Consider the following 69,705-nt stretch of genomic DNA (forward strand, 5'->3'; position numbering starts at 1 on the left):
ATTTGGGTGACGTTTCCAATCTCAGAACCCCTTAACATTCCCTTGTGTGTTATTTCTTTATCTTAACATTTTGGAAACTGAAACGATTGAGCGTTCTTCGTCTGAAACACTGCTCTCGAGAACAGGTTCATTTGGATGAAAATAAGAAAATGTTACTTACTGTCTTTTCTTCTCGTTTTCCAATTCCCTTTTAGCTTTTTCTTCCTCCATTTTCTTTTGTCGATTTCTTAAGAACCTGTCTCTCTTCTTCTTCTGCTCTGGAGTCAGTCCCTGTGGAAACACGAAAAAAACTATTCAGCTCTCGATTTCCTTGCAATACAGCATAAATACCCCGCAAAACAGGAGAGAATTAACCGACAAGCAACTCTATTCACACTTGGTGGCGGGTACAATAGCGAGCTAAATAAGTCTTTAAGGTGGTGTACTATGTACCTCATTGGTCTGGACAGGCTCATCAGCTATGAACAAAGAGAACACTTTCTTGGAAGGATCTTCATCTTCATTGATCGTGACGTCAGCCTGTGGCACGTGACACTCATATGGAGCAGTATTAACGACAGACAGGGGTGCTGTCGGCTTTTCAACTCCCCAGCAGTGTCTTGGTCCATTAACCGTAAGGCCCCGTTGTAGAGGGACATTATCTTGGTGGGCCGTAGTTAGTTGATAACTTGATTCAGCTTGGTAACCAAGCACCTGGTTTCCTTGGTAACCGTAGTCAGTTGCCAGTGTCTTTTGCTCAGTCTTGCTTCTGTACGCGTCATCATCTTTAGTATCGATGATTTTATCATCATCCACCCCACCTACAAAATGGTAAGATAATTTAATATGAACCAGGGGGTGTGCGGGGGAATCGGCAATTGAGTGGGGCATCCAGAATAAACAAGTAACAATTAAGTGACAATTAATTACCAAGGGGGAGGGGGGTACATATTGTTGCCTGGCAACTCCCTATGCCAGTGTCATGGACTTGATTTATTTGGTTGTAATGTTATTCTATAGGCCACATGTATTTCTTTGATTCCCATGCCTCTGGTTAACAAACATGAATAATACTCAAGGGAATGACACGTGGTCTGAAATGGGAAAGCTACAAATTGGGTCTATTAAACGTTTAACGAGTACATGAAGCAGTTGTATCTTGTGTGATTGCTTAGTTCTCATCGAAGCCTATTACAAGATGTTAAATATTTTCTGTTGCCGATTGTTTTATGCTCAGGCTTAGTTGGGATGCCAAGCAGCAGTTCAGTATTTTCTTCGCTTGCAACCATTGCAGTTGTGCAAGCAATTGCCTTCAATCAAAACTTGAGCGCATATTACAAAAATAAATTGCCAAAAGCCTAAAGCATAATTAGCATTTGTAACATCAAATAGAGGCTTTGCACCATCACGTGATGGCAACCATGGCAAGAGGCAGGAACAAGGGAATCTGGTCTTATCTGATTTACATGAGAAGGAAAATATTCAGATTCCTATGGGAAAAAGATTGTATTGTTGTGCCTCTTGTCATGGCTGCCATCACGTAATGTGGCAAAGCCTCTATAATCCAGTCAACATTAATTTTTTTTACAGCCCGTACAATACCGTTGTGTTTCTTGATTACAGACACATTTACACAGGGTTAGCCTCGTTTCAGTGTCACAATGTTCACAAATACCAACGGTAAAGTAAAGAGTTCACAACTTCAACAATACAAACACTTTGAAATCCCATGGAACTTCACTGGAACACAATATTCTGAGCAACAGAGAATTCGGAACAGGAGTATTCTCTCTTGCTAAGGGTCAGCCTCAAGGGTCAGCCTCAAGGGTCAGCCTCAAGGGTCAGCCTCAAATTTTTGTAGAATATTAATAAGAGGTCGATGTATTTTCAAAGTTACTTTTGTATTATTCTTTACTTTACTGCTGTTATGGGTCAACTGCAAATATCCATTAATGAGCCTGTAATCAAGTAATGCAGCGGTATTTACGAGCTCGAAAAGGGTATAATGAACAATAGATATAGGCATTAGAGAGACAGTACGAAAGAATTTATCTTAAATTACAAGAACTGATTTAGTTTTGCAAAGTTCATTTGCCAGGCAAGGTTGAAAGTAAAATTTGCACACAGTTCGAAGAAGTTTTGGCTAATTTGCATACAAACTACGAGTAAGTGTATGCGCACTCCAGGTTCTGTAGGAGTACGGGGTCGGGAATCAATACAAAAAAAGCAGGGGGGAGGGGAATGGAGTTGCAGGCGTTATATTGAAAGTACAGACGAAGTAAATTAAATGTACAATTGCTCAACATAAAGTAAATGTACGAGTTAGAGGATGAATCAAGAATTACAAAAAAAAAAAAAAAAAAAAAAAAAAACACGACATCCACACAACGACAGGAACAGCAACACAACACAACAACATCCACACAACAACAGCAACATTCACACAACAATAGCAACATCCACACAACAATAGCAACATCCACACAACAATAGCAACCTTAACACAACGACAACAACATCCACACAACACAACACAACACAACAACAGCAACATGTCCACACAACGAAGACGACGCAACGACAACATCCACATGAAAAATACTACACAACAACAAACATAAAATATCAGCACAACAACAAACAACATAACAACTGCTTTTCCTATTGTGTTGGTTGAGCAGAGGTTTACATGTTCAAATGCTTATATACTGTCATGCTTACTATTGGTTTTAATGCATTCATCTCTGATTTACATCAAACGACTCGCTCGTTAGTATTTAACTTTCAAGTTTATTTATTTATTTATTTACCCATTAATTCATTTTGCATCTTAGTTTACAACATCATTTATCTTTAACGATTATTTTAACCATTTAGTTTTCTCGTTAAAGCTCGTCATTTATTACCTCAAACAACTTTTATACAGTAGCACCTTTATAGCACGATTACCTCCTCAAAGATCCTTTCTCCGTCTTGAAATAGGTCTTTGATAGGAAAACAAGAGACTTTCCCGCAGGAACGCTCAAACTACCCTTATTTAAGTTACAATCATTAATAACAAATAAAACAAAACTTCGTCCCCCACATCCCCTACACCCTAAAGCAATGTTGCTCTAAAAATGATAGAGAGAAATACTACACACGACTAACATTGATTTTTTGGGAGGAAGGGGAAGAGGGGGGAATTTTCTTTACCTTTTGACCAAGATTATAACTATGGTCTTCATGTACGATCGGCCCAGAGGTTGTTTTGGGGTATCGATATCATATAAAAGGTGGTGGTAGTTAGTAAACATTGTTCGCAACGCAACATAGATCCGGATCCAATGCACCTCTTTAGCATAAAAGTTTCCCATTTAAGACGTGTCATTCCCTAGAGTATCATTTCTTTGCTTAACGGTGGCGCATGACACATAAATATGGATATAAGTCAAACCAGTCAATCAATCAATCAATCGATCAATCAATCGATCAATCAACTATAACTTGGAAATTTGTCGTGAGCTGATTGGCTTAGAACCATTGTCGATTAGAGGCTAGACCTGCTTGTGCTTACGACATCCGTCACTGAGCGAGCGCAAAAAATCAAAGTCAGTTTTCTATGGTTCTGTACTGTAATCGCTGCGCCCATGGTTCCACTTGAGTTTAGACCCATGTAAAAAACTGATGTCGATTTGTTAGATAAACTTTATTTAAAGTGGGTGACGTATTAGCCCAGTGAGTTATCTAACTTACGGCCCTCAAACAAAGAATCTTATTACAAAGAGAATGACATGTTGTCTGAAATGGGAAAACATTAGACCTAATCTAATGAGGTAATTACCAGAGTCCACTTACTGCAAGTTGGTAGCGTAACTTAGCTTGAAACTCTTACGATTGTTTTTAAACATTAGTAAAGACCAAGAGCGTTAAAAGGATTAATTATTAGTCAGTTTTGAAGACAAAATTAGCAGAAAACTCGATAAAACAGTACGTCAGAGAAGGATATCCTACAGACCTCTTGCCAGGATATTCCCAATACAGCTCAATTCAGAGGATAATAACATAAAACTATATATATATATATTTGCACTCTTATGAGAACAGACCCTTTTCGAGTTCCAAATTACCGCTGTGTTTCTTGATTACAGACTCATTTACTCAGGCTTAGCCTCGCGCGATTTTGTGAAGAATATTCACGTGTTCCAGTCAAGGTCCGTCAAGTTTCAAAGTGTTCGTATTGTTGAAGTTGTGCATTCTTTACTTTACCGTTGGTATTTGTGAATATTTAGACACTGATTCGAGGCTAAGCCTGACTAAATGAGTCTGTAATCAAGAAAGACAGCGGTAATTTGGAACTCAAAAAGGGTCTATTGAGAATTCATTGTTTTGTCCTCCGAATTGAGCGGCTCTGGTAATTGCTGCACGTGTTCTACAGTCTTAACCACATCTTACTACAGTACGATTAGGTTGTACCAGTACACAGTACGAAACAATAAGGAAAAGCTAAGAATGATCCTTTTATATAGGTCAGTATTGCGACAAGAAATATTACTTCCGGCTTTGCTTTGATTTAAATTCCGAGAATATCAGATACATTAGTGTGACCTCGAAGAACAGTGATTACTGGGGAAACATAATCACCTGCTTCCGGCAATCGCTGAAGGATAACTAGCCATGTGATAAAAGAACAACTAGAAATTCAAACGAGAAACACACTAACTGTTCACATTTTGGTGTTTTTGGCTTTAAATGATGTATTTAAAAAATCTAAAAATTATAATTTAAACAATCTTTTTAACTATTAAAAAAAATGAAATAAAATAAATAGAACTATCTTTGAAAAACCTCGTTTTTGATTGGCTGATACGCAAGTAACATTCCCAAATATTCCCACGTGATAACGGTTCTTCGTCCATATATTCATATCTCCAGAAGATAGGTAAGGGACTGGTACTGATAAAAATGATATCCTATCCTTTTAAAAGTTCATTCCACTGTGATCTGTAGTGACCATATTTTTAAAATAACATCAAAAAGACACAACATTAACTGGCCATTCATTTTCATCTCTCTTTCATTACACTGTTTAACAACTGGCCTCATTTATCATGCTTATCATTACCAGTCTCCCACGCGGTCTTTTAGGGATAATTACTATTTATTTATAGAAACAAACCTTGCTGTTCAGAAAATTCAGCTGCCTTTTCAAGCGCATCAGCGATAGATAACCCCTGTTCTTCATGTTCATCCATGAGATTTAGGATCTCGTCCAAGACAGTACCACTTGGTCTCCAGGTGGAACGTCCTTTAGGAGAGGTGGTGGACGTCTCACTACTCGCCTTCTCTGGATACATCGTGTCATAATTACCGTTAAGATAGTCGGATTCTTTAACTGGAATGCTGTCAAGGGCTTCTGATGACGATAAATCCTGGTCTGAAGCGAGCAATTCCTCGAAAGATTCCAAAGCTTCTACGTAGCTGCCACTTCGCTGCCATCTTGGACGCGTTCGTGAACTACCTGCAACTAGGACCTCATCTTTATTTGGCTTTTGTTCTGGAAACATCTGTGTTGGACTTGCAGAGTCTTCTCGTATACTTTCTATTTCCAATGGTGTTTGTTCAGCAACAAGTGAATGGCCCAAAATTTGTGAAGCACAATCTGAGGATGTTAGTCCGGACTTGTGAATTTCGAACACATCACTATTGGTGGTTATCGGAGTTGAAATCAATTTGGTCCGTTCTTTCAACCGTGTCTTGTCAGTTCTTGCACCTCTTATAGTGTTACACTCAGGAGAGACAGTCTTATCACTCTTCTGTTTTGCACTGCCATCCCTAGTTGGATAGTTATCTAAGTCCCGATGTTCCCATATCTGCCCGTCTCGTACTTGAACAGGCGCTATAGATTTTGGCGTTTCTTCTTCTGTTTTCGTAGGAGCGTACTCAATAAAAAAACTATTTTCACCTGATTTAGCCAAGGGTTTATGGTTTGGTTTAATTGTTTCTGTCTTTTCACGTTCCTTGTGGGAGAGCTTGTCGAGTGCTTCAACAACTGGAACACCACGTTCTGCTGCATCAGCGATAGAAACATCGACACGGTCAAGGGTGAAAGTATTACGGTTTTTGTTTTCAGATGCACTTGCTTGAGAATCTCTTTGAATTTCTGTAGAGTTGCTCGAAAGCTTATCTAGGGCATGTAAAACCGAATCTCCCTTACCCTTTTCGCTGTCCAATTGCTGGCTAACATCATCCAGACTATACGTACCACGTTTCGGAGTGACCTGAATGTTTTTTGACTCTTCATTCTTAGTTTTATCAACAGTGCTTACAACATCTGTGACCAGTTTGTCAAGACCTTGGACAACTGGAATTCCTTCGACCGTGAACCTGTCCAGTTCTTCGCCTATTTTCTTCAGATCGTAAGTTCCGCGCTTCGTCTGAGATGAGTCAGAGTTTCCAGAGTCACAACTTGCTAAAGATTCTTCAGAATCTCCCTGAAGTGATGGAGTGGAGGTGTTTGTTTGTCTTAAATTTGCAGGGGAATTTCTGCGACTTCCCTTCTTTAACTGGAAAGGTCCGTTCGATCGTTTCCTTTGCTTTCGAACAGAACTCACTTTAGATACATGTGTTAACTCTTCAGTAGGAGAGGAATCCCTGTTCACGGAAACATCAGACCCGTAGCTGGAGGAGCATGTGAGACTTCCTTCTGAAGACGTTGAACTCTTTCTTGGTGGATCAGAAGTTTTTCCGTCTAATGAAGAATCACTCTTTGAAGGAATAGAATACTCATTTCCTTTTGTCAAGGATGAGGCAGACTGAGTCTTCCTAGGGTAGTCTTCAGAAACTGCCGCTGATCGATGATAATCTTTTCCCATCTTTAATGATCCGGTACTCCTGGTCATGGATGCATCTTCACCTGTTTGGGAAACACCGCTAGTTCCCGAATGCATATGTTCTAGAACATCCTGGAAAGGAATTCCAGTTTGGTACGCCTTGTCGAAAGCAGACGCAACATCATCCAGAGAATAAGAGTTTCTCATGGCTGGAGGGTAGGAAATAGGAAAGGACGAACCTGTTGAATTTTGTGCCTCTCTACCGAGCTCTGAACTCACACTGGCACGTTGAGCTTCTTTCTTGCGAGCTATGGAAGGTCTGTCTGGTTTTCTAAGAGGTTTTCCAGGTGTTGGTCGAGTAGCCGAGAATTTCGCAAGTGAAATGGTCAGTTCATCTAAAGCGGCAATCACCGGGATTCCTTTAGCTTTTGCATCTTCGACCGAGTTCGACACATTATCCAGCGAATATGTTTGCCTTGAGCTCTCTTGCTTTGATGTTATGTTTCTATTTAGGCTTGATTCGGACTTTGATCCCGCTTTTCTCAACGCTCTGGGAATTCTGCATTTTGTCACTGGTTCCTTGGCGGTGAGAGATCCAAGGGCGTCGATGACTGGAATTCCTTTCTTCGTAGCCCCTTCTAGAGTCTCAGACACCTCATCCAAGGAATAAGTACCACGTTCGGACGTACCACCTGGGAAACTTATACCAGAATCTCTAGATTCTGCTTTGAACTGCTGTCTTAATCCTTGGGGTTCTCCAGAGGGAACCTGTATTTTACTGATCTGTTCCTCTTCTATTTCATCTGATTCTTTTTTCTTCCCTGTTGTCTTCAGCAAAGCCTCACAGGCAGACGTCAAAAGGTCTAAAGTTTGAACAACTTTCTGTCCTGAAGGCTGCGTATTCTCAGGATCATCATACAATTGAGGTTGTAGACCTTTTACATAATCTTTGGCTAGTGGTAGCAGCTTCCTCGATGTACCGTCAAACAATCTAAGTTGCTTTTCTTCTCCAATGGTCTCCAGTGGACTAGCTAGTGCATATGTTTTTCTGTTGGTCAATTTACCTTGTCTTCTGTGAACAGCAACTTCAGCGGGTCCTCTTAGACTTCCACCACCATTAAGGACCAAATTCTCCAATGCCATGACAATCGGCAAACCTTTCTCTCTTGCCGTCTCGAGGGACTGAGCTACTTTATCCAAAGTGTAGGTCTCTCTACTTCCAGGCTTGGCGGGATTTTTGGCGCCGGCAACCCTTTCTGTAGATATGTTGCTTAAAGCTTCGACTACAGGGATGCCTTTACTCTTAGCAAGCTCTAAAGATTGGGCAACTTCGTCTAAAGTATATGTATTCCTTGTCGGAGTTTCTTCTATTTTAGCAGATTCTATCTCATTTACTTTCGGTGAAATACTAGTCTCTCGAAGTTTTGCAATAGAAGTATCACTCAAAGTATCCACAATAGTACTTCCCTTATCAGCAGCTTGTTCTAACTGTTTTTCTACGTCATCTAAAGTGTAAGTTCCTCGCTTTCCAACAATAATTTCTGTGTGACTATTCAGTTGGCTACTTTCATTATTGGGGCTTTTATCTTTGGAAACTGTTTTTGTTTCATTTACAGTGGCTTTTAACTGAGCTCTGTCGGTTGTTTTTGTGTTATCATCAGTTGCAGCTATTTTCTCTAGAGTTTTTTCTACAGGTATACCAAGGTCACTTGCCTGTTCTACAACTATAGAAACGTCTTTCAAATCATAAGTCCCTCTACTTTCTGTTTTCTGCGTTACCTTGACAACAGTCTCCACCTCATCTAGCAACTGAATGAGAGCTTCTTCAATGGAGTTTCCCTTATCTTTCTCATCATCAATCTTTTTTGAAACATCGTTTAAGTCGTACGTACCTCGTTTCGGACTCGTATCTGTAGTGTTTGTTATGGTGGTTTGATCCAGTTCGTCTTGCTGGTAGCTTTGTGTGAGTATTTGCTTTCCCTTTTCCTCTGATTTTGCCAAGTTATCAAGAGCTTCACCTACAGTAAGGCCTTTGTCGGCAGCCGAAACCAAGCACGTTGCAACCTCATCTAGAGAATAAGTCCCTCGTTTTGTTGAGGTCACTTCATCGGATTCCAAGATCATGTCAGTACTTCCAGGTTGCTCATTTGTTTCTTGTTGTTTGGCTAAATCATCCAATGCATCTTCTAGAGTCAGTCCTCTCTCACAAGCCGATTGTAAACTGTTTGAAACTTCATCTAGTGTGTAAGTATTTCTTTCATTGGCTTCCTTTAGGCTCGTTCTACTTGATTTTGGCAAAACGTTTGGCAAAACACTTGGTGAAACACTCAATGTTTGGTTATCAATTTCATCAGTTTCGATCTTGTGGTTGGTGTTTTGCTGTTGCTGTTGCTGCTGTTGTTGTTGTTGCTGTTGTTGTTGTTGTTGTTGCTGTTGTTGTTGTTGTTGCTGTTGTTGTTGTTGTTGCTGTTGTTGTTGTTGTTGTTGTTGTTGCTGCTGTTGTTGTTGCTGTTGCTGTTGTTGTTGTTGTTGTTGCTGTTGTTGTTGTTGTTGCTGTTGTTGTTTCTCTTGTTGTTGTTGTTGTTGTTGCTGTTGTTCTTTTGTCTTTTTCAAGCGGATATGTTTAAGTGTTAATTTTGGTTTTCGGTTCAGTTTAGGTCTTTCAACTGAATCTTCATCGAAACAAATATCAAATGAAATCCCTTGAGCTGTCATTTTCATCTCATCCTTTTCATTCGTTTCAGCATTCCCGTTAGACAAAACATCTTCTCTAGTGGTTTTAGGAGTATTATCGTGAAATACAACTTCAAAAGCTCTCTCTGAATCTGTCGATGATTGTTCTTTTGGTGCCAAAACCTGTAGTTCATTATCAATGCTGTTTGTTTTAGCTGTTACAAGTCCATTCTGCTCATTTTCACACGTCGCAAAGCTACACTTACTACTAGGTACGACTATCTTTTCTTGTCGAGCAGCCGTTTTACAAGGTTTTTTGACAAGTAGTTTATTTAGTCTATCACAAGGTTTCGTTTTCTTTGGCGAGTCGTCCTCAAAACTCACTTCAAACGAATAACTTTTGTTGGTAATATTATTTCCATTTGTCGAGTGATCTTTTCTGTCTCCTTGGGACTCTAACGCTTGTTTCTGTGCATCAACAATGTTGATAGTTTCACTCTCACTGCAAATTACTTCAGCCGTTTTGCTATCGTTTAGTTTTCCTTTAGACGGTTTAGGCTTCGTTTTAGGCGAGACACGTTTAGATGGTTTATCCTCGAAAGTTATGTCAAAGGAAATACACTTAGGGCTGTCCGACGGGATTCCTGTGTCAGTTAAAATTTCCTTCTTTTTCATTCGTTCATTGCATTGTTCTAAATTCTCAACACACGGGGAAGAAACTATAGAGGTACTAGACGATTCAATTCTGATTACATTTTCACTAAATGTACTTTCCACTCCTTTCTTAATTTGTTGCAGAGCCTGTGAAGGTTCAAGGGAAATATTAACAGAACTGGAGTCGCTCGTGACGTAATCACTATTTAGATTGACCTCAAAGGAAACAGGTTGCTTATGAATTCGTTGACTCTTTTTGATACTTGTGTCGATGGAACTAGTTTCAAAGTTTCTTTTCATCCGTGCCACTACAGAATCCCCTTCAGTTTGTATTTCATTGTTTTCATCACTCGTACCTAGTCTTTCATATTGTATACAACCTGAATCTAATGGTCGTTTTTTAGATGGGTCAAAATCACGCAATTTACCTTGTCTTGGCGAAAACATGTTCTGACTAGCGCCTGTTTGGGAGAACATTGCTCTCAGTGTACTAAAATCGCGCGGTTTTGTCGTGTCTTCTTCTTCTTGCTGTGGAGCAGAAACAGTCCCTCTTTGAGGTGATGTATCTTGTTCAACAGCCAAACATTCTACTTCTCGTTCAGAGGACAAACATGTTGTTATATTATCTAATGTCACTGAATGTTCTAGAAGATTGCTGCTACTCGCTTCTAATGCTGCCACAGCTCGATCCAGATCAGACGTAACCCCAGAATTCCTCGCGTCACTTGTAGATGACAAACATTTTGAATCGACGTCTGCAGAAACATGATACGACACTCCTTCACTTTCGTCGATTATCGGTGTAAATACACCATTGTTTAACTCTGTACATGATTCCTCAGTCATTCTTGACATTATTATTAAAAATAACGCACTTCGTAATATAGATTATTGAGCCGGATTAGGTTTCGAGGTTTTGTCTGGGAAAACTTGCATTCTAAGCTGAGCCCCCGTCGGCATTGATCAGCGGGCTTCCTTGAAAGACATCAAGCTGAGTTAATTTTGTCGTGTATAAAAACACTGCAAAAAAAGAATAAAACGTTGAGAAATATTTATACGTAACACGCTGTTGCGAGCATAGAAATCGCTGAACCTGAAAAAATACTTACACATGGCCTTGAGTGAAAAGTCAAGAAGCAGAATATAAAACTAGAAGATTATCACACAAAACTATGAGGATTTATAGAGATTATTTCACACACACACAAAAAAATCGTTTTCATACACCCATCTACGACAGATGATGAATAATCGAATATCCTACTGTATTTCGGTAGAAATGCGAATTATTTTGCTCCAGATAAAGCATCGTAAAGAAAAGCAGATTTCTAGACCACTGATTTAAATCATTCAATAAATGGTAGATGAAATGGTAGACGAAAAACATTCACCGGAAGTCACGATCGACTCACGTTAAAAGCTTAGAAAATTCTAATTAGGGCAGTGTGTTTGATAATATTATAGTTATTCTAGTAAAAATTATATTGATGTTCGTACCTTTTCTTTTGAAGAAAATGTAGCGATTCTTTCAAACATCGAAGTAAAAATTCCAAATAATAGACACTGTTCGTTCGTGGTAGGCACGTAGAAACCAAAATATCCTAATCTTCGATGTAAATTTAATAGGTTTTTGATGCTCTTTGCTTGTCGTGTTATTACAGCATACAGTACTTCTATTCTCCAAGCCTCGAATGTTGAACACACGACCAGATATCTTATGTTATTGTCCTCATCTAATTCCTTCTAGTATGTCGTCTTCGTTTCTGTTAATACAGTATTTTATATATTTTATATAACGGTGTATAATTTACCTTTTCATCATTACTATTTTATATGATAGGGTTTTTCACAACGACGCCCGATACACATATGTTCCAGAGTGGTTTGGCTTCGCTAAGTGCTGCAAAAACCACACGAGTTTACACGTCGACTGATCGTACTTCTGTGTCCAAATACTGACACGCTTCAAACAAATCGTACGATAGATACTGAGCACATGACATCATCAACAAGGCAGCTCACCCTTGCTTACTAGTTACAAATTTATGCAAGCGAATGTTGGTGTATACTCCCAGTACAAAACAACATTAAATCAACGTTATCTTGCATCGCGAGGCTTGAACTCTCGGCTTTAAATAAATCACTGAACTGAACCATACATTGAAAATCAGGCCGAATTGAGAATTGAAGTAATGACTAGTCGAAGGAGAGTGATTTAAGCGAGTAAACAAAGCTTCAAATCGTCTACTATGTCTATGGTTTGTAATTATTCTACCAAGATGCAAATTTGCTGAGTATTTGTATGAATATTAAATATCAACAATACCAACCCTGCTAAGATATGAATAATTTAAATAAAATCCATACGGGTACGGCTCTTTATCGAATGGTTTACCTGTACATCGCAGAACAAAACACAGATATTCCCCTCTTTAAATTCATCGCTGTTCTTGGTCCAAATATATTTTCACGCGGGATTATTATTGCGAGGCGCGGGTCAAAGGCTTGTCATGTGTGACTAAACAGGAATCCCGCGGGACGTACCATACATACGCGTAAGACGATAAGTATGCTGCTATGGATCATAGATCAGGATTGGTATTCCCTAAACGATACTTAAACTCTTTGTTTTCTGTAATAATAACTTATTGTGAAAAGCAGTGTGATGTGACCTTGTTAACTGTTCGAGCGATGAAAAATCATATAGTGGAGAGTAGGCATCTAGATAGCTTAAAGAAAAATCAGATATAACTTCTGTTGTTTAGAAAATAAATTCCATCCGAGCTAAAAACATTTCTAGGCTACTAATCAGTGAAACTGGATCAAAGTCTCAGCATAATCGGCGTGCTTCCTAGAGCAACGAAAAACTGCTGTACATTTAGAAAAAACACTTAATAATTTCGACCATTTCCATTAAAAACAATAATAAATTAATTCACTTTTGGGTTTTTTATCTTGCTCACGTAAACAATTAAATTTCGTTTGGATTTGAATACGAAATACAGGATTAGAATTTCACCTCCGAAGATAATTATGCCAAGTCACCGGCTTTCTAGATACTGTGGGCCAGAAATAGATTTAAAAGTGACAATATATATTATCGTCGGAAATGAGAGAGAGAGCAATCATTTTAGGTGTGTTTAGAGCGGTTGGTTTTGATCTAGAGCCATTATAGTGACTGGAAAGTCAAATTTACAAGCGATAGACTAGATGAATATTCAAGACAGATAAGCCACTCCTCAGAGGGTGGTGATGATTCATTGCACGTTGTTGCCAATAGATGGACAGTTCTCGCGACATCAGTATTAGTAATTTAATTTATTACTGTTGTGTGGATCGGAAATCCTCGCATAAATCAAGGAAGTTCAGCAGTCGTGTGACGTTTTGAAGGAGTGGCGGGTGTTAGTGATGGCAGCTTAAAAGGCTTGGCTCAACCGGTATGTAATATTATCGTAAAAAGCAGATAAACGTTTGATATATTGATTTACAATACATGTATAATAGTCCCTTAGGGACTGTGTAAGAGAGAGAAACAGAGAGGGAGGTGTAGAGAGATCAAATGAAAATTAAAAATTAAAAAATAAAATAAATAAATAAATTTAATACAAAATACGGAGAATGTATGTGTGGCTGAACGGTTTGGCTGGAGACCATACATTTTTTTGTAATTTTGGCAGGGTTTGAATGCTTATACCTTTTTTCTATTTAAATCAAACATTAAAAATAAATCACTTTTATTTAAGTGTCTAGTCGTTCTAGCGCTTTCGCACTAATTGGGGACACTTTTCGCTCACACGCATAATTGCTCGCTTGCCACTGACAAGTCATGATATTCTATTGAACCTCGTCCAATAATGAATTCCTTAATATAGTATTTCATTAACGTGTTGATAATATACGTATTGCATTATGCGGAATATTTAATGTTGTATACCAAAAGCCATTTCAAATCCTTGTGACGATTTTTCGCGATACGCCGTTGCGCAAAAATTTGATGCGTTTAACACACCGCGCACGTAGATTTTCGGATACGGTAACACGTTGCGAGTTTTTGATTCTCCTTCAAAAACTCGCAACACGAAATGACGAATTTTCAGCAAGTCGATGCGTGTAACAGGATCTGAGATTCACGTCTAAGACTCTAATTTGGATTTGAAATATTAGGTAATATTATGATTATTAGTTTAAGGCCATATTTGCCTATGTTCATGAAATGGCATACATTTTTACTCGTTTACAGCGCAGACGACAATATTTAAAGGCATAGGCCTTTGTCCTCAATTGGCCTTTCACTCTCTTCATCAGTGCTCTCTCTTAAGAGTATTCAATGCTGAAGCTGCACTTGATTAGAGGGAAGTTGAAACAGAGATGGGATCCTGGGTCAACCAATATACCTCTTGTCCCAAATTCCGCGTACTATCCTGTTCAACTGATGAGACGATGTTCACTTCATCTTTGGTGAGTAATCTTTAAATATACAGTTCAGCAAACTTGCGTGCGAAACAAATTTCGTAAAAAGTTTTAGAGTACCGCATTGAAAACTACAAACACTTGTTTCTATATTATAAAACAGAAAACCCCAGCTTTTCAAAGCCACGTCCAGTAGTACGACGCCGAAAGCACTCGACAAGTGTCAGAAGTGCTCGCCTTCGGTTCTTGCTTCTCTTCACACTCATTTCGTGTCGGATACAGAATCGCATAAGAGCATTTTTCGAATGACTGTGAAAAGCTCATTGCACGTGCCTTAAACGTGCCGTGCCGTGAACGTGATGTTTTCTAGAATTTCAATTGGCTGATTTTTTCTCTCTCGCAATGTGATTGGTCTGGCATTACCGTGACCTTGACGTGGCTGTGTCCGTGCTGAGCTTTTCATGGTCACACGAAATCTGCTCTACTCTACTAACGTGCTTCATCAGTTATTGCGCGCGAGCTCTTTCCGTTTCATTTCTGTGATCGAAACGACAAACGGAGAGATCGCGCGCTAGTAGATGACGCACTGCAGTAGGGTAAGGCAAAAATCCAACTGCATCCGGTTTCTAAAAATAGGCCAACCGGGAATTTCCATGGTGCGCGCGATATACCTAAAGTTTCCCTTTCTTATTTATGCTCTCTTGCTTACTGTTTATAGCTTTGAAACGTAGTTGTTTTAAAAACTGACTAAAAATTCATTTTCAACGCAATCGATATACATAACGGTGAACAGAATTTGCAGCCACGAAGAAAAAATATAGTAAGCATAATACATAGCAAATATCAACGCTAATAGAGGCTTTGCACCATCACGTGATGACAGCCATGACACGAGGCAGGGACAATTGAATCTGACCTAATCTGATTTACGTGAGAAAGAATTCAGTTTCCCAGGGAAAATAACTCTAATGTTGTGCCTCTTGTCATGGCTGCCACCACGTGATGGTGATGGTTTATCTGTTAAATAAAGCCCAGGCGGATTTCTTTAAACTTAATTAGAAGGCACTGGTGCAAAGTTCAAGCGTTCTTTTCTTTTTGCAGCGAATTCATAAGCATGCATTTCGAAAAAAATGAAAGGTTACTATGTCACTTCAGTCAGCGGTTTTTGTGCGCAAGTATGTTATCACAGTCACCTTAAGGGATTGGTTTGCCACAAACAAAGTAACTTAATCGTGTGCAGTAATTGTCAAACCACTTCCCGTTCTTCTTCACTGCAACACATCTTGGACCATAAGAGGGAGGAGCTTCTAGAAAATAAGGCAACACCATGTTTTGGGTACTTGTCCCATCACTCCACTTGAAGGTACTGCTATCATTCAGGGCATTAAGACCAATCCAAAAACTACCTTGTTCATAATCTATAGAAATAATAATAATAATAATAATAATAATAATAATAATAATAACAATAATAATAATAATAATAGATGTTCATGGGCTAGACAGGTATGACTGTAAACAGGTTACGACAAATTTAAACATAATTGGTGCTATAGTGTCTCTGTGTCTGTGTAGTCAACTCCTCTAAATAAACTCCCCTAAGGGTTTTTTCAATATACAATTAGTATGTAAGTATAAAATTCAAGGCCAATCAAAAACAAACACTTACTGATGGCTGCTTGTATCTCTTGATCAGTCATACTGTTATTGAAGACCATCAAATGCCTCACGTGACCATGGAATGCATCGTTTTTATCGACATTAGGTGTTTCCCCACCCAAGACACCAAGGTAATAGGTATTCTGGGTCGTAGGTAAGATAGGCACAGCATCCCTAATGATTTTCTGTGTCCCGTTTACAGTAATCCTGACCTTAGCTACAGCATTGTTCCAAGTGACAGCGATGTGGTTCCAAGCATTTGTGTCAATACTAAACAGTCAATTACAAGCAGGAAAAGTGATTAGTTATCCATTATGTTTCAAAAACTCATGATTAATTCATAAGCCTTAAAGAAATTCAAGATGTATCAGCACAACTAGAATCGATTTGAAGCGAAAGGATTTGGAGGTTTTGGAAAAAAAGCTTCAATCGCCATTTTGATAAAATAATGTTTCAGGTTAATGAAACAAAGTAAAAACCAGCATTGAAGAAACCAGTGGATTAAGAACCATCAGGCTGAATTTTAGCCAATAAAGCAAGCAATATCCGAGAACCACCACTTCAGCCCGACAAACAAGACAAGTTCTTATGTGAAGCTTTAACCAACATGGAACATGTCACCAAAAGCTCATTGAGAATATCGTCAATCTTTGATATGAATAAAAGACTTTCCAGTGTCAATAGCTAACTTACTAATAAAAACCAATTACGTTTTTAGCTTGTCACAAATAAGAACCTATTAGGGACTGGTCATTATTTATCGAGAGGGGTAAGGGGGGGGGGGGGGGGGTGGGCTGGTGCATTATGAAATATGCTATGCTTGTATGCTTGATTTTTGCTGACCCCCCCTTCTTTTTAAGCATGATTTTTGCTGATTTTGCTATTTTTGCTTAAACCTATGCATAAAAAATTCTGACCCACCCCCTATTTGCACCAGCCCCCCCCCCCCTCTCGATAAATAATGACCAGCCCCTTAAAAACCCACTCAGGCTGATTTTTCACTAGATATCTCACTACAATAATCACGATATTTAATTTTACTCAACCAATACACCGAATCGAAATATGGCGACGGCGCGGTTGTACTGGGCCGAGGTTTCACGGAAACGAAGCTATTCAGTTGTCACACATCGAAAATTCGATCGTTCTGTGTTGTTTTTATAGCGTGTTAAAGCTATGCCTTCGCACTGCTGTGTAGTAGGTTGCACCCAGAGAGGATATTCTACAAAAGATGGCAAAAAAAGTGTCATTTTTTAACTTCCCGAAAGATGCGTACGATAAGGAGAAAAAAGTGTATTCACGCAATTCGTCGAGAAGAAGGAAAGGCCTTCAAAATCACTGACCAAACTAAAGTTTGCCCGATTCATTTTAAGCCCTCTGATATTCGGAAAACTTTAGCAGGATGGATTTATCCATTAGAGACAGTTGTGCCATCCGTATTTTATTGGACCGTTTTTCCTAAGAAGAGGAAAGCACGAAAGAGTGAATGCATTTGATGGAATCGAAAAGCAAAATGGTTTTTGCCTGTCCTCGAAATGTGCGGTTCATTTCGGCCCTAGTAAAGAAGGGCATTCTCCAGATATCTTTAGACCATCCATCTTTAAGGTAGCTGGGCAAAAGGTATGAATCTGGTTTGCTTGGGTTGCTTGAATTGTTTGTTGTCACTTCGTGTAGATTTTCCCGCCGTCTGGATCGACAATATTTTTGTCTCTAATGCTTGACTCAATATATTCCTCGACCCTATTAAACGAACAAAAAACAGTTCACCGTCAACATCAATAAAGTAAATCAACTAAAGGAAATTTGTATTTATTTTGTCTTTTCTTTTATTTATTTATTTATTTATTTTTTTTGAGAATTTTGCTGACTGGTCAATGGCGCGCAAAGTTCGCCACGAACGGCGGCAATCATTTCTAATATCGGTTGAAATAACAAAGCTGTACTTTATTTGAGAATCATAAGCAGATAAATTTGAATATATTCTGTATATTCTAAAGTTCAGAGTAAACGTGTGTGGATTTAAATCTCACCTTCTTACTAACTGAACCTTCGTTTTGAGGCCTTTCAACGAATCCTCTCGGCACTTGAGCCAAAAACGCAATTCGTCGGTCTTAAGAGAGCATAGCTTTCTTCCACAGAGACTAGCTCCTGGAATATCTTCTTCAGTAAGCGTGATTTCCATCAGATTTGTAGCATTTTGTCCGATTTTATGACAACAATAACAAACTGGACAAAGCTCGCGGGAAAACTTTGCTCCCAGACGACTGACTAGCTTCGTTTCCACGAAAACCCGGCCCAGTACAACCGCGCAGTCGGTGTATAATTGCTTGATATGATGCTCAACCTCATGCAATAATTGTATATTAACTTACTATGCGTAAGCGGCAATCTCTGATCCGCCTTCTTGTTTCATTACACTAAAAAAGAGACCTTTATTTCCCCTGCCCAATCTTAAGTAAAACCTCGGTTGAACTTTCCAATCACTGTATATAGTTTCATATTGTACTATACTCTGGTTGGCAGGCTTGAGCCACAACATGAACGTGTATCCCTCGGGATTCATTACGACTGCCGGGACTTCTGCGTAGCCGTTGAATCCAGGAAGGTAAAGTGCTTTTTCTCCATCGACCACTTCATACCTTGGAGAAGGAGTTCCCCTCAGCCTATATGGAACAATAAAAATGGCTTAGTTGACAACCTGATATAGCGGTCATATTTTGTGGTCCAAGTGAAAACCTAAAGGCTCTTACGACTAACTTCAATGAAAATTGTGTACTGCTATCTACAACATTAATATCTCCATATACCTCCATTTGTTTGTTTGTTGTTAGTTCGTTACTTACACGACGTCTCCATCGGTTCCATCAAGTACCCAGTATTTCAACAAGCCTGGTAAATCATTCCCTGGTAGTGCTAGAAAACAAACGTTTTGAATCTTTTAAGACGTTAAAACAAATTTCATTTCACAAATCATGAATAAATCGCAAGTTATTTTTTTGCTTGGTTAATAGAGGCAGTTGACAGTTGGCAAAAACAATTAAGTTTCCCGTGGGAAAAATAGACTCTATTGTTGTGCCATCCAGCTGCATGGCTGCTATTACGTGATGGTACAAAGCCCCTATAAATTGGTAGGTTAACTAGGAGGTTGGATCGACAGCCAGTTAGTTGGCAGGTTGTTACAGTCAGTTGGTTGGTAGGTTGGTCAGTCAGTTGGTTGGTAGGTTGGACAGTCAGTTGGTTGGTAGGTTGGACAGTCAGTTGGTTGGTAGGTTGGACAGTCAGTAGGTTGGTAGGTTGGACAGTCAGTTGGTTGGTAGGTTGGTCAGTCAGTTGGTTGGTAGGTTGGACAGTCAGTTGGTTAATAGATTGGTCAGTCAGATGGTTGGTAGGTTGGTCAGTCAGTTGGTTGGTAGGTTGGTCAGTCAGTTGGTTGGTAGGTTGGACAGTCAGTTGGTTGGTAGGTTGGTCAGTCAGTTGGTTGGTAGGTTGGTCAGTCAGTTGGTTGGTAGGTTGGACAGTCAGTTGGTTGGTAGGTTGGACACTTGAAAGTTGGAATTCTGGATAGGTTGATTAGTGGGGTGCTCGGTCGGTCGCTTGCTTGGCTGGTCAGTTTTCAAAAATTCACATACCTATGTTATTGCCTTTTGACGTCATACTTTTCAAAAACAAATCAATAATAAAGAGATTTTCATAATTTGTTTTTATAGAAGCCAGATCAGCTCCAAGGGACTGACAGTGGGCTCGTGCATCGATCCAGGTTTTGTTTTCATGGATTATCTTCACAGCAGCATCATTAATGCGATACCATCCTCCACCCAAATCTGAATGCACAAAGACAACGTCACACGTCACCAAAATACTAGGCATGCGCAAGCATAGTAGACCGCTGACCATTTTATAGGCAAATATGATGCTTTGCTAAGCAAGATAACATATTCAATAATAATAATGTGTGTTTGACATTTTTGACCAGTGGAGGACTTTACGAACTGCATATTGGCTGCAAATCCAGTCAAAAAGTTTCTCTGATTTTGTCCGTAAAATTGTGTCTATTTAAAAGATACCATTATATTTATGTATCAATACTCTAGTTTCGAGTTCTCTTTGCTCAGCCTTAGTATTAAAGATATGTCCTTGTGTGTAATATAGTTTTAATTTTAGTTTTAGTTATTTTTTAAACAATTACAAATGTACAAATGTTTATGGCAAGAGTTTCGTCAAAGCTGGTTTGTGAGTTGAATTGGTTTGATGTGTTTTCTCTTTTTTGGGTTTTTGCCAGGTATAAATCAGCATTGGTTATAATAATCAAAGCCGACAGTTTTTCTCAAATTTCTCAGAATTTTAGCGATTATTTGAAAAACTAACTACACCACGTTTGTTTAATGATGGTAATTGAACTGAGTGGAGTGCAATTTGGTCTGAAATCAAACGCGCGATTGCAAAATCGCAAATTTGATTTCAGACCAAAATTGCACGACACGAATTTCAATTACCACTTAATCATATCCTTTTTGTAATCATAAACGAGAAAAAGACACACTAAATAGTGCAGAATAATCAATTTAATGTAGTAGAAGAACTAAATGCAAACAAAAAAAACATCTAAATTTTTTTTTTAATTGTTGATTTTTTTGTTTTATTTTGTTTTATTTTATCGTTTAAAAATCTTTTTAAGGATGCGATTAAAAGTTCCTAAGGATGCAATTTGGGAATTAACGGCACTCCTTTGAAGCAATCAGATTGCAGAATTTGGTAGTGATTACAAAAAGGATATGATTAACTCGGTAATACTTCCAGCAATCCAAAAATGAGCAAAATCAAAATTTTGACTGTGACGTGTGGAATTCTAGATTTTCCTCGATATTTCACAAAATCTTTAAAATCGCAATATTCTACTTATTTCTTTGAAGTATAGAGCTCTTTATAAAAGTGTTCTATTTCAACCAAGATTTGTTTCTCACCCACAATAATTCTATCTTCTTCTTTTTATTAGTTCCGAGTGCCATTACATTTTTATTGTAATTTCTCTTTTGTAAAATTTAAAAAATTCTTAGTCTTACCAAGGCTTATGCATTATTCATGCGTTTTTGATGAGATATAATGAATGTAAATTGGCAGCAGTGTTAGAGACTATGTCGCTTACCTTCCTTGATAATTGTGCATCCATTTAGGTCACATTCTTTCGTATCCTAACAAAATTAGTGTTAATAATAATAACAATAATAAGTACGAAAACTCACTCTCCTTCTCCATGCCTGGACACTGAAAACAGTTAATTGAACTCACCCCCATCTGGTGGTACTGGGATCCCTGTGTTGGTGCCAGGCTCCCTGGACTCGCTTTCTTGCTGGAGTTGTTCAGATCACATTCAAACATCCCAAAACTGTTGACACGAGCATTGATGGAGAAGCAATTCGTGATCCATACACATTTATCCCAGCACAACTCGACATATGGCGTGGTCATGGTTGTTATCACGTGGTCTTTGAATTCTACATCTTGTTCTTTGACAAAGCTGTATTTTTCACATGCGTGAACGATGCAAATGTGCATCAGCAATAATATCACTCCCTGCATGACTTGCTTTTGATGCTGAAAAATATAATAAATTTGTTTGGTTGAAGTGGCTATTTATTCTTTGGAAAAAATAAGGTGGTATTAAACACACACACAACAAGGGTAATCCTCAACAAGGGTATTGCGGAGTTCCCGTGTTTCTATTTTACGTTTTCAGCATAAATTTCCCACAATCCTTTGTGCGGTATATGTGCTTGAAGTAGTGTGCTGTACTTGTATACCGTGGTGTCAATTCGGTGAGTTTTTCGTACTGATTTCCTTTTTATTTTCCTTTTATACATTGTAATTTTAGACTTGGATTATTTTAGGTTTCACAGGGCCTTTTCCCTAGCCTGTTTTTTCGTGGTATTGGACTGGTTTGTGTAACACAATAAAGTTAGCCTTACTTAAACTATGCCCGTGTAGAGCATAATTCTTTCGAACAAAACACGCTACTTCACAAATTGTGTATTTCTTTTGTCAGTAGTTAATGTGTTATTTGGTTTACAATAACCACCACTTTCTTCTTCTTCGGGTTCGGGTTAATTGTTATCTATGATAATATTTGGTCCACCATGACATTTCTTTTTTGTCAGTGTGGTCTTCTCTATAACATGCAATAAAGTGTTTGTTGTTATGCTTTATCAATACAATATTCATTTCATTTGTATGATCCCACCTTAATATATTCACTAGACATATATCAGAATTTCGCCAATACTACACGATGTTTTAGATATAATCACAATTGATAACGGTAAACACAAATTGCAACCATGACAAAATATTCTAGTTTTAATTCAACCCACCCACGAGTTCCCCATCGAGTAACTACAAGATGTTTTAGATACAAATACAATTGATAAAGGTCAACAGAACCTGCAACCATAGCAAAATTTTATAGTTCTAACACAACCACGAGTGGGGGGTGAAGATATGTGGGGATGGCACCGAAATGTTTTAAGGCATGAAATATGGTAGCCTGCGTCACATCCGGAATTTTCTTGATTTTCTTCGGTACGGTATTTACGAAGAAAATTCCGGATGTGACGCAGGCTAATGAAATGGTGGCTTCTAAATAAATGACATGCATACAACAGGGGGTGGGGGCTCTCAAATTTAATTCGAAAATTTGAAAATTGGTTGTTTGGTAGGTTTCGAAAATAAAGTGTCCTAAGGAGGGTCTTAATTAATTTTTTTTTTTTTTTTTTTTTGAGGAAGAATGCCCATTTTCCTTCCCCCCTCTCAGCATATTAAATGAACTTTCCCTAAGCACGATTGATATCGGTATGCAGATGTTGCCACTACAACAAAATGTTAGAATAAAATAACACAACCACTAGATCTCCATTTGCCGTTCCGAGGCTGAGGAAGTTATCTGGTCTTTATCCTAGATGATTTAATTGCTTTAAAACTGTTGTAAATCCCAGGCAAAGAGTGATTTTTTTATCTTGCACTTACTAAAAAGCATATAAAGTCGTGCGCATATAAAATGACAAAATGAATTATTAATTATCTCATCAGTTTTGGAAAGTTAGATTCTTCATTTTTCTTTACTTAACCTAGATTTTCATTTTCATTGGTTGTATTTACTGTATACACCTATTTCAAAAAACGTTGTTGGTCGGAGATCTGAGATGGGCGATCTGAGCCGGTCTGTTCTATTATGTTTTCTGGATGAAGTACAAAAAATTCCTTACTCAAAAGTCATGCTTTCATATTCCAAAGGAAATAAAAGAAAACTACGTTGTTCGACTGTAAATATTTTTTTCACATTTAGTAGTGTACTCGGTCTCGGTTTTAAGATTTAAGATCTTCGTCCGACAATGATTTTTGTTTTCATTTTTTGTAATTTTTTTTCTCCTTTTTATTTTTTTCAAGGTAGCTCCAATAAATAAGAAAAACTTAAAATTTTTAAACTAATTAATTTTTATAATCAAATCAAATAAACTTGAAAAAAGTTGAAAAAACATAAAAGTTTGGACCATTCACAACTGATATTCATGAACGAATTTAGTATCTCGTCATTCAGCGATAATCAAAAAAAACATAAAAAGTGGAATTTTTATTAAACTGTGGTATGTGATAAACAAAATATCTTAAAACTAGAAAATTTTATGCGACTGATTTTGAATAATATAAATATCGTAAAGACATTTTGAATCCAAGATTTTGCGTGCTTATATATATGTGTATAAGTTGCTAACATTCATGTTTCCCGGTTTATAAATTTTTAATAACTTTACTCATAATTAACGGCAAAAAGTTGGTTTAAGACATAATTTAAAACTTAAGTCTTAAAGAGTTTCTCCTTTTCCTTCTTGGATTGTACGTACGTTTACAGAAAACCTTATTTTTTACTAAGTGCCTAGTAAAATAATAATGCAGTCTTAGCAATTTATATTTCAAAAACAGCAGCATAGATGTTTTGAAACTTTCAAGGTCGTTTTGTTATTATAACAACAACAGTTTCTTAAAGTTTCATCTAGATTGGTTTAGATTTCATAATTTTGAAACGTAGTTTTGTTTTTCTTCCAAATTTACTACAATCTTTGTTTAGGGAATCACACTACCAGAGTCACGTCACGGCTTATATATTCTTTAGTAAAAGACTTTTATGAAATATTATATATTTTTTCTCTTGTTTCTACTGAGGTAGCTGTAATTATAATACTTTATTCCTTTACTTTTAAACTACTCCTGCACTAAAATAAAATATGCTTTAAAACAAAAACGATGAGAAAAAGATAAGTCAAAGAATCATTTGGGCCATTCAAAAACATTCTGGAAGCATTAGCATATATATTGTCATTCAGCGATAAACCTTTAAAATACATACAAAGGAATCTAACCTATTTATAGTATTTTTCTAATTCGATTGACTTTTACTAAAGGAAATACATAAAACGTTTTCTAATATTCTTACCTTTTTGTTCTTCAGTAACTGAGCTGTTTTAGGTGTTCAAAACGCTAGTTGTTCGTTAAATTTAGACGAATAACGAATACAATAAACAAGATACCGTTAGGGCGCCGTTATGATTCTGATAACCAAGCAACCGTCATCAATTCTTAATGATTAGAACTAACTATTGCCCAGTGATATATGAAAGAGAGGTCTAAATTTTACAAAAAATATAGAAAATTGCGTAGCGTTAAAATTCGTGATTTTAGTAATTTTACTTCGCCCATGAAAAAAAAAAAAAAAAAAACAAAAAAAAAAAAAGAAAAAAAAAAAGCTTAATGCATAGGAATGCCAGACGCCAATTCCTTTGCTACATTCCACGGGCCAAGTAAGGACCCGTCCAGGCGTATCCCTTTATTTCTGAAAATGGAATTTTTCTTGTCCACACGTAGCGTTTTCGACAGCGTACACACACTATGCGTTTTTGTAAAGTTGTATTTTCAATTGGCGTAAATAAAAGGCCAATCCGCAAAGAAAACAAATCCCGTTGTCAAAAATATTCGGAAATGTTAGAATCTAAGACTCTAACACAAAACCCTTTTGAGATTTCATGGTTCTCTCCATGTCATATTTATCCCATAAAGACCCGAACACCTGACTTCCATGCCAAGTCTCCTACAAAGCCTTTTTCAAAATATTGATCCAAACAAAATGCAAACAAAAACAACATGACACATTTCTGTAAATCCTAAACCAAAGTCAACATTTTTATCGCGGCGAAGAAGACAAACAAACTTACAAAATCGATCGAAGAGGAAACTACAAATTGTATTTATAAAGGTTTATTAGTTTGCTGCAAGAGAGCATAAGTAAGAGAGGGAAACGTCTTAAATATCACGCGGTTTATGTAAATTCCCGGTTGGGCTATTTTTAAAAACCAGATGCAGTTTAAATTTCGCCTTGCCCTATAACTCCCGTGCGTGGTCAGTTAGTGCGCGCGAGCTCTTTAGTCTACTTTCCGTTTCATTTTTGTGATCAAAACAACAAACGGAAAGAGCACGCGCGCTAGTTGATGACGTACGCAAGTAGGGTAAGACGAAAATTCAACTGCAACTGGAATTTCCATGGTGCGCGCGATATACATATCTGACAAACTAATTATGAGACGATATTCACTTTGCCTTCGGTGAATAAGGCTCGATCCATACGTCGCGCTTTTCATGTGCCGAACCTAATAGTATCTATTTTGCACATGAAAGGCTCGACGTATGAATCAATTAAGTTCGGCACGACTGGATTAGGTTCGACGCGGTACTGAGCTCGACCGCACCAGTCGAGCCGCACGGCAAATGTTCGACACTGATTCAAACGTCGAGCTTCTGTTGTGCCGAATCAAATGCATACATTAAAATTAGGTGAGCCCGGACCTAAAAAGCAGCGGTATTTGGTAATGAGTATGCGCGATACGGTCTTGGGAGATCCAAGATGGCGGATGATATGTGCACCACCCGGCATTTCTTGAGAGGCGGTGACACGATCTCGCAACGGTCCCCGAAGTGTAAACACCATTTTGTAAGGAAAGAAGCAACAGCATTACAGCGAAACTAGCTATATGTCTTCTTCTGCTAGCAAGTAACAGCATAGACTGCATGATATTTTGCCTTCTTGCCCTTGCATGTCGATTACCACGGAGAAAAAGTAGTCTTTTTTGATCGTCCACCATGTTTGTTTTTATTTGAATTGCTTCAATTTACCGTAATTCCGCTGACTGATTTTACCGCTTACTCATGCTCAGAGTATTTGGCTCAACACATTAGGTGCGACGTATGAATCAACGTCGATCCTATTGTAATTGTGTCGACCCAAATAGAATATTAGGTTCGGCACATGAAAGCGCGACGTATGAATCGGGCCTAACTTTTATTAGTAAAAATACGCAGGTGATTATAGAAAATCTCGCGCGCTGATTGGTCAAGAAACTCACACTATCACACGATAATCACCTCGAGCGAAAATCCAAAATGGCGTTCCAGCCGCTTTGTTGCTGTTACCGGAAAAAAAAAAGCCTTTTATCTTCTTGTTTTTCTTTTTTTGAAAGAATTACCTGTGTATTTTTACTAAAACAATTATTTGCCTCAGGCTCAGTGATTGCTGGGGAATATTACCTCGCCGCTCGAAGACTCGCGTCTCGGTAAATATTCCCCGATAATCGAATAATTGTTAAATAAAACTCAGCAAACTTTGCGTGAGCAGAATACTTTGTAAAGAAGTGTTAGAAAATAGCACCGAAAACTACAACCTTTTTTTTCTATTGTAATAAAACCCAAAAGAAAAAACCCAAAACAAAAAATCCAACAGCTTTTTCTATGCTACGCCCGGTAGTGCAAAGCCGAAAGTACTCGAGAAGTGTCAGAAATACTGGCCTACGGCTCGTGCTTCTCCTTACACTTCTTTCGTGCTTACGTCAATTCTTGCGCGCTCTATTGTTAAACGAAGCACAGAAAAAGGATCTTTATTATATGGCATCAATGTTTCGCGCGCTCTGATTGGCTGCTTAGCGGGCAAGATTTTCTTGTAATGACCGGTCATTACGGAAATTGTTCTCGGCTTCATTCACGGCTCTTTTCAGTTGCGATCAAAAGCTACGAAACCAAACATTAAATCAACCGAAAACATAAACAAAATACATTTGTCTTTTCAATAACTGAAAAAAATTATTGTATAGCTTAGAGATACTTCTCAGTGTACAATGAGCGACGAAGAGAGCCACAGCGAAAGCGAATTTTACTATCCAGAGGAAGAAGAGGCAAAAAGTGAGCAAAACAACATGGCTGAAGTACAAGTCATACAAGTCAGCAAATGAGCACCATCAGCGACAAATGTCGTACATTTTGAGTTCTTCAAGTCACTCGCCAAATTCCGAACAGATAACTGCTCCTCCAGACAATAGCAGTGGCCAGTTAATAACAAGTTCACAGCAGTCACACAGCAGCCTGAGTCTCCAAAACACGACGAATTCGCTCGCTGTGAATAATTCAAGCGACCCAGCAGCTTTAAATGGTGTTTTTCCTGGAGCGAATATCAGCAGTATCTCTCAATGTCAGTTCCAGATCTTCAATGGCCCAGTTAAGTTAATCCAACAAGGTGCAAAGCGACGTTATGTTATTGAGAGCGACGACGAAGACTAACACTTCACTGAAATAACTGCAAGTTCTCCGCACGTGTTCAAAATTCATTGACAATTTGGGTCTATTTTTCTTCTAAATTTTTGAGTTTTTAAGAGTTCAAACACTTGTAAACACAGGTATCTGTGTTTTGTGAAATTAAAGTATTCGCATTTTCCTAGATCCTGCCATAATAAAGACAAAAATGTTCTCGCTTTGAACAAAACCGTCTCTGTGAATTTCAATAAATTCACCAGGATCGCTTGGCTCAGTGAACACGACCTCAACTTTGACTTTGCGTGCGCAAGCGGATGTTGAAAATTACTTCCGGTGTTCATAGTTAGGTATATTATTTATTAAAAATACAGCACTAAAAAAGGCCATATAATAAATAACTTATTAACCTCGTCCGTTCGGTCATTAACAGGGAAATCTCAGACCTCGGTCTTTTTTGTACGGACCTCGATGCGCTCGGTCCGTACTGTCAAGACCTCGGTCTGAGATTTCCCTGTAATGACCTCACTCTCGGTTAATAAGTGGTATTTAATCTGCTAAATAAATCCCAGGCGGATTTCTTTAAACTTAATTAAAAGGCATCTGAAATTCCTACGGCACTGGTGCAAATTTCAAGCGTTCTGCTCTTTTTGCAGCGAATTCATAAGCATGCATTTCGAAAAAAATGAAAGGTTACTATATCACTTCAGTCAGCGGTTTTTGTGCGCAAGTAAGTTATCACAGTCACCTTAAGGGAATGGTTTGCCACAAACAAAGTAACTTAATCGTGTGCAGTAATTGTCAAACCACTTCCCGTTCTTCTTCACTGCAACACACCTTGGACCATAAGAGGGAGGAGCTTCTAGAAAATAAGGCAACACCATGTTTTGGGTGCTTGTCCCATCACTCCACTTGAAGGTACTGCTGTCATTCAGGGCATTGAGACCAATCCAAAAACTACCTTGCTGTTCATAATCTATAGATACAATAATAATAGAGGTGTTCATAGGTTAGACAGGTATGACTGTAAACAGGTTACGACACATTTTAACATACATGGTGATATATCTTCTTTTACTAGTACTCGTATTTTCCCCAACATATTTACTACTAAAGGTAAATATCTCCATGCAAACAACAAAGAGTACCTTTGTGGGCTGCAGTATATGAAAACCGATAACTATCTGTCTGTCTGTCTGAGTGTCTGAGTGTCTGTCTGTGTGCATGGTGTGTGTGTGTGTGTCTTTGTTTGTCTCTCTGTCTGTCTTTCTGAGTAAGCCGTTCGGGACTATAAAATCTTATTAGATGCTTCCCAAAGCATTGCCTTTGTCAATATACAACGGCAATTGCAACGTACATAAATATGTAAGTATGAGTCAAGACCAATCAAAGACACTTACTGATGGCTGCTTGTATCTCCTGATCAGTCATACTGTTATTGAAGACCATCAAATGTCTCATGTGACCAACCAATGCATTGTTACGAGAGACATGAGTCAAAGCGTCCCCCAAAATCCCAAGGTGATAGGTTGTGTGGGTTGTAGGTGGGATAGGTATAAACGCCTTCGTTAAACCGTGTGTCCCGTTTAACACAATCCTGATCGTTGCTTGTGCCTTTTTCCATGTTACAGCAATGTGGTTCCAACCGTTCATGTCAATACTATATAATCAAATATAAAGAGGAAAGCTGATTAGTACTATCGGTATACAATATATTTAACAAGCATGATATAAACCAAAGTTTTGTTTTGGAGAGGTCGAGAGCTGTGTAAAACCTTGGAACTTCTCATAGACTTTCCCGATAGTTTATATCACTTATCCAGCTATCCATTTATCCCTTTTTCAAGGCTCCAAATACACCAACTTCAATAAATAATAAATTATGTTCAGAGTTTATCTGCACATTGTATTATAGAACTGGGACTTTCTATGTGAGTCACAAGTGATTTGTTAACACACCTTGCATAATACGATATCATTTCACTTCCGTCCTCCTGTTTGTATATTCTGAAGACTAGAGTTTTAGTTCTTCTAGAAAAGAGTAAGCGAAAACTCTTCGGAATACCCCAGTCACTGTATACATTTTCTGCGTCATTTGTACTGTTTTTGCCAGGCTTGAACCACAACATGAACGTGTATCCCTCGGGATTCATCACGACTGCCGGGACTTCTGCGTAGCCTTTGAGTCCAGGAAAGTAAAGTGATTTTTCTCCATCGACCACGTCGTATCTTGGGATAGGGGTTCCCTCCAACCTATGGGACAATAAAAATGGTTAAGTTGACAGCCTGCTATAGCAGTCATATATTTTTTTCATCCAACTTTACTACTTTGATTAGGAAATAAAGCCTTACGGGTCTAGGAACCAATTACAAGGCGAACGATAGATTGAATTAGAATTTGGAAGTTGATTTTTGTGGAGGGAGGAAAACCGAACAATGGGAGAAAAACTCTCGAAGCACAGGAGAGAACCAACAAACAACTCAACTCACATACGATACCGAGCCTGGCAGGGCTTAAACCAAGGTGCCACTTCGCCACCCGTGCTACTTATATAGATGAATTATAATGTGATCCAAGTGAAAACCTAAAGGCTCTTGCATTCGAATACGGAGCCGTGAGCGTTTTTATAAAGTTTAGACAAATATCTATTGTCATGTGGCTACCACTTTAATGTCTTCACAAGTTCGTTACTTACGCGACGTCTCCATCGGTCCCTTCAAGTGCCCAGTATTTCAACAAGCCTGGTAAATCATCCCCTGGTAGTGCTATGCAAAAGAAAATGTTGTTGAATGTTAACATATATAATTTCGAATAATACAGTTATCGTAGAATGATAAGTTATACACCGTAGTGAAAATAGTAACTGACGTTTCGGACGTTAGTCCTTCGTCGGAGTCAATAGAAAGTAAGAGTAAGAGAGATGTTAATATAGTAGAGGAGAGAGAAAACAAACCAATAAGAAAAAAGCAAGCCATTTAACAAAGGAAAACAAAAGGATCGAAAACAACAATAGCTCCCCTCCCTCTTTTTTCGTTCAAAAGGGACCGTAATTTACGCTCTTTCTTAGTTAAAGGTGTACTTCCTTCTAATAAAGAACCCGGTACTTTTCGCTGTTCTCGCAAACGTTGCTACACTTGCCCCTTTGTTGCTTCACATACTTCTATTAAAGGTCCCAAATCCACCTTTAATATTACAGATCATTTTGATTGTACTTCTTCTAACGTCATCTACTGCATTCAATGTTCACGCTGTAACATGCTCTATGTTGGAGAAACTGGCCGCCGATTAGGTGATCGTTTTAGAGACCACCTTTACAACATTCGCAAGAAAGATTTATCTAAACCAGTTGCTCGGCACTTTAACTATGCTAATCACTCTGAGCTTAATGCTATTGTTTTTGGTCTGCGTTTAACCCACTGCAGCAACAATCATCGTAAAACAAAAGAAATGCGCTTAATTCATTCACTTGGCACCGTTAATCCCCACGGGATGAACGAACGCTTCGCTTATAATTAAGTTATTTCCCACCTATTGTTGTTTTCGATCCTTTTGTTTTCCTTCGCTAAATGGCTTGCTTTTTTCTTATTGGTTTGTTTTCTCTCTCCTCTACTATATTAACATCTCTCTTACTCTTACTTTCTATTGACTCCGACGAAGGACTAACGTCCGAAACGTCAGTTACTATTTTCACTACGGTGTATAACTTATCATTCTACGATAACTGTTTTATTAGAAACACCGACGCAGTCCACGCTAGTGTTTACTAGCCATCATCTAATTTCGAATAATGTCTATAGATGAATCAGTTGATGGCCAGATGTCTGTCTAATTCATTTGATTGGTCAGTCTTTTAGTTATTAGTAATTATTGAGTTATAGATATCTAGATATGTCGGCTGTTCGATCGATTGGTCGGTTGGTTGGTTTGTCAGTCGGTTGCTTGGTCAGTCGTTTGAATAGATGATCGGCTGTTTCATCAGTCGATATCATTTGACTAGTACAGCATAGTAAAAAACCCGCTAAAATATCTCACCTATGTTATTGCCTTTCGACGTCATACTTTTCAAAAACAAATCAATAATAAAGAGATTTTCATAATTTGTTTTTATAGAAGCCAGATCAGCTCCAAGGGACTGACAGTGGGCTCGTGCATCGATCCAGGTTTTGTTTTCATGGATTATCTTCACAGCAGCATCATTAATGCGATACCATCCGCCACCCAAATCTGAATGCACAAAGACAACGTCACACGTCACCTAAATACCAGGCATGCGCAAGCATTATCGACCGCTGACCATTCTATAGGTGCATATGATCATAGGGGTAAATTTTAAGACGAAATCAAAATGTTCCGTCATCTTTGTGGCCAATGCGATACCATCAATATTATTATGATATTCTTTTAAGTGTTCTTTTGTTATTAATATAAACAAGTTTTGACACGGGAAAACGTGTCAAATGTGCTGGGCACATTGGATACTTTGAATAGAGTAGAAGACTATTTGGGATTTAGTCATTGTAAGACAGAAGAAAGTCCGTGGATTCGGTTTAAATATATTTTTTACGGTCAAATTGAACCAGCATAAACGAGTCTTGGTCGCAAACCCCAAAGCAAGCCTCCGTCTCTCTGAGAACCAGTGTTATGGTGGCTCCATCGGCTCCAAAACACCACACAAAACATTATTGAACAGAAGATTCTCCATCTACAGAAAAAGTTTGGTCTCGAAAATTTAAGAAGACTCTTTCCTTTCTCTCACTCGGGGGAAGGTAAAGGAAACTTTGCTCTTAGGGTAACCTCAGAATGGAAATATTACGAAAAACGTATCTCTATGATCAACTATCCCTAGCTATTTTCACTATTCTCTACTAATGGTTTCCTGTACCTATATATAGATTAACTTCCCCTTATATAGTTTAATGAACTTAAAAACTTGCAGGCAACATGGCTGAATTACGTTAAGCAGGGGCTTATCCAGGATTTGTCATGGGGGGAGGGGGGAGGGGCGTGGGGGTCACAACATACCAAATTGTCACTATGACATCATATCACATACTGCATCAACGGTCAGGTGATTTATCTTAGGCTTGGAAAATGGGGTCACAGGCACCCCTGAGCCCCCTAGATAGGCCTATGTTAAGTTTAACAAATTTACACGTTAAAGTAAAAAAATGTTCAAATTGTAATCATAGCTAGGAACAGTTGATAACAGCTAGGGATAGTTGAAAATAGCTAGGGACAGTTGATGACAGCTAGGGGCAGTTGAAAATAGCAAGAGATAGTTGAAAATAGCTAGGGATAGTTGATCATAGCTAAGGGATAGTTGATCATAGCTAGTGACAGTTGATCATAGCTAGGAACAGTTGATCATAGGTAGGGACGGTTAATCATAGCTAGGAACAGGTAATCATAGCAAGGGAGAGGTGAGGTATAAGTGTGGAATACTTTTATGGGAGATTATACGTATGAGCGACTATATGACATTCTACCATGAAGTACATCCCTTCCAAGGAAAACAAACACTCGATCGATCGATAAAAGTCAATAAAATACACAAAGTGGACGACAAACTCGATGGAGATTCAATGTTTTGGCTGGTTTCAGGTGGTTTCAAGATGGTTTCAGGTCGTTTTAGGTGGTTTCAGGTGGTTTCAGGTCGTTCCTTGTTTTAGTAAATACCAATAGTACTATTTTAGATCAATGACGCAGTAGAAATTCCTGGCCCGCCCCCATTCAAGCTTACGGCAGTAAATACGTTTTTGTCATAAAAATATTCGACTAGAAATAAATATGTTTTGCTAATCAAACCAAATATCATTTTTCTTGCTAATAAAATAATATAAAACTCGTGCGAGTACTATTTTACATCAATGACGCAGTAGAAATTCCTGGCCTGCCATTCGAGTTGTATCAAAAAGCAAAAATCGCACTTAAAGTTTCTAATTTAGCTCCAGTTTCTAATTATCTGCTTAGAACTACCATATTAAGTTTAAAGTAAGTTGGATTAAGGCACTCTTACCACGAAAACCACATATGTTCAACCTCTTTCACCTCCTCCGTGTCCCGATCTTACAGATCTCAACGTGCATTTTCACCTCGTGTTTCACCAATGTCAATCATGACGAGGTCCACCAATGGCATTCGTAACACTAAATTCCGATCATACCTAACTCACCAAAAACAAATGTACTGTGCCCATAGGCCCAGCACAAAAAAAGTAAAACTCTGCGTACGCAGTTTATAGTGATGCGTACAAATACACGTGCTCATTACATTGAATAATGGATCAGAATGAATTGAAATACTCTGTAAATATCTGTAGCGCTAGACTCTAGGAGGATTTGGACTAATAAGAACGTTTTCCCATAACTACATGGGGCTAGGAATTTTAATGAGATTGCTAATATGCTAATGAGCTACATACCTTACTTGGCTAACTAAATTATACCGACATAATCTGCGGGCAGAAGTCGTAATTTGATAATGTTATCAGTGATCGTACGCGAAGCTGACTTGGATGAGGCTCTAAACGCATCTAAACGTGGATGCAACTTTATATCTGATAAAGTCGTCCTCATTAATATTCAAGTGATAATAACACCTGGTCATTATCGTTTGGATGGTAATTAAGGTATGTACATGCACGTGACGTGTTTGGCCGATCCAATTCGACCTAAGGCTTATGCATTATTTATGAGTTTTTAATGAGATATAATGAATGTAAATTGGCCAGCAGTGTTAGAGACTATGTCGCTTACCTTCCTTGATAATTGTGCATCCATTTAGGTCACATTCTTTCGTATTCTAATAGAAGTAGTGTTAATGATAATAACAATACTGATAAGTACGAAAACTCACTCTCCTTCTCCATGCCTGGACACTGAAAACAATTTATTAGACTCACCCCCATCTGGTGGTACTGGGATCCCTGTGTTGGTACCAGGCTCCCTGGACTCGCTTTCTTGCTGGAGTTGTTCAGATCACATTCAAACATCCCAAAACTGTTGACACGAACATTGATGGAGAAGCAATTCATGATCCATACACATTTATCCCAGCACAACTCGACATATGGCGTGGTCATGGTTGTTATCACGTGGTCTTTGAATTCTACATCTTGTTCGTTGATAAAGCTGTACCTTTCACATGCGTGAATGATACAAATGTGCATCAGCAAAAATATCACTCCCTGCATGACTTGGTTTTGATGCTGAAAAACCAAGTACTATTTTGTATTAATAAAAAATCAGAATTACAGCTAAACGAACGAACGAACGAACGAACGAACGAACGAACGAACGAACGAACGAACGATCGAACGAACGAACAAACGAACGAACGAACGAACGAACGTTTTTTGCTGAATATGTAGTTGTGAGTTGATATCTTTCGATTGAACTGTCATCCGCACTCGATCTATAGATCAGTAGAAGTATTAAGATACTGTATCAGAGTTGACTTATTCATTGGTAGTTACTAAGTATGGTTAAAAACAGCAGAGAGCATTCGTTTTCCAAATGTAATGGCATAAAAATAAGCTTTTTTATGTTATTATGTTATATTTTCCTTTCTTCCTTCCTTCCTGTCTTTCTTTCTTTCTTTTTTCCATTCTTCCTTTCGTCTCTTCCTTCCTTCCTTCCTTCCTTCCTTCCTTCCTTCCTTTCTTTTTCTTGGTTGCCTAATGCCGAAACTTTCCTCTTAATACTAATTCATTTTCGTACAAGTTTTCGCACCAAAAAAAGATATACTTTATAAACGATTAAAAAAGTAAAAGTTAGAAAATCATTTGGATTTTCCAAAACGGACAATATTCGTGAACGCATTACTGAGTATTTCGTCATTCAGCGATAAACCTCTGATAACTACACTACAAGGGGATCCATTTATTTTTTTAAATTCGATTGACTTTTACTGAAGGAAATACATAAAACGCTTTCTAATATTCTTACCTTTTTGTTCCCTCAGTAACTGAGCTGTTTTAGGTGTCCAAAACGCTAGTTGTTCGTTAACCTTAGACGAATAACGAATACAATAAACAAGATACCGTTAGGGCGCTGTTATAACGTTAACATTGATGATTCTGATAATCTAGCAACCGTCATCAATTCTTAATGATTAGAGCTAACTATTGGCCAATGATATATGAAAGGAGATTTACATTTATGCATTTACTTTGGTAAACTGAATAATTAAAAAACATAGAAAAAGTTTGTAGCGTTAAAAATCGTGATTTTAGTAATTTTATTTCGGCCATGAGAAAGTAGTAAGCTTAATACATAGCAATGATAGACGCTAATTCCATGTGTTTTCTTTTGTTTTACTTTGGGTGTTAGTCATTGATATGCAACTTTGTTTCACGGGCCAAGTAAGGTCCCATCCAGACGTATCCCGTTATTTTTGAATACGGAAATTTGATTGTCCACACGTAGCATTTATGGATCGTTTTCGCTAGCGTACATACACTATCCATTTTTCAAGACAAGGCCACTATCCGCAAAGAAAAAGAAAAAATCTATTGTCTATAATATTCGGAAATGTTAGAATCTAAGACTCTAACACAAAACCCTTTTGTGATTTCATGGTTCTCTCCATGTCGTATTTATCCCATAAAGACCCGAACACCTGACTTCCATGCCAAGTCTCCTACAAAGCCTTTTTCAAAATATTGATCCAAACAAAATGCAAACAAAAACAACAGGACACATTTCTGTAAATCCTAAACCAAAGTCAACATTTTTATCGCGACGAAGAAGACAAACAAATTTACAAAATCGATCGAAGAGGAAACTACAAATTATATTAAAAAATTTTTATTAGTTTGCTGCAAGAGAGCATAAATAAGAGAGGGAAACTTCTTTGCAACCATGAAGAAAAAATATAATAAGCATAATAAATAGCAAAGATAGCCACTAATAGAGGCTTTGCACTATCACGTGATGACAGCCATGACATGAGGAATTTGACGTTATCTGATTGACATGGGACAAAGAATTCAGTTTCCCAGAGAAAATGATTCTATTAGAGAGTTTTAGATTGACTTTTTTTTCTCCCCGCAAACGGCAAACGTGATCACGTTTTTATAGTTTTCCTGTATTTTACTTTACCTTTTGCAAACCTTCTCACCAAGCGCAAATACTCTTTTGTTTTTCTACTACTTGGACTTTAATTTTTTCAGTAATTTAAGAGAATTTTTTACTGGTCAACTGACGTTTCACGTTTGCCGTGAACGTAAATCTAATATAATAGAGAGTTTTAGATTTACGTTCACGGCAAACGTGAAACGTCAGTTGACCAGTAAAAAATTCTTTTAAATGACTGAATAAGAGTCGCAAAAAAGTCCAAGTAGTAGAAAAACAAAAGAGTAATTGCGCTTGGTGAGAAGGTTTGTAAAAGGTAAAGTAAAGTAAAGGAAAACTATGAAAACGTGGTCACGTTTGCCGTTTGCGGGGAGAAAAAAAGTCAATCTAAAACTCTCTAATGTTGTGCCTCCTCTCATGACTGCATTCCCGCGATGGTGCAAAGCCTCTATTCCATTGTTTTCTTTTCTTAGTGTCACGTGATCAATTCTTAACCAAATCGGCAAATAACAAGATTTCCTCCATTTCTTTCTTTCTTTTTTCCTTCTCCTTTTCTTTTTCTTTTTTTCTTGGTAGCTGTAAATAAAACTTTTCTTTTTGTAGTAATTCATTTTCATACAATCTCCTGCATGAAAATAAAATACACTTTAAAAACGATTAAAAAATAGAAGTTCAAAAATCATTAATTTGGACCATTTAGAAAGGACATGCGTGAAAATACTTTTACGAAGGAAGAAAGTCCAAGCCACCATCTTGCAAACACAACACACTTTCAATTATGAGTTCAAGTCTTTTGAACCTTGAACTCCCGAAAAAACTTGATCAAAATGTTCCTTAGGTTGAGGAATTTATTTTTTGGAAACTCCCTTTGCTCTTCCTCGATCAAGTCAAAAAAATATTTAGTGTGGTTTTTTGGAACATTTATTTCAATTTGATTGTTTATCTAGTATAGATGGCGACTTTTTCACAACCAAAAAAAATTGTACTAAAAAGATGAAAACTGTTAAAAAGAACTTTGAGCAAAGTATGTTTGTACTTGTTTTACATAACGATCTTTTGGTGTTATGATGGATGGTAGCGTGTGAGTGGATGTCTCGGTGACGCGATGCCCGGGGCGGGACGCGATGTTTGTACCGCCAGTACTCTACACGCTTAGACAAGTAATCCATTTTGTCTCGTGTTGATCATGAACTAAATGAACTAATTCAAATTGGTCAAAGCTGTGCTCCGGGGTCATACATGGACTGTATAGCGGCTGCCAGAGGCTCCTTCACATAATTTCAGTTCGATCCCGTTGAGCTGCGCCACTGCTGTACTTGCGGTGGTGATAAGCGATGACATATTCAATGAAATCCTTAATTTTATAATAACTTACAAATTTCTTGCGCGCTGATTGGTTATTTTTTATCATCAATAAGAGGACAGACAGATAAAGCTGACGTCAACGAGCGCGCGCTCTTTCCCTTGGTTGTTTTGATCGCTAAAAATGAGAAGTTTTTATCGTTTTTGTTATTATATTGTAAAAAAACAAATAGACATCAGTTTTTTATGTGTCTGTCCTCTTATTGACACACTACTATATACACACTACTTTGACAATGCGATGACGCAATTTATCGTCAATAATAATGTATATTTGTTACCTGCGTGAACTCGGGCTTCATGAAAGAAAACTTTGTGGAATGTGCGAAGACTGATAGTAGGCGCACAAGTGCGTGAATAACCGCCGTTTGCATTACTACGCGGACACCTCAGACAAAACTCTGGTCATGTAGTTTGCAATAGATAATACTCCGTCTATAGTACCATCATGTAGAACTAAAGCTACCTCTACTCCACGATCATCAACTGTTGTTGATAACTCTTGTGGTGTTATGTAATAAGCCTTTTTATAGTTTAAGAATCGATTCCACTGCGCATGCGATTTTATCCCGAATTTCTCACCTTCTTTTGTCTAAACCTTCTTTTGTTCTTAATTAAACAAAAGAAGGTGAGAAATTCGGGATAAAATCGCATGCGCAGTGGAATCGATTCTTAAACTATGAAAAGGCTTATCATTTAAACTCAAATTATGAAATAATTGATTAGCATAATAATGCACATATTGATCAACTTGATATACTCTGTGGTATACTGCTATAGGTTAACGATCACGTGTAAACATTCTGCTACTAGAACTTATAATAAACATACTGGGAATAACGAGATGTGGTGTTTTTCTGTAATGTTTATTGTCACTTCTATATCATTACATACATATACAGTCAAATTATTAGTTTTCTCTAAGATATCACAGTCACTAAACGATGAAATATTACCATTGTGAATATAAACGTCAATGTATAAAATACTGAGGTTAATAATTACATAAACTAGTAATCATCATCAAGATAGCAAAATAATGACTTTTCAGCGTAAAAAACATTGTAATAAGAACCAATAAGATAAAACATATATTTTCGAAACGATTAAGAAAGCATTACAGCACATTGTGAGTCACATACCGGTGTGTTTACGCCTTCGCTTACGTATTTAGTAGTTCTTTTTCTTTGTTTATCAGCAAAGCCGTGTGGAAATTCAGCAGTTGAGTCCTTCGTAAGGTCAAAGTTTGGATAAGATTTATAAGATAATTGGTATGATATGGATGATGATATTTTTTCTTCCTGTCGGTAGTTAAATTTCTTTGACGTTTCTCCTCCCTCCATCACATTTGTACATACGAAATCACATTTAGATAACAAATTTACGTTTAAATAACAAGCTTTTCTGAGATTTTCAGCGGCCGTAGCCGCTGTTTTCGTATTATTACTTCCAGTCTTGCCTACATCTTGTTTAAATCTGTCATTATATTTCTCGCTCAGGCGTATGTGGCATGGCGCGCCAAAACATCATAACAAAGCAACAACCAATCAAAATTTCGAGGATCAAGTAAACCAATCAAAACCTTTATTTGACCAGCCAACGCCAGGGTCTTCTCTCGTCTGCGTGAGAGGGCCCTGGGAACGAGGTTGGCTCGTAAGGTGTTCTCTCATCATATGTCCCAGGCGTCCCTAACTGGCGTTAAGTGCGCATGCCTGCTTTTTGTAGACGAACATGGAAAATACGACGAATAATAACGGGCGTTTTATAACTCGGACCTTCCTTCGCAAAGAAGCCCGAGTAATTACATATATAGTTTATATATAGTATATATAGTCAGTTCTCTTGACAAATGCATTAATAATTCAATTCATTACTGTTGCGTGTGTGGATCGGAAATCTTCGCATAAATCGATGAAGTTCAGAAGTCGTGTCCATATTTGCATATTTTACTTGTTTAGAGCGCAAACGACAAGGCATAGGCCTTAGTAGCTGGTCTTCCTCTCTCTCCATCAGTGCTCTCACTGATTTAAGAGTATTGAAAGCTGAAGCTACTTGCCCCAAAGTCCGCGCACTAACCAAATGAGCCACACCTGCTTTTCTGACTAACTGATGAGAGTGTGAATAATTGTTAAATATAGATTAGCAAACCTTGCGCGCACAGGACACTTTGTAAAGCAGTGTTAGAAAACAGCATTAACTACAATCTTTTGTTTCTATTGTAAATAAAACAGAAAAAAACCCAGCTTTTTCTGTGACACGTCCAGTAGTACAACGCCAAAAGCACTCGAGAAGTGTCAGAAGTGCTCGCCTTCGGTTCGTGCTTCTCTTCACACTCCTTTCGTGCTTACGTCAATTCCTGCGTGCTGTATTGCTAAACAGAGCACAGAAAAAGGATCTTTTATCTGTTAAATAAATTCCAGGCGGATTACTTGAGACTTAGTAAAAAGGTTTATGAAATTACGATGTGCACTGGTGCAAAATTCGAGGGTTCTGCTCTCTTTGCAGCGAATTCATAAGCATGCATTTCGAAAAAAATGAAAGGTTACTATGGCATTTCAGTCAGCGGTTTTTGTGCTCAAGTATGTTGTCACAGTCACCTTAAGGGAATGGTTTGCCACAAACAAAGTAACTTAATCGTGTGCAGTAATTGTCAAACCACTTCCCGTTCTTCTTCACTGCAACACATCTTGGACCATAAGAGGGAGGAGCTTCTAGAAAATAAGGCAACGCCATGTTTTTGGTGCTTGTCCCATCACTCCACTTGAAGGTGCTGCTATCATTCAGGGCATTGAGACCAATCCAAAAACTACCTTGTTGTTCATAATCTATAGACACAGTAATAATAGAGGTGTTCATAGGTTACACAGGTATGACTGTAAACAGGTTACGACACATTTAAACATACATGGTGATACAAGGGCGGATCCAGGGTTTTTGAAGGGGGGGTCTCAGGGGTAAATTTTGTGGGCAAAGGAATCCCAGTTGCATTTTTACCACAAGAAGCCCATTTGACCTCAGGAATGACAGGGGGGTCGCGACCCCCCCGACCCTCCCCCTGGATCCGCCCTTGGTGATATATCTTCTTGTACTAGTACTCGTATTTCCCCCAACATATTTACTACTAAAGGTTAATATCTCCATGCAATCAACAAAGAGTAACTTTGTAGGCTGAAGCATATCAAAACCGATAACTGTCTGTATATCTGTCTGTCTTTCTGCGTGTCTGTCTGTGTTTCTCTATTCTCAGAACAATACGTACGGCGTTCCTCAGATCTTTTTGCCTTATTTTGATTAATGTTATATTGTTTGGGGTAATTGTCATAAAGGACTATCCGATAGGCTCCAAAAACTACAAAATCGCTCAGCTAGAGTTATCACTCAATCAAACTATGATGTAAGATCGGCTGATATCCTCAAATCACTCCATTGACCGGATAAACTTGTTGAAAGACGGACCAAGCATAAGGCTTGTATGATGTATAATATAAGGAATAATGTTTCACCTTCATATCTTATACCTGATTAGAATATAGTGAAAGACACTACACAATATAATTTAAGAGAAATGGAATTTAGATTAACGCTTCCGAAACCAAACACTGACTTTTTATCTGTCTGTCTGTCTTTCTTTCGGTCTGTCTGTCTTTCGGTCTGTCTGTCTGTCTATCTGTCTGTCTGTCTATCTGTCTACCTGCCTGCCTGCCTGCCTGTCCGATTAAGCCCATCGGGACTGAAAAAATCTAATTAGATGCTTCCCAAAGCACTGACTTTGTCAATATACAACGACCATTGCAACGTACATAAATATGTAAGTATAAGAGTCAAGACCAATCAAAGACTATGTACTTATTGACTGAGTGGGAGGGCCGTACGGGAAAATATTTGGCTCGAGGTCATGCCGTACGGAGCGAGCGCAGCGAGGTCCGTACAAATGACCGAGAGCCAAATATTTTCCCGTACGGCCCGACCTAACTCAGTCAATAAGCATTTTATCATATGACCCTCACGAAAATAAAAATAATAAAAAAAGAAAGCGCGCGGATTCGAGCAGGGCCGGACGGGTTTTTCCGGCCCGCTTACGTCAACCCGTCCGGCCCCCATCACGTGACTTTTTCCAATGGTTTTATTAGAGCGCGCGAGCAGGGCCGTACGGGTCATATGATAAAAACACTTACTCATGGCTTCTTGTATCTCCTGATCAGTCATACTGTTATTGAAGACCATTAAATGTCTCACGTGACCAACCAATGCTTTGTTAGAATAGACGTGAGGCAAAGCGGTCCCCAAAACCCCAAAGTGATAGGTTGTGTGGGTTGTTGGTGGGATAGGTATAAACGTCTTCGTGGAATCCTGTGTCCCGTTTAACACAATCCTGATCGTTGCTTGTGCCTTTTTCCATGTTACAGCAATGTGGTTCCAACCATTCATGTCAATACTATACAATCAAATATAAGGAAGAAAGCTGATTAGTAATATCGATATACAATATATTTAACAAGCATGATATAAACCAAAGTTTGTTTTGGAGAGGTCGAGAGCTATTGTATAAAACCTTGAAACTTCTCACAGACTTTTCCGGTAGTTTATATAACTTATCCAGCTATCAATCCATCCATATTTTAAGGCTTCCAATTTTCTCACTCATACACCAACTTCAATAAATAGTAAACGCAGTCCCTTATGTTCAGAGTTTATCTGCACATTGTAGTTTAGAGCTGGTATCTTCTATGCTGGGTCACAAGTGATTTGTTAACACACCTTGCATAATACGATGTCATAGCACTCCCGTCCTCCTGTTTGTATATTTCAAAAAGTAGAGAGTTATGGTTCCTAGATAGGGTTAAGCGGAAACACTTCGGAATAGCCCAATCACTGTATACATTTTCTGCGTTATTTGTACTGTTTTTACCAGGCTTGAACCACAACATGAACGTGTATCCCTCGGGATTCATCACGACTGCCGGGACTTCTGCATAGCCTTTGAGTCCAGGAAAGTAAAGTGCTTTTTCTCCATCGACCACGTCGTACCTTGGGGTAGGGGTTCCCTTCAACCTATAGGACAATAAAAATGGCTTAGTTGACAGCCTGCTATAGACGTCATATATTTTTTTCATCCAACTTTACTACTCTGATTAGGAAAAAAGTCTTACGGGTCTAGGAACCAATTACAAGGCGAACGATAGATCGAATTAGAATTTGGAAGTTGATTTTTGTGGAGGGAGGATAACCGGAGAACCCGTAGAAAAACCCTCGAAGCACAGGAGAGAACCAACAAACAACTCAACTCACATACTACCCAGGAGAAAACCAACAAACAACTCAGCTCACATACAACAACAAGCCTGGCGGGGATTAAACCAGGGCCGCATTGGTGAGAGGCTAGCGAGCTTACCGCTACGCCACCCGTGCTTTCTATATAGATGAATCATAATGTGATCCAAGTGAAATCCTAAAAGCTCTTGCGCATGCATTTGAATACGGAGCCGTGAGCGTTTTTATGAAGTTTACACAAATATTTTTTGTCATGTGGCTACCACTTTAATGTCTTCACAGGTTCGTTACTTACACGACGTCTCCATCGGTTCCTTCAAGTGCCCAGTATTTCAACAAGTCTGGTAAATCATTCCCTGGTAGTGCTATGCAAAGGAAAATGTTGTCGAATGTTAACATCTAAGTCATTTGATTGGTCAGTCTGTTGGTTCTTAGTAATTATTGAGTTATAGATATGTAGATATGTCGGTCAGTCGTTTGACTGGTCAGTCGTTTGACTGGTTGGTCGTTTGACTGATTGGTCGGTTGACTGGTTGGTCGTTTGACTGGTTGGTCGTTTGACTGGTTGGTCGTTTGACTGGTTGGTCGTTTGACTGGTTGGTCGTTTGACTGGTTGGTCGTTTGACTGGTTGGTCGTTTGACTGGTTGGTCGTTTGACTGGTTGGTCGTTTGACTGGTTGGTCGTTTGACTGGTTGGTCGTTTGACTGGTTGGTCGTTTGACTGGTTGTTCGGTTGGCTGGTTGGTCATTTGACTAGTACAGCATAGCAAAAAACCCGCTAAAGTATCTCACCTATGTTATTGCCTTTTGACGTCATACTTTTCGAAAACATATCAATAATAAAGAGATTTTCATAATTTGTTTTTATAGAAGCCAGATCAGCTCCAAGGGACTGACAGTGGGCTCGTGCATCGATCCAGGTTTTGTTTTCATGGATTATCTTCACAGCAGCATCATTAATGCGATACCATTCGCCACCCAAATCTGAATGCACAAAGACAACGTCACACGTCACCAAAATACTAGGCATGCGCAAGCATAGTAGACCGCTGGTCATTTTATATAGGCGCATATGATTATAGGAGTGCATTTTAAGACAAAATCAAAATGTTCCGCCATCTTTGTGGCCAAATGCAGCTCTTCAAAGGGGACGAGCCTATACATACAACTACTATGCTTTCCCATCCGTAAAACTGTCAGTCAAGTTATACTCGGATATTAATATTTATGTATCATTTCTTATAGATATTCTTTCAAGAGTTCTTTTGCTATTGATAAAAATTCAAACGTCACGCGCTTATTACCTTGAATAATGCATTAGAATGAATACGAATACTAAGGTACATTCCTGGAGCACTACCTCTATGAGGATTTGGACTAATTGTCGAGTAGTGTTTAATAAACCCCGACATCATGTTTTTTTCAGGTATAACTACACGAGGCGTGGCCGAGTTTATTGAACAGCTGAAAAAAATCAGGTATAATTCACAAACCTTTGGTCAAATTACAGCGAACATATACGGTTGCAAACATGAATATTTATAGATGGATAAAGGTTTGTACATCAATGTCATGCGCTCTGAGATTTGTACGCATACGTCACTGCTATTGCAAAGCGAGTTAAAAAGAGGCTTCCAAAAATTCAAGACATGCAGCATGCCAGTCAAGGAAGGAACACTAGTCGACACGATTTTGGAGATCGTCGATTATAGGACGTAAGACTGACCTTGATTACGCTCTAAGTCTTCGTTTTAGCGTGGGTGCTACTTTATCTCTAATAAAGTCGTACTCATTAGTATTCATGAATATTAATGAAGAGGACCTTATCGGATATAAAGCCACATACACGTGACATGTATAGTTGATCCAATTAAATCCAAGGCTTATGAATAAGACTGATGTCACTTACCTTCCTTGATAATTGTGCATCCATTTAGGTCACATTCTTTCGTAACCTAACAAAATTAGCGTTAATAATAAAAACAATAATAATAATAATGCGAAAACGCACTCTCGTTTTCCATGCCTGGACACTGAAAACAGTTAATTGAACTCACCCTCATCTGGTGGTACTGGGATCCCTGTGTTGGTACCAGGCTCCCTGGACTCGCTTTCTTGCTGGAGTTGTTCAGATCACATTCAAACATTCCAAAACTGTTGACACGAGCATTGATGGAGAAGCAATTCATGATCCATACACATTTATCCCAGCACAGCTCGACAAATTGCGTGGTCATGGTTGTTATCACGTGGTCTTTGAATTCTACATCTTGTTCTTTGACAAAGCTGTACTTTTCACATGCGTGAACAATGCAAATGTGCATCAGTAATAATATGACTCGCTGCATGACTCGCTTTTGATGCTGTAAAAGAAGAATTTTGTATTTAAAAAAATATAATAATAATAAAGAAGCTAAAGAAGCTCAAGAAAGACGAACACTACAAGTTCTTAGGAATTCTAGAGTCAATTAAGCAGGAAGAAGATTAAACTTTAAAGAATGCCTCAAAGGTCTTTCTACAGAGAATGTCAATGATCTGGTCAAGTGCGCTTTCAGATTACAACCGAGTTATAGCAACAAACCAGTTTGTTCTGCCTGTATTGACTCATCAGATGTGGATACAACATTGGTCGATCACGGAACTACGGAAAGTAGACAGAGAGGCTCTCAAGATCATTGTTAACAACGGTGGAAAGCATCCAAAGAGCTCGCGAATGCCTTATTATATCTACCCAGAGAAGAAGGCGGAAGAGGTTTACGTTCTGTTGAGATTGAATACAAGACTATCAAGATCAAGGCGACAGTAAATTTGTACACGAACAATGACCCGACGATGGCTGTAGTTAGAAACTTTGAAGAGCAAGTTGTAAAGAAAGGAAGATTATCTCTTGTAAAAGATGCTCAAGGAGCTGCTGAAGAATATGGCTTCACTCTAAACTTAGAGCACCCGGACCCAAGTGCACCTACAACAGAAGAAATTCATAATTATCCCTTACACGAAGATAGGTAAACATCTTAAGAAACTGAAAGTTGGACAGCTGAAAAGCGAGGTCAAAGAGGAAAAGTCGCAAGGAAAGCTGAATGCTGAAAGATGGGAAGATGAAAGTTTAAGCAATAAAGATTGCTTCTTATGGATGGGAAACTGGACATCATGTCCAACCCACGTTGTAGCTGGCATGTGCGAGTTGTATGAGCAACTACAAATTATACTACAGCAAAGTGTACATTTCAGTTTGATGGAAATTGTAAATAGCTCATGACTATATAGGCTACGCTTGTGCGCCCTATACGATTTTTATAGATTTGCATACGTAAGTTTCAATAAACTGCACATGATAATAATCTACCATCTATCATTCATTATTTTATAGATATGGATTTGAAGGATCTCAATATTCTATTCCATGGTACAAACAACGACGAAGCAAAGAACTTATGGTATATACCATGGCAGCTGGAGAAATGTCTAAAAGATGGCGCAAACCGACAAGACATCAGTTTCTTACACAAGAAGAATAAAGAGTGTACTATCGTGGAAGGACCATATGCACCCCAGGAACAATCGCGACGAGAACAAAGTATAACAATAGAAAGACAAATACACAGATCTAAAGTTTCATTTTCTCGCGGTATATTATAAAGAGCTTGAAGAAGAACTGTCTAAGATATTGGATAAGAAAGTAATAAAGTCAACAACAGAACGTTCATGAAAACGGATTATTTCCCAGAACTGCGAAATAGTAAAAAGATTTTCCACTTGAACAATAGATATATACAAGGAATCGATGTATCTAGATGTATGTATATATATATAGTCAACATATAGGGTTGAGTTGCTGCTAGTTGGAAGATGACCCAGACTCTGGCTCATTAATAGCTAGAGAAATAAGAGAAAGCAACAGAGATGCCTGCAAAAGAGGCTCGTCCATCTACACACAGACTGGCCGCCGTCTTGATGATCGCATTTGCATTCGCATATTAATCATCTTTATGATATTTGCAATAACGATCCCACCAAACCGGTTTCCCGCCATTTCAATCTAGCTAACCATTCTCTTTCTGACTTCATTGTTTTCGGTCTTTCTTTGCTTAACAGCAACAATGATTGTCGCAAGACCAAAGAAATGCGGCTTATTCACCTACTGGGCACTCTTAGTCCCAACGGGATTAATGAACGCTTTGCTTTCAACTAACCTTTTCTTTTGTCTTTTGATTGTTTGTTTTTGTTATAAAGTCTTACAAAGAAGCAAAACATATTGCAAGAGCGAGGGCAATCATTTTATTTCGGGTCAAGAGTAAGTTTTTTGAAAACAAGACAAACTGTACTTATTGGGGCCTTGAAATCGCAACCCTAACCGTAACGAAAAGTTTGGGAAGTCTCTAGACTCATGTCTTTATTGTTCTAAAAACTAGTTTCCAAACTACCGCTGTTTTTAACCCTGCATGAATTACCCCTTGATCAATGCAGAAATAAATTAGATTAGAAAACAATTTCTTTTGGAATACCGACTCAATCAAAATTAATCAAAAGCAGGTGAAATCGTTTGTTTTTTATCTCTGAGGATGAAAATTCCACCCACTCCCCGTTTTTTCCCTTTTCTGTTAGCAGTTCTATTTCTCAAACAAGAAATTAGACTGAATTTAACTGATAAACTCGAGGGTGGACATGACGGTTCTCTCAACCCGTTTTGATGAAACTGTCTGTTTACTTTATTTAGGTCTCTGACACTCGTTAATAAAACAGATCTTCAAATAGATAAAAACTGTTTCTTACATCTAAGTTCTTACCGTCAAAGTACCTGGTATGGAGAATTTCTAATATACTATTCTAAATTAAATGTGATCAGCAGCAGCAGCAGCAGCAGCAGCAGCAGCACATTATAATATTCTCAATGCTATATGTTCGTTCTAGCAAACTATAGCCCACAAATAAACTATGAACCAAATGAAAAAATATTACACAATTAATTACAAACCCTTGACTTTTAATGTTGAAAAAGTGCGGGAGATCTGTTCTTATTGATTCTCTTTTTTTTTTTAGAAATGAAGTTCAAAAAAAAAAAAAAAAAAAAAGATAGATTAAAGGTGGTTCCTCAATAAAAAAAAACCTTGGCGATGGAAAAGAGGTCTAAAACTAATTATTAAAGTTTTTCAAACAGGATCTTCTCTTCGGTAAAAGAAATCTTCGTATACGTCAGATTTCCTAGAAATTTCTTCGTATGTGTCTAATTTTCTTCCTGCAAACACAACACACTTTTCGCCACCGATTTTACCGTCTCTTAGACATCGAACTCCAGGAAAATCTTGACTGCAAACACTTTTTGCTCTTTCCTTGTAGATTTATCTTCGGAAGGAATTTTTCGAGTGAGGTTGCAACATGAGTGAGTGTTACAAAACCTTAGAATGAAACTAAAAGAAAGCCTGCAGACTTCTTTTTCACATTGTACGTCAATGTTTGCAGATACTGCGACAATGAGTAGGCTTTTCAGAAGTCATAATTTTGGGAGATAAGAACAAAATAGTTTGCTCTGGTTTTAGTGCTTACGAAAACGGCCGAGATCAGCCCCTGGATAAGTATTAACTTTATGACGTTATTCCGGAAAAATTTTTTGCAGTTGTTAGCATTGTTAAAACTAGAACAGTTGGTTTAGATTAGATTAAATTAAATTTGCAACGTTTTTCGAGGTTGCCGGGGGTGGAATTTTGGGAACAGAGGCCAAAAGGAGCATAGCCGTTTCCATGCAACGATGCATTTGATGACCTGAAACCACATCTGGGCTGATCTAAGGCAGGGCACAGCAAACTAACTCATTGAACCCTGAAACAACATCTGAACAGATCTAAGTCAGGCACGACTAACTCACAGATCAAACCCTGAAACAACCTCTGGGCTGATCTAAGTCAGGGCATGGCTAACCCACAGATCAAATTGAATTTGAGGCTAGGCTGTATACTAAAACTAAGAAGTCGCAACCACACAAAACTAAATATCGAATGTATAAGAATTATGTTCGAGAAGTTGTCTAGAATGTACCGAAGTTTGATCATTATTAGTGCACTGGAAGATTAAGTAAAGAGTTACTAATTTTCTTTCAATCAAAACTTACTTACAATATTTTTGACGTCCAAAACAAATAGACTCTATAGGCCGTTACTAGATTTACCTAGAAGTAAGTTTCATCTAGACCAGTACTACATTAAATAAAAACTACAAATATTTACAGTTCGAATTCAATTGAATAAAAAAAATAATAAATAAAATAAAATAATAATAATAATAATAATAAAAAGAAAAATAAAGGATCAATTCAAATTGTCAAACATTTTTACCTTTCAGTTACGGGCTGCATAAACTTGAGATTCTTTAACCAAATGACGATAGTTGTTGTAACAGTACTGATTACCTTATGTACTGATTAAGGACACTTTCTGAAGGATGTTGTGTAAAAACATGGATAGCTTTGAGATAACCAAAACCTCATCAATTTTTGATATCGGTAATGAGAGTTTGAGAGATTGACATCTGGATCATATTCATCCTCGATCATTCATTTCGGTTATTTTGCCAACTCTGCTTGACTGCGAATAACAAAGATTAATGTTTATGTAGAAAAAAAAAGTAGAAATTCATTAAAATCTCTTGCGTATTTTGTTCTTTCTAGATTCTCAGCGGACAATGACCCAACGGTAAAAACTTGATTAAGATAAAAATAGAAATCTAGTAATATGGATTTCGATAAGACTTTCGCTTTTCTTTATCTTAGTATTTTTTTCAAAACATCCCTTTCGCTGCGCCTTATCTTATTTATATGGTTTACTATTATCAAGTGTGTTAACAACGTAGCTGGCGAAGATCAAGTTTGTTGATATTTGTCAGCAAAAGTCCTTGGCTACCGTTATCAAGTGTGTTTAAAAACATTTCATAGTAACCCAGTATGTGGGGCAAACACCATAGCGAAGATTATGAATGAAGGATGCATAGAAGTTTGAAAAGTTCACGTCTAATTGTTAAAATCTAATTTAGTTGGACTGTTATATCACAGCTTGGTTTGACAACCACATGTAGGAGAAACGGAGCTTTTGAAGTTTTAAAATACCGTGGGTCCCTTTGGGGTGTTCCTAAACCGCGAAAAAACGAAATAGCGGAATGAACATACATATAGCCTATATGTATGTTCATTCCGCTATTTCGCTTTTTCGCGGTTTAGGAACACCCCAAAGAGACCCTCTGTCTATTCGGAATAAACAGTATAAAAAAGGAATACATTTCGTATCGATTTCAGGCAAAATTATTATTTCATGTAGATATGTTTACGGTGTATTTTCTTTTTCTTAATGTACAACATCAATATGTTAACATGTAATCGAATGATTGTTATCTGTCAAATAACACGAATTAACAAGACACTATTTCTTGTTGGGTTTGAACACGCTCTAGGGCAAAATTGCCTAGGGCTTCTGTCTATGACCTACGTCAAGTGGACATAGTAAGAGAAAAAACTGTAAAAGTAGTACGTGGTTGCAACAGAAGCCCATTCCAAGGCAATTTTGCCTTAGACTTCTTCTCCTTCTTCTTCTTCTTCTTCTTCTTCTTTCTTTCTTTGCTTTTTTGTTATTTGTTTTTTTCTGCCTCTGACCTACGTCAAGTGGACATAGTAAAAGAATAAACTGTAAAAGTACTTACGTGGTTGCAACAGACTAATATAAACACTAGCCAGTCTTTTTTATCAGTTGCGGCCTCATATTTGATACAATAACAAGGTCATTTGGTGGTCGTGGGCTTTGCCCGCGCACTTTCGCTGTGAATTTCCACAGCCGTAGCATGTGGATACTCTTGCAATCACAAGTTTTCAACAAGCAAACCTCGAAAGAGCCAGAGGAGGGATTGGGTCTATATCGTTCTTTTCGTATTTGACCTTCAGATACAAGCATGTATCTAATTAACGTACTTCCCATGTGCCATTTCGGTCTCAGCTTTTATGTTTTATGTTTCTCGAACCCGACAACGATTCTTCAATTGAGTGTATACATAAGAGGGGCATAATATAGGGGAATTATATAGGAAAAAAAGGCGCGCGCGAAAAAAAATGGTCTAGTCCACTCTTTATCGATGTCTTTAATCTTTCGTATTACGGATGTCATTATCTTGACCTCGAATTTTAAAAAAAAATTATTAGGTTTTTCCCATTTTATTTTCACCGTTCACTTTAAACTAAATTGGGCTCCCTGTGAAACGGCGTGACAAACTCTGTTTTCGGCGCGTTTGCATGTCAAGCTAGACAGGCTACTTCCCTGCCATGTAAGCAAAAAACACAGAGAAAAACTCGACATTTATAAAGTTTTATAGTTCCAGGAAGACTATTGGTTTTGAAGCAAAGTTATTATTGAATTTTTACTTTACAGCAGAAAGGAATTTCTGAAATATTTGGTACGTAATAAGATGATTTTTAGATTGAAAAATTCCAAAATAAAAGACTTTCATGATGAAGAGACCCATTTCCGAGACCCATTCACAGAAAACATTTAGCCAGACGCCTATGCTCTTTCTAGTGTTCACATTTTCGCTTTTTAGATTTCTTCGTCTAACAATGCAAAACATGAAGCCATTTTGGATTGCAAAGAAGAAAAGCTTAAGGTTTACAAGCTTTGCTTGGCAACTGAACTACCAATCATAATCTAGCAATTAATCCACGCGAATTACGGAAAAAAGCGATCCTTCATTAGCCAATCACTATCTAGTAATTTTGCCCTGTTTGTGATAAATCAAGGAAATACTAGCTCACATATCTCTTTGGAATATACTAGGTTCAAGTTTTCTGTTGCTTAGGATTAACCCCGATTTTGTGTAGAATATTCATGCGTCACAGTGAATTCGAAAATAATCTATATTTAGCAGATACATAGAGGATATTACATGGGCGCGCGGAGATACGAAATTTATCTTCGAGTGTTGAAAAGATCTCTCACAAGTGAGCGCAGCGAACGAGTGAGAGATTTTCAACACGAGAAGATAAATTTCGTATCTCCAAGCGCCCATGTAATATTCTGTTTATTATATAATTATCAATGAAAGTATGTTTTGGCTTTTTCAGGCAATTCTTTTCGTGTATTTTCGAATAGCCATCGCAATGGTGTTATTTTCACACGTGAAAATAACATGTTATTTTCACGTGTGAAGATATCAATTTTTCGAAATAGAGAAAAATAGATATTTCATTGTTAATTATATAATAAAATGCTATCTCTCATCAACACTTGGGTGCAACAGTGTATGTTTTACCAGGGTGCTAATGGGGTCAGTAGTTAATGACAATTGGCCAAAAATAGTAGTTAACTGACAAATAACCTAAACTTCATTGTTAAAAGTTAACTGATATTTCATTAGTTTGGTTAATATTATGGAGAGCGCATGATTATTACAGTTACCTGACATTCGGCCTAAAAATGAGTAGTTAACTAACAATTGCATGGGTATACCCCCATTGACACCCTCTTTTGCGATCTATAGAATTCCCACCAATAAAAGCTTAGCATTATTGGGTAATTAGCATATAAACTTCTTGCTTCTCCTTCTCCCTCACACCTATTTGCTGCATGCCTTTTAATAGACTTCTCTGATGATACGGCGGCCATCTTGCCAGGGGGCAAGACAAAACAAAGATGACGGATAACATATAAAGTTTTGTGTGTTTGTCTTTGTGTTATGGGCAAAGGTGATCGATATGTGTTGTCTTAGTTCATCTTTTGTTGTATTCTCTTGTGTTGAAATGCTAATATGAATCGACATCATTACTGTATCCAAGCTTTATTTCCCCCGGGACGACGATAAAACCTTGCTATCTAAGATGGCCACCGTATCATCCAAGCAAGTAGTCCATTGTGTGGTTCTTTCTATGTTTCTGTGATCCAGTCAAGTCCGTACACGACATGCACGTTTTCTGGTACATCCGTTCATTAAATTGATAATACTTTGCGTTGAAAAGAATGAAAATCCCAAAAATTAATGTTAAGAAGTTGTGAAGGTCACAGCAAAATTCAAATGGCTCAATGAAACTTCGATGGCATAACAGTCATTCTTTGGTATGCAGTGAACTTAGGGGAATGGTTTCCTACAAACATAAGAACTCAAATCTTTACAGATTTTGATCATCCACTTGCCGTCCCCTGCTACTGCGGCACACCTTGGCCAATAAGAGGTAGGACTATCTTCAAACTGAAGTGGTGGTACCATGGTTTTGGTGTTGGTCCCATCACTCCACTTGAAGGTGCTGGTATCATTCATGGCATTGAGACCAATCCACAAACCTTTTTGTTCATAATCTATAGACACAGTAATAATAATAGGTTAGACATGCATGTGTGGGAAGAAGTTTTGAGCGCATAATATGGCTAGATATTTTAAAAAGTAAAGAAATATTTTTACTTTTTTAAAATTTATTTTTTACTTTTTTTCAATTAATTTAATAAGAAACAACTTTTGCTTTATAAGAGTTCATTCCTCAACATTCAAGACAAGTAAAAAACAAACACTTACTCATGGCTGCCTGTATCTCCTGATCAGTCATACTGTTATTGAAGACCATCAAATGACTCATGTGACCATGGAATGCATTGTTAGAATAGACGTGAGGCAAGGCAGTCCCCAAAACTCCAAGGTGATAGGTTGTCTGGGTCGTAGGTAGGATAGGCACATAATTCCTATTAACCTTCTGTGTCCCGTTCGCTGTAATCCTGACCTTAGCTACTGTCTTGTTCCAAGTGACAGCGATGTGATTCCAAGCGCTCAAGTCAACACTAATCAATCAATTACAACAGGAAAGCTGGTTAGTACCCTAATTTATAAAGAAGGTTCAAAGCCTATGAATAATGATAATAATAATAATAATAATAATAATAATAATAATAATATTAATAAGAATATTAATAAGAATATTAATAAGAATAATAATATTTGCTAGAGCAGACTGATTATTTTGGTAGCTTTCGCTGATGTGGCCCCGTTTTCATTCACACACGACCACTATATTTACTACATTTACTACCACTACATTTACACGAAAAATGGTTTGTATAAAACTTATTTTACATAGATGTTAATATATCTATGAGAGGACCACTGTAATTGGCATACGTGTAGTGGATTCCCAGCCATCGTACGGCCTAAAAGCGGATCTCCCATTAAGCACATGGATCCCAATTTAAATTTAAAAAAAATAAAATAAAATAAAATCGGGGAAAAAATCTTCAAGAAAAAAAAAAAAAAAAAAAAAGAAAACAGAAAGTGAAAAAAGGAAATTGAAATGCACTACATCGTTTTCTTCGCACGAGTCCTTGTTTTCGGCCTTACTACTCTCACACTTAGGATTTTGTCACATGTACACAACCCACTACCCACCACCCCAGGGGCTTGTTAACATACGATAGTTGGTTATAAACTACCGAATTATTGAAAATTTTGGTATAAGCCGACTAAAGGGCGACTATATTTTGTGATATGTGCTCCTTTTTATATGTCATCCAGCATTCAAATAAATTACCTATAGAAACATTAAAACTTTCGAGAGTAAGTCTTTGATAAATTGTCGATTTGTCAAAGGAATCTGCTTTTTCGAGAAGCAAACAAATATACGATTGTTGCCTAATAAACAAACACATGAATTCTTGAAAAATACTTCTAGATCAATCTTTGACTACGTAAAAACGGTTTTGTTGTTGTTGTTGTTGTCGTTATGTTCACATTTGTCCTAAATCAATGTTTTTTGTGCATTTACGAGTCTGGCTTGCGAAGCGTTTTGCTTTGGCATCAAGCAGGATCCCAGTGGTGTGTACACGGACGTCAAAAATCAAGTCGAAAGGCTACCATTTACATTTCATTACAGCATGAGCGATATGCGATTTCGACATTAAATTGTTATCAATATAAAGGCCAAGTAGTTTATGGCAGTTCACGTTTTTTAAAACTGCGTTTCTGTTTTTGTCTTGTGCAAATGGTTAGAGTTTCAGTTTTGTCCTTGTTTATTACCAAACGGTTAGCTTGAAGCCATTAATGGATTGAGGTCAAAACAAGGCTATCGGGTTGAGCTTTGAAGAGTTCAATAAGAAAATTCACAAATCTTCGAGAGATCACAATATTTTGATTGATATCTTTGAAATACTAAGTATTATTTCGTCTTTCTAACTATGGTCAAATACTATATAGTTTTGGATGTATGAACAGATTTTTGAAGGCCGAAAGCAAGGAATTCGATCGGCATTTGCCACCGAACAAAGTTCGTAATTTGCCTCTGAAAAGCCACTGAGAAAGAACACTCCAGTTGGCACAATTTCTTACAATTGTAGATATAACCTCAAAAGTAAATGTTTTTTTTTAAAACCACGTGGAGGACAGGGGTTTGTTTGAAGTCAGTATCTGTCACAAAGTGCCATTTACCGTAGAAAAGTATCACACCTAGAGCAGATGGGGTCCTAAAAGCACCTAAACTAGATAGTACCCTGGGTGAAAGAACATACCTAACATCGACAGTCATCACATCAATACCACCCTTCTTCTTAAATACTACTGAGTTTAGTTTCAAGAACAACTATAACGAACAAATTCACGGAACCGCCATGGGACTGGCCAATATCCGTTGTAGTTACAAATCTTGTCATGGAGGGGCTAGAATTTGAATCGCCAAAAACATGTGTTAACACTGCACGAGTTTACCGCCGCTACAAACCAAACCTGATTTTATGGATGGTAACCTCGTGAGTTTCAGGGTTTTCATATTTACAAATCCACTATTGCTTGGGTCGAGTTTGTTACATATTTACTTACTTTGCCCAAGCAGCATCCACTGTATCTCCCTCCTCTTTCTTTACCCTTAAACATACAGCTTCACTTCCGACTCTAGACAAAGTCAAGTAAAACCTCTCTTGACCGTCACTCCAATCACTGTATACCTCTTCCAATTGTACAATACTCTGGTTGGCAGGTTTGAACCACAACATGAACGTGTATCCCTCGGGACTCATCACGACTGCCGGAACTTCTGCGTAGCCTTTGAACCCAGGAAAGTAAAGTGCTTTTTCTCCATCGACCACTTCGTACCTTGGAGATGGGGCTCCCTTCAGCCTATAGGACAATAAAAATGGCTTAGTTCACAGCCTGCTATAGCGATCACATTTTGTGGTCCAAATGAATACCTAAAGGCTCTTACGCCTAATTTCAAAACCTGTGTAGTGCTATCTATGATATTAATATATACAGAGAGCTATTTGTTTGTTTGTTGTTGGTTCGTTACTTACACGACGTCTCCATCGGTTCCATCAAGTACCCAGTATTTCAACAACCCTGGTAAATCATTCCCTGGTAGTGCTGGAAAACAAACGTTTTGAATCATAGCATATTTCATTTCACAAATCATGATGTAATGGCAAGTCATTCATTCGTTTGGTTAATAAAGGCTTTGCATCATCACGTGAGGTAGTAATGACAGTTGGTAGGAAGAATCGAATCTGCTTTACATGAAAATCTGGTAGGTTGGTCAGTCAGTTGGTTGGTAGGTTGGACAGTCAGTTGGTTGGTAGGTTGGACAGTCAGTTGGTTGGTAGGTTGGACAGTCAGTTGGTTGGTAGGTTGGACAGTCAGTTGGTTGGTAGGTTGGACAGTCAGTTGGTTGGTAGGTTGGACAATTGGAATTCTGGATAGGTTGGTTAGTGGGGTGCTCGGTCGGTCGCTTGCTTGGCTGGTTAGTTTTCAAAAATTCAAATACCTATCTTATTGCCTTTTGACGTCATACTTTTTAAAAACAAATCAATAATAAAGAGATTTTCATAATTTGTTTTTATAGAAGCTAGATCAGCTCCTTGGGACTGACAGTGGGCTCGTGCATCGATCCAGGTTTTGTTTTCATGGATTATCTTCACAGCAGCATCATTAATGCGATACCATCCTCCACCCAAATCTGAATGAACAATGACAACAACGTCACACGTCACCAAAATACTAGGCATGCGCAAGCATAGTAGACCGCTGGTCATTTTATAGGTGCATATGATGGTTTGCAAATTTACGATATTTCAGTTTCCCAATTCTTTGTCATTAAAATGCCTCTGTGTTTGGGGTTTCCTGCAACAAAAGATTTCCTGTCCAAAATACATTTATGAATGATATGTTTTTCCAATAGGTTACTTTGTTTATCGAAGCATTGTTATTTTATGAAATTTAAATTAAAAAATTCGAATGCATTTTTCCGTTCCATCTTGTCATTGAGAAACTTTGACCCCCTTTTTGCAAAGGCCTTGGTCAAGATTGTCTAGTGATTGGTCAAGATTGTCTAGTTACACATAGAGAGAATCTGGAGTCTCATATTAATTTGTTCCATGTTTTCCTGCATAATTAATTATCCTAACGTTTTATTGTGTTTACATAGCCTGATACAAAGAAAGATCTCGAACTCTGTGTTAAGATCGCCAACAATTTGATTCACACATCAGCTCTCGACTTCTCGCAAACATACCAACAACCTTGGTGATACTTACTCCATGCATGAGAACTTGGAATGATTTTTTATAATTAATGTAAATTAGCCACAAGTGTTAGAAACTTATGTCACTTACCTTCTTTGATGAGTGTACATCCATTTCTGTCACATTCTTTCGTGTTCTAACAGAAATGAGTAGTTTTAAGAATAATAACGACAATAAGTATGAAAACTCACTCTCTTTCTCCATGCCTGGAGACTGAACAATGTGTATTTGCGGTGTGATGATAGCATTTACAGTAAAAATGTATGGGACAAAAACAAAAATGTAATTTTGCCTCCAAAATCCCTTCAGCGTCACAGCTCAATGATCCTTTTCTCCAGAAAAATGCATTATTTCCTCAGATCCCAAGATCAATTTTATGAAATCTTCAATATCAAGCGATTATAAGCTACACTTTTTGTGGCTAGACGATCTGAATCCTCATTTCCTTGCACCCCAAAAATTTGAATTAAAAGGGGGTCATTGTTATTATTTCTACACAAAATGTTATGGCATATATTCCGTTCTCCTCATAAGATGTATATAAATCTGCCGCAATACCAGAGCTACCATTTTTCGTTTACAGGATATTATGCAAAATATGTCACGTGACCTGTTTGTTCAATAAAACATAGGCATAGGCATAAAAATAAATTATTGAACTCACTCCCATCTGGTGGTACTGGGATCCCTGTGTTGGTACCAGGCTCCCTGGACTCGCTTTCTTGCTGGAGTTGTTCAGATCACATTCAAACATCCCAAAACTGTTGACACGAACATTGATGGAGAAGCAATTCATGATCCATACGCATTTATCCCAGCACAACTCGACATATGGCGTGGTCATGGTTGATATCACGTGGTCTTTGAATTCTACATCTTGTTCTTTGACAAAGCTGTACTTTTCACATGCGTGAACGATGCAAATGTGCATCAGCAATAATATGACTCGCTGCATGACTTGCTTTTTGATGCTATGAAATGAAGAAATTTTAGTATTGGGTTAAAATGATTTTTCATGCTACAAATGCAAGGCTAATTAGAAATTTATCAGAATTTACACTCGATGATTATAATGTTCAATATAATATTTGCGGCAAATATTAAACTAAACAAGTTCAAATATCCCGTGTGTATCGATATCCTGTGTCCTTGTACATTTTATTGTTCGTTATTTCCCATAGTGCTGTGCGTGTTAACTGCGTCAATGTGCTTGAGGTGGGACATTTCGTCATGTAGTGTATGTGTCATTCATTCGTTGAGTTTTATCATGTTAAAGAGTTTCCTCCTTGGGCACAATTACGATCTTTAGATTCCCGTGTACATTGTAATATTTTCCATTCTTTGTTGTTCAGGTTTGAACAATTTTCATAATCAGTTACGGGATTTACTTGGTTAAATAAAGTGCTAAATTAATCGATCTCATGTGATTTGTGCCTCGTGTGGAAACCGACATTTGTCAACTCGACCTTTCATATTCCTTAATGTAGCCAAATACACTATGAATATGACCTATGATATGAATAATTTCTGCAATATATTTTAGGCTGAGAAATTACATCACAATGGCATAATGCTAACCAAATCTACGAGGATTGTGGAATTTGAAAAATATATATACAAAATATTTGGCTCGAGGTGATGCCGCACAAATGACCGAGAGCCAAATATTTTCCCGTATGGCCCGACCTAACTCAGTCAATAAGCAATTTATCATATGACCCTAAATAAAAAAATATATCTTAAAAGCTGCAAATTATGTCAATACGGTCGCAGGTTTCGAGCATAACCGTACGGATTCGTACGGCCCTGCTCACGCCATTTTCCCGAAGGTTTTTTTTACGGGTCATATGATAATTAGTATTATCAAAGCAGGGCCGTACGGCTTTGAGCGAGCCCGTACGGCCTTGAGAACTTATTTTCGTGTGAAAATCTTTTTACTTCGTAAATGAACTAGGGTACAAATAATTTGCTTTACTACTATAAAATTTATTCGTTTATTCGAGAATATGTTTGTAAGATTGTAAAATAGCCAACTAACTTTCTGTGTCTCCATAAACTTTTGACAATCTTCGCGTCCCTTAGTTTGTTCACATCAAGTTTTATATCGGAAACTCTTCACTTCTCGACGTCCAGCCGCAAATGAAGAGAGTTTTGCATTTTGTCCCGTGAACGGCTTCGCGCGCTGTGTCCAACCCCCCCTCTCCCTGGCAGATGTGACACTTGCTCGCTCACTCATGAAGATGTTAGCAGATAATTAAACGTTTATCAATAGTCTTACCTCATCTGCTTACGAGTGTAACAGGAAACATACTTCATACAAACAGCACGAACTTCTAATGCAGGTATGAAATCTGAAATGTTCGATGAGAAATGATTCTTCGGACACTCGCACATAGCCTTACTAGTCCGGGAGCCTATGTAAGATTTCCAGCTTCCGTGGGAATTTTGTAATTAAAGCAAGCGACTAGCTTCCCTAGTTGTGTAGAGGGACCCCTAATTTGTAAGAAAAAAGATGTTGCCAGTTTTGCAACCTACACCGACGCCTTTTAGGGGATGTCGGTATTAAAAAGTGACGTCATGGGACCTGCATGAAAACAAGGCTGGCCTTTAAAATTTTTATAATCGTAGTAAATAAGGACAAAACTTCAAGGAACCGAGATGGAATACAATATATACCATATTATTTGCATGAAAATAGTTTGAGAGTAGTTACAAAGTTAGCTGCACGGATTAAGTTTTGATTCAACATTAAAGTAAATTATCTAAAGACATATTAAGTTTATTCAAAGAAAGTCTTCTTTGGTTTGCCGATAAATAGGAACCGATAGAAGGCGAAAGAAACTGTTTCTTCTTGAAAGTAAAAATATACGATAGTTTGTTAAAAAAACCTGAATATTAATTCTAATTGTATATTCATAATGCTAATGCGAATTGTTTGTGTATTATGTAATCCTTTTTAAATTGCATTCAGCATTACACTGATACATTTTCTACTTCTGAGGTTTGTTAATTGTTTGATTTGTCGATTTGTCGAACGAAACTGCTTTATCATTGGCTAAGAAAGCACACACTTGAATTCCTGAAGAATTCTGATTGTTCAATCTTTGACGATATAAAAATGCTTTTTGCTAATGTTTGTCTTAATTGTGCCCCAAATATAAAGTGAGTAGATGCATTCCGTGCATTCGCAATTTTTTTCTTTGGGGGGAAAATCTTGGCGGGATACCTGTAGTGTGTACACGGACGGACGGACGTGTCGCATTCAAACCATTAATTTTTTTAAGTATGGTGTTCCGCTTAGGCGGACCTTCAGCCTGAGAAATAGAATATTAACGCAATAATCTCCGTTCCCACATATTCTTCTACATAATTATTTAGATATAATTGATATATCGAAAAACATAATTATAAACTGTTACCTGTTTAGTTATCGTGCAGGAGATGAACCAAAGTTGATAAAGCGATAAAAATCCGCAATAGATCTAGAGCGAGGGCAATCTTTTATGTCGGGTCAAGAATAATGTCTTGAAAACAGGGCAAAAAAATCGATTGTATTGCAACTGAATTTGAACCTAACAAACGTTTTATGATTTCTTACGAACTTGCGTTTGTAAATGTAATCAAATATTGCTTCTTTTATCTCGGCAGCAATACATTCAATTAGCTAGAATTTCTTTCGAAAAACTCGACAACGATACTCAAAGACAAGCAGGTGAAATAGTTTGTTTTCTCATCTCCATCTACACACACAAAATTAGACAAGCATCTCATTATTGTAAGTTCATAAAAATGGCAAGATAGTGATTTTTCCCTCCTAATTTCCTTTCTCGGCTTCTTGTAAAAAAGATTGATTTGAGAAATTGAATGGAATTGAATTACAAGAACTGGAGTGCTGACATGAAGCTTTTATTGAAATGACACGACACCGACAACATGGGAATGACTCCTGCTTTCATGATACTTTCTTTTCACTTGATTCACTCGTGAATAAAATACTGAAATATTCATCAGGCTTTATTTTAATTTATTTTTTACTTTATTTCTTACTTTTCCTTTAACGTTGACATTTGAAATGTTTGTCTAATTTTGTGTGTGGAAGAGACACCTTTCCTTAACAGATATGCTATTTAGAAAAATCCCATCTACGAATTCTGAACGTTTAATATGTTTGTTTGTTATGATGGCTGACTGATAATCATTCCGGTTTAAAGTAAAATTCACCGTTTGGTTCCTGAGTTATCAAAGAAAAATGTGGTGTCCCGAGTTCCTGAGTTATCCATGGTTTATGGTCTTTGGTTTTTTGCGGGTTTACTCGCTGTCATATTATAGTCATCTTTTTATTATTTTTTAGTTCATAATTATGAGCGTATATGAAGACACAAAACACTTTCCATCCTCCTTAAAGAGGTGAGGTCTGGTAATTTTTAACTTCTCTAATTAGTTTGGAAATGACTTTAAGTAAAGCGATTAGCTCTTAATCGTTCAGCATTAAAAGACCGTCAAACGAAGCATTGAAAACCTAATAGAGCCCGTAGTCTTATGAAAGTTTTCCAAACAGCTTTACCTTTTCTTTTCTTTTCTTCTTCTTTTCTTCGGTGAAGACTTCAGATAATGTCCAAAAAACTAGTCAGCGGTTCTTGAAGAGTCACCGATGATGGCTGAAGATTCTGTCTTATCCACTAACAAACAACGCGAACAAAATAAGGCATTTTTGAACATAGTATCATTGTTTAAAATATATTAATCAATTATTAACTATAGAAGCAACCATTTGACATACGTTGTTTTTAGATATTGCTTCACTTTGTTTTGCTAAACTGAAAATAACTTTGGAATACAATCGAAGCACTCGATTTTTCTATGAAGAAATGTTCTAATAAGTAACAAATCGACGGTGCCAAATACTTGTCATATGAATTTTCGAGACCCATCTCTCCACAATCTCTCTACTTTTCTAAAGCATTAGTAATACAAAAAGATATATTTTGAAGTACGAATTAATTGTTTTGATTAGAAATTTAAAGATCTCTATTTTTCAGATTCAAGAAGCAAGGTCGCCGAGAACCCGTAGGTGTTAAACAAACCCTTTAAAACCTATGAATAAACACTGAACGCCCACCAGACAAATCACTGTGTTGTTATATGATCTTTAAATTTTGTAGTGATGGAAGACAAGATATGTCACTTTCAATAAGATTAAAAAATACTAAATATATGTCTCTCAACTGAACTCGTCCTGAAGGTTCCCGTGTGAACCTTCGAACGCGTTTAATTAGAGGCTAAAATTATCTTCCTTCGCCCCCCTAGCAATGAGTTGACATTCAACCTAATAACGACACCACGTCGTGTTCAAAACTGCCTTCAAAACAAACGTGCAAAATGTTCAGTTAAACACTCAAACGCTATACGTTATCAGTTAAAAATGTCATATATTTAAGTGGTGTGTAAATCTTGAACCAAAGAAGACAAGCAAACGTAATGAAAACCACTCTATCTTATATATATATACATATAAATTAAATCAAATCTTATATATTATTTATTCTTTTATTTCAATATTGACTTGGTATTAACGCACGGGTTTAGGGTATATAAGGCGGATTAGCCTGAAGCTTGTAAGTAGACGTGAGACACAATGAAGTGTATTAATAGAGCAGTCATATCGACTGGTACCTCTCAGAAACTAGTGGTCACACTAGAAACCTCTCTTTCGCCATAACGGTTAAACAGAACTTGTCAACCATCATAAGATGTTTTAGTTTAACACACCCACGAGATCCCCATGAGCTACCCACAAGGTATGTTTTCAGGGTCAATAAACACAATTGATAACGTAAACAGAAATTGCTACCAAATCATAGTATTTTCTATTTTTAACACAACCACGTGAGATCCCCATTGAGCATAGTTAATAGACTTAATTTAGTATGCATTGAGTAACTACACGATGTTTTAGATATAACACAATGGATAACGTAAACAGAACTTGTAACTATAACAAAATGTTCTAGTTTTATGCAAAGAAATACACACGAAGCAATAACGGTTTTCAATGACAAATCTGTGGCCCTTCATAAACATAGAGAAAAAAGAATTCTCAGCTTTACTCCAATTGATATTATTTGTCGTTTTCATTATTTTTCTATCACACATTAATAATACTTATGGAGGGCAAAATGTTAAAAAAACTGTTTGAAATCTAGATTATTCCCATAGGTTCCATAGCAAGCAGCACGTTTAGTAAGTAAATAGGTAAGACTCCACTTAACAGCTTAACAATCTCAATACTTGAGAGCTATAAATCACATAAACCATTCTCTACTTCGCATACACATAGTACTTTGCTGCTTTGTGGGGTAACCAGATAAGATATCCATGGCGTTCACCTACGTCATCGCAAATTTAAGAATATATTAAAGACTGGATGAGCCGATGCTGAAAATACTTCTTGATATTAAATATAAAATTAAATAACTAGAAATAGAGATAGAATATTGGAAGAAATTTAAAGCAAAGTTAAACAATTCTTCACGAATATATTATTTATAATATATATATATTTCAACACCAAACCTTTGATTTTCTGAAATTTTATCGCGGCTAGAAAATAACAATTGAGAAAACATTTTTTTTGGTTATGTAAGATGGTTTTTTAAAAGGTATCTGGGATTGAGCACAGTGCGTAGTATTGTCAAGTTAATAGAGTAAAAACTAAAACAAAAATCTTCCACGTGAAAACGAATCGCAATCCGTGATCAAAGTTTTGACACAATAATGTTCTTTAAGTATAGCATTTTAGTTTAAAAGATAATAACAGTCAATTGCCTTGAACGTTTTGCACAGAAAAAACACCAAAAGATGTCACGTGATACCTAATAAACTCGCTCTAAATGCTTGGTAACAGCAATCATTGTATACGTAGAGTTTATAATTATTACCCCTTGTTCATTGTTATGTATTGGCAAAGGTTTAATCCAGAGTATAAAAAGGAATAAAAATCAACATGTGACATTTGTTGTACTGCTAAACTCTATTATAAAATAACTGTTATGAATGTCGCGTTCTGATTGGTTTGAGAGAGCACATTGCATGCGCGCGCACTTTCCGTTGCGTCATTCCTACTTATTATTGTAATTTGTATTTAATAAAAGAAATAAAAAACTTGCTTGCTGTGCTGTGTGCAGTCATAAAGCACTTGGGGGTACTTTGGCAGAACACTCGAGAAGTGTCGAGAAGCACTCCGCTACGCGTCGTGCTTCTCCTAACACTTCTCTCGTGTTCTGCCAACCCCCGCATGCTTATGACAGCACACAACACGCGCGCGCATTTTCTATTTCTTCATTAATTAAGCTGGAAAGCGATAATTAACTTTGTATAATACTAAATAATCTAGCCCGAGCGCAATAGTGGTGAGGTTAATAGCTTCTTTGTCTAAGAAAAGGTTATTTCGTGGACATCATTCCATGTAACCGTGCATTACAAGAGTTCACGAGGTCCCATAGCGGTTGTGCTTTCTGAGCTAATCCAGGTGCAAATTAGTGGTATTAGTTGATAAGTCCCAGGTATACTCGCACATCATTCTATGTTTGGGGTGTGGGAAACTCAAGAATGGATTTCACTTTGTCTTCGGACGGTCTGATCCCTTCATGTGAGATGTGTTGTCCCAACCACTTGACTTCTTTCTTTTAAAATGTGCACTTGTCAGGATGAATTTTGAGGTTATGTTGCTCAAGCTATTTAAAAATCTTGGTAAGTCTTTCTAAGGCTTCTTCAAAGGATGATCCCCAACTGATGATGTCATCAATGTAAGCGTAACACTTCAACCCCTATGACTGGAGCGAGTACCATTACCATCATTCGTTGGAAATACCGCAGGATTGTTACACAATCCCATGGGTAAAACATTAAAATGCATTAATCTCTGGCCGGTTGTAAAGGCTGTCTTCTCTCTTTCTTCAGCACTCAGGGAACTTGATAAAATCCACTCCTTAAATCTAGGGTCGAGAAATACTTCGCTCCTTGTAGAGACTGAAGTACATCTTCAAGAACTGGAAGCGGTTGCGGCCTTTGACTGTACCGGTACCTGCATTCAATCGTCAATAGTCAATGCATAGCATTGGAGACCCGCCTTTCTTTCGACAAAGTACGAATGGGGGCTGACCAAGGTGAAGAACTGGGCTCTACGATACCTGCTTCCTCCATTTTGTCTACTTCTCTCTCTATATTTCTTCTCTGACGGGGAATAACGGTAGCTTCTTGATTTGACTGGCGCTGCTGACCAAGTATCATGTGATGTTTGACTCCACTAGCTCTACCAAGGTCTAGCTGTGACTGTGAAAATGGTGTTATAGTTCCTTATTAGATTCCTGACTTGAGCTGCCTGCTCCTCTGTAAGGTGACGTAGATCAAACGAGTCTATCCATGTTTCGCTATCTGTACTGCCATTACTTGTGAGACCAAATTAAATGTCGAAACTTGTGTCTACTGAGGTAACTTGTGCTATGATTTTTCCTTTCTCCAACAAAATGGCTGCATTGTTCATGTTAGCTACTCTAACTGGTACTGTTCCTTCACTGTTAATGTTCACTAATGCATGTGCTACTAAGAATTCTGGTACGACATCTACACTCTAAATGATTGGTTCACACATCGCTACGCATGACTCTTTCTTTTCTTTGGACACTGAATTTAATGTGGTGGTTAGGATTACTTCTGAGCATGGAGGTATTTTTATTGCTTCAGACAAACAAAGCTTGTATACAGATTCTATGGACTCTACGCCGTAACTGAACAATAGGTTAGACTGGTTTTTCTCCCATAAATAGGCTGTTGTTAGGTAAGTCAATCACTAGTCAGAATTTTCTTTCATGAAATCTACTCCTGAGATCATGTGAGATGTGATTTTTGCTTTATAGAAATTTGGCATGTAGAATTGCTGTCCGATTTTAATGTTCAGTTTTACTTCCTCGTTCAATGTAAATTGTCCTCCTCCCGCTGTGCGTGCATAGCGATGGCAAGGTTTCCTTTCTGCATTACTGCCTATGACTGTAAAGGTATTTGGACTGACAAGTGAGATTGTGCTTCAATATCCACAACTAAAGACTCCAAGTTATATGATAGAACAGAGCTAACAACGAACACGATAAGATTTCTATTGAATTACGTACACTATGTCCTCTGTTGTGTTCTCTACACGAAACTAGGCCTGAGAAAAACCTCGAAGCACAGAAGAGAACTCTACCCCGAGACCATGGCGAAGAAAGGCCGTAATATAATCGTAACTATTTTAATTGCAAAGAAACTTTCATGGGCATTAGTGTTTTTTTATAAATTTTTTATTTTGTTTTAATTTTTTGAATTCTGAATTACATTGACGATATATCAAAGTGTTTATTAATAAAGTGCCACTAAGATCAAAATTTTAACTTGTTTTTTGCCTGCCTGGATTGAAAGATCTTCGATAGTGAAATGAAATTGTTAGTTTCCTTTTTCAAATATCTCTCGAACCAAAAATGCCAAACAAGAAATGAAAAACGCTAGTTTTCTTCTTTTGCAAAGTACTTTAACATGTTTTTAGATTGAAAATTTTGGACTCATTAAAATTTCATCGTAGTGGCACTTAAAGGTATTCTTAAGGGTGAATTATATTTCTTGGTTTGCTAGGATGATTAATAATGATAATCGAGGTGAATGACGTTCAATTCGGTTTGTACGATAGATAAACAATTCAAGTGGACGACCGCGTAGCAGCAGATTCGTTAATTCTGAGTATGAATACAGGCTGAATTGGACGCGGATACCCAGCCCTGTTTTACCGAACAATCATAACTATTACCATTTCTGACAAAAATGTTTTCATAATAAAGAGCTAGCCATGAGAATACCAGTAAAATAAACAAACACAACGACACATTTTTTTTTTTTGGTAAAAATGGGAGGAAAAGTTCTAATTCAGCCATGAAAAATCAAACCGTGCGCATTTTTACTAATGGAAGGGGTACGTGTAATGTGATTGGCTCTTACAACTGCCGATTACAGTAAATAGAGGAAATTGTAATAGTTTTGATTAATTAAAAATAGTGCGTGAACTTCCAGGGTAACGAAGGGAGGGATTCTCGCCTCTCAAAACTGTCATCCAATGGAATCAAGGCACGGCTGGCCCACATATCAATATGGAATACTCCAGTTGAAGTTTTCTGTTGCTCAAGATTAACCTCGAGGCACGATTAACTCAATTATAATTAAGAATACTCCCGTTTCGAGTTCTCTGTTGCCCAGGATAATCCCCGATTTTGTGAAGAACATGAAAGTGTCCCAGGGAATTTGACAATAATCTATTTAGCAGGCAGCAAGAGGTATTTTAATGGAGAAAAGCCAGAGATTCCATAGAAAATCCCTTAAATTGAGTGATATTGTTTAGGTAATTTTGGGTGTGTTGTGCAGTTTTTTAATATGTGCTCTAAAGCTCTCAAATAGTGATGTGTAATATCTGACTTTCTACAGTCCACTTAAAGTGGGCACCTGGAGTACGTTATCAGGATAGTATATTTGATGTCTTGAGGTCTTCCAAATCGGAAGTGGCGGCTAAGTATTCGGTGGCAAATGAGGGATGGCAACTTGAAACGAATCAAAGGTTTACCAATTTCTCACTCTCTCATATTCCGCTATTCTGTCTCTTGATAATGATCCTTAATATGAACATGTGTATAAGGTGACTCAATACTACAAGAAAATCATTTGATCAAGATTTAAAAATTATTTGATTAACTCGCAAATTAACTTCAATTTGAAGATGCTATTGCAAATTTAATTCCAAACATAAATGTTAAGAGAGCAGAAAAACCGTTTTAGGAATTCGAACGAAGTTAATACGATTGTTATGCATGGGGCATGGGGCTGGCAATCGCATCTTGTATCTCTCATTGCGATTACAGTGATACTTACTTTTGGATCATGTGCTTAGGTATGGATTTCTTGAAAAATATTTGTCGACCGGCATTAAAAAAACCCTAGCGTTTACACCCAGCACATTATTACTCAAGAATAAATTTTTCCAACAGAAACTAAGGATTTAGAATAGATCACTTGGCAGAGGTTTGTGTCTACGCATTGCCTCTATTTTGTTTGACTGCTGTAATTCAAACACCGAACTAGAAATATTCATTTATCATTTCCGAAGAAGGATATCATTTCAGCCGAGATAGATTCCGAAGAGATTATTTTCAAAAGGATTTTACATTGAATTTCATGAGCAATAGCTTGGTTTGGTTAACTCTCTGAATCATCTACTCGACCGTATTTTTCTGCACGACATTCGAGGATCGATCAGGACAGGGTTTCAGATGAGCCCGAATAGTATTAAACAAAAATTCCATTCAGCGTGACTCGTTTTATTCTCTTGCCCTTGACAATATATATTCTTATACCTATCTTTAATGATTTATATTAACGTTTTGGCTTCAAAGTCACTCAACAAGGAACATGAGGTACATAGCAATATTTATTTTAAGTAAAATAAATAATAAATAACTTGCTACGCACCCCACCTTGGTTTGATCTTTGCCCGTCGAAGCGTTTATGTTCTCTCCGTTTATTTTTCTTCTTCCAAAAAGATGGTGATTCCATTAAATTCGATAAATATAAAATTATAAAATGTAAATCAATTATGAGAGAGCGTCTGGAGC

The 69,705-nt window shown here is 37.5% G+C and overlaps 4 protein-coding genes across 6 annotated transcripts in view; all 4 read right to left on the bottom strand.

Annotated features, from left to right (window-relative positions):
* LOC116307879 (uncharacterized) overlaps positions 1-12,579 on the bottom strand; it is a 15,912-nt gene extending 3,333 nt beyond the window's left edge. Inside the window, exons 1-5 of one of the 3 annotated variants that reach the window (XM_089028814.1) lie at positions 12,514-12,579; positions 11,616-11,881; positions 5,138-11,138; positions 433-800; positions 161-270 (exon numbers count right to left, since the gene is read on the bottom strand). In XM_089028814.1, coding sequence (XP_088884940.1) covers positions 161-270; positions 433-800; positions 5,138-10,973 — 6,314 coding nt within the window. In that variant the 5' untranslated portion in view covers positions 10,974-11,138; positions 11,616-11,881; positions 12,514-12,579. Of the gene's footprint in view, positions 1-160; positions 271-432; positions 801-5,137; positions 11,139-11,615; positions 11,882-11,929; positions 12,357-12,513 lie in introns of those variants that run through there. The other 2 variants (XM_089028815.1, XM_089028816.1) reach the window with 2 other exon arrangements.
* A 1,256-nt stretch (positions 12,580-13,835) lies between these two features.
* LOC116307882 (uncharacterized) lies at positions 13,836-21,768 on the bottom strand. The gene is made up of 7 exons (XM_031718201.2): positions 21,474-21,768; positions 21,331-21,376; positions 19,817-20,008; positions 19,031-19,100; positions 18,560-18,850; positions 16,198-16,457; positions 13,836-15,946 (listed from the first exon to the last, which is right to left on the bottom strand). The coding sequence occupies exons 1-7, from the start codon at positions 21,762-21,764 to the stop codon at positions 15,723-15,725; spliced, it is 1,374 nt and encodes a 457-aa protein (XP_031574061.2). The 5' UTR covers positions 21,765-21,768; the 3' UTR covers positions 13,836-15,722.
* A 17,388-nt stretch (positions 21,769-39,156) lies between these two features.
* Positions 39,157-49,910, bottom strand: LOC116307881 (uncharacterized). Its single transcript, XM_089029150.1, has 8 exons — positions 49,841-49,910; positions 45,569-45,874; positions 45,421-45,466; positions 44,304-44,495; positions 43,807-43,876; positions 42,999-43,292; positions 42,416-42,675; positions 39,157-41,065 (listed from the first exon to the last, which is right to left on the bottom strand). Exons 2-8 carry the CDS (start codon positions 45,857-45,859, stop codon positions 40,839-40,841), a joined length of 1,380 nt encoding a protein of 459 aa, XP_088885276.1. The 5' UTR covers positions 45,860-45,874; positions 49,841-49,910; the 3' UTR covers positions 39,157-40,838.
* A 1,792-nt stretch (positions 49,911-51,702) lies between these two features.
* LOC148911555 (uncharacterized) lies at positions 51,703-58,985 on the bottom strand. The gene is made up of 7 exons (XM_089029096.1): positions 58,686-58,985; positions 58,112-58,157; positions 57,265-57,456; positions 56,798-56,867; positions 56,328-56,624; positions 54,045-54,304; positions 51,703-53,830 (listed from the first exon to the last, which is right to left on the bottom strand). The coding sequence occupies exons 1-7, from the start codon at positions 58,974-58,976 to the stop codon at positions 53,604-53,606; spliced, it is 1,383 nt and encodes a 460-aa protein (XP_088885222.1). The 5' UTR covers positions 58,977-58,985; the 3' UTR covers positions 51,703-53,603.
* Between the last annotated feature and the right edge of the window lie 10,720 nt (positions 58,986-69,705).

The sequence above is a fragment of the Actinia tenebrosa genome, unplaced genomic scaffold (genome assembly GCF_029948245.1).
Source record: "Actinia tenebrosa isolate PJP-AT-01 unplaced genomic scaffold, QUT_ActTen_1.0 PGA_scaffold13__45_contigs__length_12533684, whole genome shotgun sequence".
Classification (NCBI taxonomy): domain Eukaryota; kingdom Metazoa; phylum Cnidaria; class Anthozoa; order Actiniaria; family Actiniidae; genus Actinia; species Actinia tenebrosa.

Excerpts from the sequence above, each read along its gene's own strand:
- LOC116307882 (XM_031718201.2), bottom strand. The coding sequence starts at position 21,764 with ATGCAGGGAGTGATATTATTGCTGATGCACATTTGCATCGTTCACGCA. Across the intron at positions 20,009-21,330 it reads ATGCACAATTATCAAGGAAG|ATTTGGGTGGAGGATGGTAT; the intron begins GTAAGCGACATA and ends TTGTGCATTCAG. Across the intron at positions 16,458-18,559 it reads GAGATTGCCGCTTACGCATA|TATTGACACAAATGCTTGGA; the intron begins GTAAGTTAATAT and ends TTGACTGTTTAG.
- LOC148911555 (XM_089029096.1), bottom strand. The coding sequence starts at position 58,976 with ATGCAGCGAGTCATATTATTGCTGATGCACATTTGCATCGTTCACGCA. Across the intron at positions 56,868-57,264 it reads GTCAAAAGGCAATAAGATAG|CACTACCAGGGAATGATTTA; the intron begins GTATTTGAATTT and ends TTTGTTTTCCAG. Across the intron at positions 56,625-56,797 it reads GGAACCGATGGAGACGTCGT|GCTGAAGGGAGCCCCATCTC; the intron begins GTAAGTAACGAA and ends ATTGTCCTATAG.
- LOC116307881 (XM_089029150.1), bottom strand. The coding sequence starts at position 45,859 with ATGCAGCGAGTCATATTATTACTGATGCACATTTGCATTGTTCACGCA. Across the intron at positions 43,877-44,303 it reads GTCAAAAGGCAATAACATAG|CACTACCAGGGAATGATTTA; the intron begins GTGAGATACTTT and ends TCCTTTGCATAG. Across the intron at positions 41,066-42,415 it reads GGAGATACAAGAAGCCATGA|ATTATGAACAACAAGGTAGT; the intron begins GTAAGTGTTTTT and ends CTGTGTCTATAG.